The 72,089-nt window shown below is 35.9% G+C and overlaps 1 protein-coding gene across 1 annotated transcript; it reads left to right on the top strand.

Moving 5' to 3' along the window:
• The first annotated feature begins 9,282 nt into the window (after window positions 1-9,282).
• On the top strand, window positions 9,283-30,678 carry LOC145662340 (trypsin-7-like). Its single transcript, XM_081727842.1, has 7 exons — window positions 9,283-9,342; window positions 13,227-13,312; window positions 19,072-19,160; window positions 21,373-21,514; window positions 24,738-24,851; window positions 28,135-28,290; window positions 30,381-30,678. The coding sequence occupies exons 1-7, from the start codon at window positions 9,294-9,296 to the stop codon at window positions 30,525-30,527; spliced, it is 783 nt and encodes a 260-aa protein (XP_081583968.1). The 5' UTR covers window positions 9,283-9,293; the 3' UTR covers window positions 30,528-30,678.
• Window positions 30,679-72,089: the final 41,411 nt, after the last annotated feature.

Genomic DNA, 72,089 nt, shown 5'->3' on the forward strand with positions numbered 1-72,089 from the left:
GCCAAAAATGACCTGGGTCCGAAAAAAATAATTACACAATTTTGCTCGTATAGGTACAAAGTTAAACAAATGATTTGTAAGTTACGAGAGCTTCAACTCAAGTTCTGCTCATTATTTCAATAATTTGCAACATAAATCAATACATAATAGTTGCCAGAAAAAAAAACAGCCATTTGAAAAAAACGTGAAAAAGAACGGTTTTTATTGAAAAAAAAACTTCACAGAAAAAAAAACGTTTTTCTACAACACTAAGTATGTGTATAATCGCAAAGACAAGTATGTGGTAAATTTCATGTCAAAAGAGCAGTAAATAAGAACAATAAAACGAAAATGAAATTTTCTTGTCCATTTAGTTACATTTTATTTTACTCATTATGATTTTCGTATTTATAATTATTTTCCTATGAAATTTATCACAAATATAAATTTCCTGATTATACACATAATATAAGTATTAAAAGTACTCTGCAAAATTATCAAATTATATTCTTACAAGAAGAAAGTTATAGATATGCGACAATAATTTTGGACATGAGTGTACTTTCAGTTTTGTCAGGGAGCGGTGCGTACAAAATTGGTACGATTTATGTATTCTCACTTGAACTCCCTATGTCAGCATGAACTGTGTACAGCTGTGCAAATTGTTTCGAGCAGCTCTTGAAAGTTCCATCAAAAAAGCACTGCTGGCTGTACCTCACAAGGGAAGTTCAGGAGAAAGCACTTGCCTGCACAGAAACTAAGCATGCCATTTGAAGGACGAATTCATGCTGATTATAACAAGCTAATAAAATTCCTGTACGATTGAGAACGGTTCGAGATATTCAACTTGGAAGTTTATATGAGAAAATGAGGATATACGCATTTGTACGCGTTAAGTACAACACAATTAGTAACGAATATTGACACAGAATTGAAAGCTATCGGAAGTAACAGAAAAAAGTGTTTCGCAATAACTAACGGGTTTGTTAGGTACAATTAGTCATTACATTGTTCACAATAATCATAGGTTAGAAATGAAAAATTGATCACTGTTGTTTTTCTGTTTTATGAAGAAATGACGCAGGCAAAATACTCCCTTGCACCATGAACATTTTATATGTGCAATTGTGTTGCATCCGTTAAAAGAACAGTTCGCAGAAGCAAAGCAAAAAGCAAATTCGACAAGTGATTCAAAAGTTATAGGCCTATAATTTGTTCGTAACCTGCCTTGCAGAACGCAAACTGAAACAATCCAATGTATCGCGGTGATCGGAAGTGATTCGTATGGACATGAACTTTATTTGATTGTTTCGTTGGTACATTATAACGTCCAGATGAAGAAGATTCATACTATGTACAAATCTCCTGTCATAATCTTTGATTGATCGGAATCAAAACACATCAAATGGTTGCACAAATCGTGTGCAATTCTTTGGTATCTTCTCAACCATTAGGTCTTTGCCATCCGTCACGCAACTTGTAATAGACAATTTGTCTGTGAATGGATCCCAGTGATCAAGCAATAGCAAGATCAAACCATCAGGCTTCGCCATGGGTGAGAATACTTAACGCATTGAAACGTGCATCCCTCATTTTCTCATATAAATTTCCAAGCTGAATATCTCAAACAGTTCTCAACGTACAGGAGTTTTATTACCGGTTGTAATCAGCATGAATTGGTCCTTCAAATGACATGCTTATTTCTCTGCAGGAGAGTGCTTTCTCCCGAACTTCCCTTGTCAGCTGACTTCAGACCATCATATCCATTAAATAATACAATAAAACAATTAATATAAACAATGAAATGTGCAAATTGCACATATAACAGAAAAGACAATCCCTTTATAAACATCCAAGTAAACAACTTAGTGAGCAACTTTGTAACTTATAGGATGCCACATAGATGTGCTGTAATGATTACTAAATTAATCCCTACTAAATTAATTAATAATCATAAATTTAGTATGAGGGATTAATTCCTCTCTTTCCAAATACAGTTTCTCCCAGGCTCGTGGCAGTCAGCACCTTCATATTTGCAATCAGCGACAGTCGTGGCAATCAGCACCAATAATTGGCTGTGGCAGTCAGCACCCGTGGCAATCAGCATCTATCCCCTTTAGGCTGGTATCTAAAAATAAAACCACACTTAATTTTTAAACAAAGGACACGATAGAAAAAAGATTAGAGATACAATTGTAATGAAAACTACAACTCACGCCAGAAATAACATAATCTTAAGAACAAACAAAACGTAACAACAAAGAATCCAGAATTTATCCTACACCTATCCTGTACTATCCTAGTTTAAACGTGTAATGTAATTAGATGGAATAGTGGAAGTAATCTCCTAATTATACATTTAGAGAAATTTACACACAAAATGTAACAATGAGCTGACACTGAAAAAATTGCAAATAATTTATTCGATGAGATTTCTAAATGATAGTCTTCTAGAATTTTCTTGTTCGATTCTCGCCTGTGGTGTTTTTCCTGTTCAATTTCTCATATGGTTAAGTTTTATTCATGGTTTCTCATCTGTCTGAGCTTACGCCAAAAGGGTTTTATTTAATTAGATTTTTCTCCTACAATTAGCCCCATTCACTTTAACATTCGGTTTCTCTCCAATGATCATACACGATACTTAAACACTTTTCTCCCCGAACTATTAGTAAATAGTGACTAGAATACATTTCTCTCTTGCGTGTCTTTTTCATTTATCTTTTACTAGGTTTCTCTGCAGTGATAATATACGATCTATTTTGTCCCACTGCTTTAGCCGAAATATCAATAAACAGTTAAGCACTAGAATGTTCCTCTCCAGCTTGTCTTTTTGGATCAAAAGATTCGATGTATTTCAATCAAAAATTTTCTTGTAAGGCTTATATCTGGCAAACAACATATAGTGTATCCTTATAACCGCTACCAGGTTATAGAAGGATTTTTTGTGGACACTCTGTATATTTCGTAAAGACAGTAATCATTATTTTCGATTTATACTTTATTCTGCAACGCATATAAGTTCTTTCTTTGGTGGGAATTGCTTCTTTCCCACACAATTGGACAAAGAAGTCTTTCATCGTTTTTTCATATATATATTTAAAACGTTGCTTTTAGTGAAAACATTTCAGCGAATGACTAACCATTTCAGTGTTTCTTCCTGACTTATTATATGCACAGTATATATTCTATAGTTAATTGGAACTGAATTAAGTGCTTTCTTTAATCGCTTATGGAAACATTATAATAGATTAGAGAAATACGGGCTGACCAGATGTTCAGCAACCAAAGTGGCACCAACTGCGTTGTTTTGCAGTCCCTTGTCTGTACTTTCTCACGCCAGAGTTATCGCCGTGTCTAGTGCATTATAGGCAGTTGACTAAAATTAACATAAATTATTTTCCGTATTCTGTTTGTATGTGCATACAGGTGAGTTAACTGAGTGATTTTTGAAATGAACTGCCAACACTTTCAGTTAACCATTGCAACCCGTTCCTTGAGCTTGGGTGCTCAGGGAGTTTGACTCCAGGTCTGGAAGCCGTAACCACGCATATCGCGTCGAGCTTCAAATGTAACTTTTTGTTAAGGGGCACAAGCTATTAGCCGGTGAAGGACGTTTTATTACGGCTATCCCCAACTAGTGAAGTCCCAGGTCCGCAGACCTTGTGCGTACATGTAAGTTATACACGCGCCCTCCTACATGAGCATTCTACTTTGGAGAATTTCTTGTTTAATTGCTGAAGATTCATCTTTACGCCGCGGGATCGTCGGCACAGCAATTGGATTTATCGTGGGACGATCCAGACAACTTTTCCACAGTGCTAATCCCCCAAATGTGTCAATGGTGTGAGAGAAGCATTTGTAGTGATATCTGAATTATGATCATATATATATAAAGGGCTATATTGCCTGAAAAGGGCAAAGTGTGATTTCAGTGACGAAAATTATTATATATATTTAGTGTTCAGTGTTGTGTCCATTCCTCTTCGCTATTTTTTTTATACAATAGTGTTCTAATAAATAAGTATAGTGTTATTTAATCCAGTGTGTTTTCATTGTTTGTATGAGTGATGTTTGTCTGCGTTATGGTCTGGATGACCGTCTGATCGTCGGTGAGGTTTTCGAGACGAGACACCCGAACCTCTCGGCGCCTAATGCTCATCTCATTATTGAGACCGACGAGCGGTTTGGAAACAGTTTGTAACCTTTTCTTGGAGAGGTCCTTCATCGTCCTGTTCAGGTAAGTTAAAGTATCAGGAAGATACTTATTGGTAGGACCAGGAGCCACGAACAGCGACCCCAACTCCAGGTGGTTACAAATAAATGGCCGCCCGAACAGCGACTTGACACCCGATCGGTTACATCCTAAAACAAACTATACTTGAGCTCAGTATGGTGTGCTTGTTCCGAAACAAAAAACTCAATTTAGACACCGTTCAATATTTTGTGACCCCTGATCTAAAAGTAATTATTGGCCAAGATCTTAATCTTTTGATGCATTTTTTTTATCATTCCTAAAATTCTTGTTTACTATTGTTTCCAGATTTCACACTTGATTTATGGTTACATTACTTTGTATTTAAGAATTCAATCATATTTATATTCTGTCACTTATGACTGTTTCCATTACCACTTACTAACACACTTAGGGTCTAGGATTAGAAAATATTATAACAAGAAAACATGAATATATTGAATAATTGTGGATATATCATAGATTACATACAGGTATGTGAGCTCAGAATTTTACTACGGGTAGAATCTACTACGTACTTTTCATTACCACCCATCACCAGTCAATTGAAAAATTTTGACGGCTTTTTATTATTCTTTTGGCACTTTTCTAATTTTATTGTCTTAAGTTGAAACATAAAACTACTTTCGACGATAGTTCCACTACCTTGTTAGCCTATTCCACTAGCATGCAGAATACTACCTTTCATGCTTTGATAGCTATGAAGGTTTGAACTATATTGTAAAAATTCAAAGTAGATGCTCATTCATTTTCAATAGAAAGAATGGCCAGATTCGTGAGTCTTTCTTGATTCATTTTGAAGAGCAAGTATTATTGTATCAGCTTCATTTTGCTGGAAGACCTTTCACATGATGCGACAGATGCGGGCAGTGTGATCAAAATCTGAAGAGCGGTTGCCAAACTTTTGTAAGCTTCAAGCCCCATTGAAGGCATATTTCAGTATGCCTTGTGGGGAAAAGTTAAGTTGTTCTTTAGCTTTCTGAGCACATATTAGTGAACGGATTATATCCTTACAATCCTGAAATAATTCTACGGCATCCAGGTCATTTGGGTAGAACAAAGCCAAATGGAAGCAACATGCTTTTAGCCTTTTCTCGATCTCAACATGTAGCTGCCGCACAAAGTTGGCAAAGTAAAAGAATAGTTCTATTTTATTTTCATCAAAATATAGTAGTATAACATATAATTCACGTAAATTATTTTTTTCTTTTGAATATTTGAACATTTGTTTTGGTATTGAACATTTTTTTCACTAAATTTGTGGGCTGAAGTGTAAATTCATACGCCAAAAAACAAAAGCAAAGAAGGGGAAACCAGCTAAGGAAAAGGATTTCGCTCGCTGAAAATTATACTTGTGAAAGACAAAAGAAACAAGACAGAAGTAAAACAAGTGAATCAGGACTATAGCGTCACCCTAATAAAGCATTATGTACATTGATCACTTCTTTGTGCCCTTCCCTTGAACTGATAAATAAATAAATACTCGCATATAAACAGTGATATTTTAGAAGCAGGCTAGCAAACGGGGCCCATTACTTGCATCATAAGACCTTAGAATGAAAACAGCACAATATACTTCGATTTTTCTTTTATTATATTTTAATCTATGCTCAGCTTTTTCCTTTAAATTTCTCTGAGGTTGTTGAACAGAGTGAAACTTTTATTTTATTCATATTGTAAAATTCATATTCACATACGTATTTTCCTTTAAATTTCTTTGGGGCCCCCAAGATAATAAAATTTTTATTTTATTTATTTTAAATCTACATTCAGTTTTTTTAAAATTTCTTTGCGGGTCCCCAAGAGAGTAAAGCCTTAAGCTATAGCTTGTTTAGTTTATATGGAAATCCGGCACTGATTAGTTTTATTCGGCAGATACTTCTGCTATTTCATCTGTTATTTGGTGTAATATTGACTGACAACTAATTGGGTTTGGTTTTAGGAAAGGTGTGGCCCTTGTAAGGCTCATGCTAACAAGTTTCTTTAGTAATTATTTTTTACCTACCGTCCGGGAGCCCCCACAAAGTGGGGCCCGGGGCGGTGGCACCGCTCGCCCCGCCCTTACGCCGCCACTGGTATATCACTAATCACGCGTCAGAACGACTCTGCATAAGGCTCTGTGTGTTTTTGAGATATTGTGAGTGACATTTTTTCTTACATGTGCAAAAGTGAATGAAAGAAAATATCAGTAAGTGGAAAATATGAACATAATATAATTCCTATTAAAGAATCTTCTATGTCAGTGGTCTTTTGAAAATTAATGTTTTATTAAGGAACTAAGACCAACGCCTGTGTTTAAAATAGAACAAACAGAGGGCAAGAAAGTTCTGCATGCAGGACATATAAAGAGCAGCGTATAAAAAAATATTTAACAATGATTCTGCTTTTAAAGGGGAATTAAGTAAAACACAAAATGACTTGGTAGAATGCTTATCATGTGTTTTTAACAATATAATTAAAGACGAAATGTTACAAGCAGAGTTTCTTTCAATAATAGTTGACTAAACAACATGGGCCTTATGCAGAGTTGTTCTGATACTTGATTAGTGCCATACTAAAGAGTTCGACTAATATATGTTTCCTGCTGTAGTCAGGCTTTTAGTATGACTCTAATCATGCGTCAAAAGACTCTGCATAAGACGGCATATTTTTCTTGTAAAGCGCAGATAAGTGATAATCCATCTTCCCACCCGATCACGCCCAATTAAAACAATTAAATCGCATTACGGCAAATTAAGATCAGGTATGAGTCATATACGTAAATATCGTTATGAAAATTGAGATCCGATCGAATAAAAAGCTGTGGATGGACTATAATTACGTTACGGAATATGTGAATTTCTCCTCTTGTGTTTCTGTAGTAAAATATTTATGTCTAATCTGTTTCATGTATTATTATTATTATTAGTAGTAGTAGTAGTAGTAGTAGTAGTAGAAGAAGAAGAAGAAGAAGTAGAACGTTTGGCCTACCCTCTTGAAAGTATCACCCTTCGCCACTGTTTATATATAAAATAAGAAAGTTTCCTCTTCTGGGGGGGATATTCAACCCGATCGCCCCCCTGGATCCGCCACTGCCCGGGGGACCGCCCCAGTTGCTCCTGCCTAGTTATGGCACTGGATATACGTATGTATATGTAATGCATTACGATCTTATGAACTTGCAGTAAGAAATAGAATATACCTAAAGTGAGACGCAAACTATACGAAACATTGGACTTTCAATCTAACTTGTTTGGTGATCAACCCTAGACCACACATAACACCGTGTGCGTGGGTTTTCTCGGGGTTCTCCCGTTTCCTCCCACTTTCTTCATTCCACCATTTCATTCATTACTCATTATCACCGTCTCCTTTAGCCTAACCGGCATAACCGTTGGACGTAAAACTCAAAATTTCATTTCATTTCATTTCCTAGACCACATATAGCAAAGATGAGCCGTAGCTCCCACCACAAGTTTAAGGAAGTTCGTGTTATAAAGTGTCAATAATACGGGGGTGTGAAACCGTAATAAACCATTTAATCAATTTGAAACAAAATATATTATAGTAATAATTTACTCTGTTTGTTAAGATAATGAACATTATATCATATTTTTAGAAAAAACAGTCAAAGCAGAATGTATTGGATAATAAATGTGAAATTGTAAAATTTCAATTTCGGTAAGAATACATTAGTGCTGCTATGTGTTGGTTATCCGGTAGGAGGTATTGAGCAATTCTGATTCAAGGGAAGGAAATATACTACTGTGTAGTACTGGAGTTATTTTAATAGAGTTTAATTGTATAGGCAGAACTAAGACTATATGAGACAAAGTCTATTGGTGAAAGTGAAATAGAGTTACTATTAGGGTTTTATCCCAGGTATGATATACTCAGACTCACTGATGATTGAACCTGGAACACACATATGGAAAGCATTAGCGCTAGCAAATTAGTTTTGAAGAGGTACACCATACCATAGTTCTAATTCAAGAATGAAGGCAAAAAATAAGAAACGATAATAATACTTTCACAATTTTAATTTCACACTATTTATTTCGGGGCTTTCGAGACGAGACCGAGACCGAGATCGAGACAAGCATCTGTTGGCCGAGACAAGACCGAGACGGCGATTTTTGACTCGAGACGAGAACGAGACTGTACAGTATCGTCTCGTTTCGTCTCGATACCATCTCTATGTCATTTGCTTTTAATGATGAGTTTATTTGCCAAGGTTCATCTCCTTAACTTCAGGAATTCGAGAGATAACGTATGCTTAACAAAGAAAATTGAACTCCCTTTAAACCACCTTAAAATACATCGTTACTGATGCCTTGCTTCAGTGATGAAAGGAGTATCCGTTTAAAATGGAATAAAAATAAATCTTTCAGTGTAATTTCCCACGTTTATGCCATTTAGGCTAAAGGAAACTATTTTGAAGGCAAGAGAATGATGATGAAATAATTGGTGGAATGAGAAAGTGGGAGGCAAGAGAAGTACCCTGACAAAACCCATGGTCCATCACAAACTTACTTGGTCAGGGATCGATGCAGAAACCCCACTCACCAGAGGTTAGCGCTCTACCACTGAGCCACATACCCCCGACTATCCGTTTTTATTTATTTATTGGTATAGTAGTTTGGCTGACCGATGTGACTTACTTGACTCTTTTACATAATATACAATAGTATAGACGAAATAAACTACATCAAGACGATAAGCTATATTTGACGTTAACAACAGAAGGAATAAAAATAGATAAGATTTAACTAAGACTTCCATTTTAAACAGAAACACGCTTAACCAACATTTTTATCTCACTGAAACATATTTCCTGTATTGCGCTCGGTTACGAGAAGAAAATCAAGACAAACAACAGGTTTTCAAATATAATGCTATTCATGATTGTCGCTATTAAGATGCAACCAAACAACGTGGAATAACTCTGCTTGTGTGGAGCCACTGTTTATCTTTAGAAGTAATTATGTTATCCATTACGATGTTACACAATTACTACGATAAGGTAATATTTAAAAGGGTCCATGAGTGCCAAGTCCTCCAGAAGTAAATACACCAGACAACGATGATGTCTATCTGTTTTGTTCTTCTGAGTTTTATAGCTCTTTGTAGAGGTAATATTATTATATTCTTTGTAGTATGCTTTTAGTCAATTTAGAAATTAAGCATGCGTTCAATTTCCTAGATAGTGATCAGTGGTGGCTCTAGAGTTCGACTACACGGAAGTCACATTGGAAATGACGGTTAAACTGGGTTTGCATCCTCCCTTCCCTCTGTCACAAAATCATCTCCAGCCTCTAGTGGTGTTTTACTTTCTAGGTATTCTTTAAATCCTGTTATTAGGTACAAATATTACAGGGAGAAAATGTCACTGTGTAATCATGTATCCAGTATCCATACAGAATTATTTAGCTTAGATACTAAACACAGGACAAAGAATTCAAGAAACGATCTGATTTGATTTTGAATTTAATTTTCCTTTCAGCAGCAAGGCTATATGAGACGTGGACCTACAGCTTAACGTGGAATCCGAACCACATGAGCTGCCTCCGGGAATCCACGCCGTAGGCGCGTACGCTAACAGCTCAGCAACGAGGTAGCTCTTATTCAAGAAATGAAAAACAATCGATGTTGCCAACACTACTCAATATATTTCTTCAATCGAAATTTCTCAGTAGATCCTGTAAATGAAATGAAATTTCTATTTTTACATCTCACAGTACTATCCTTAAGGATAAAGGACACTGATGAATTAATGAAAGTAAATTATTAAATTATTAATTGGTGGGGTGAGAAAGTAGAAGGAAACGGAAGAACCTCGAAAAACCCACTTGATGTTCACCAGAAACTTGCTTGGGCGGGAATTGAAACAGGGACCCCTCACACCAGGGATAAGCACCCTATAAGTGACTATCATGGCCCTCCTTTAACTGATTCTGTAAATATCATTCGGTTACATACTCATTAACATACATAATACTTAAGAGAGTAATTTGAAACGAATGCAAAACAAAGCAACAGTGAAAAATGAACTAGCTTCGTTTATCGTGTATTTATTTTTTACTTCTAAAATAGAGACACGATAATATTTTTATGATGCATTGAAGCAACAAGCAAGAATGCCTTCAATTTCGAACCTTTCCAAAGGAAATCAATATTTCATTCGACCATTCATTTTCAGCACCAAGACGTAGACCGACTGTTTAAAGTAGACTCTAAATCATACGTATTCAGTCAAGAATCGAACTCTGGTATCCCATGCCAAATACACGTTTGTGACTGTATCCACGAGGAAGCTTCAAAATATGCATGAAGATCCACAATCCTAGCGGGGATCAAATTTACTGAACCGCCGTGAGTGTTGTCCGCCTTAAGCCTAACTTAGGTGACTGGACAATTGACTATTCTCCACTTATTACTACGTATTTTGTAATTATTTATTTGAATTGCAAGTGTAACGCTTGTATATTTGTCTTAGGTTTCGCATGTTTCTTTCACAATAATATTTCAGTGGTAAATAAATTTAAAATACAGTTCAAGAGTATTCATTTTTTTTCTAAACACATGCAAATACCAAAGAAAAAATATTAAGTAAACATATATGAGGTATTATTTAATTCCAAAATTGTAAAGTACACTAAATGAGTGTTTTTATTATTTTTCCTTCGTAATGATTTGAATATGTGTATCGGAAACAAACAATGATTCTAAATTACACTGTGGATTCTTCTAGTCCTTGATAAAATATGAATCATTGTTTTATATATAAATGTGTGCGAGATGCGGAAAAAATCCGTTTTACTCCGCTCGGGTTGAGCGCCAGTGCTACCACAGAGCTTACGGTCCGCCCTATTTCCTCTGTTCCCGCGATTAGGGATGGCCACAAAGTTTCGGTTCCGGAGTTCTTGAAGATCCGGTTTTCAGAACCGGATCTTAGGAACCATTTCCAGACCTGCATCCGAAAACCGGTTCCAGAACCGGATCTTAGGAACCGGTTCCAGACCTGGATCCGATTGATTGATGGGTTGATTGATTTTGAGTTTTATGTTCCGTTCAGCAACGACGCTATATGAGACGTGGACCTACTGGTTAACGTGGAATCCAAACCACATGATCTCCCGCCGGGAATCGAACCCGGGAAGACCTGGATCCGAAAACCTCCAAAGACTCGTAAAAGAGACACAAAGTTCACATTCAAAACACTGCGAAGAGGACCACGAGCTTGTGCCCTGCCCGCCCAAACTCGCTTGTGCCCCCACAGAAAAAAATTTTGGTCCACCAGTGGGTGTTTAGCCAAATGAGTTTGCCAGTTCTCCTGTTTAGCCAATGAGGTTGCCAGTTACCCAGTTTATTTAGCCAAATGAGACAAGCGGCCGTCGCCTGGGCGCCTGCCTGTCGCTTCCATCATTTCATCTAGCACTGTTCACAGCCTGCGGCCTGCCAGCAGCTCGGGTGTAGCGTAGGGATGACCACAAAGTTCCGGTTCTTGGAGATCCAGTTTTCAGAACCGGTTCCAAAACTGGATCCAAAAACCCGGTTCCGGAACCGGATCTTCTAGAACCTGATCCGTTGATCCGTTTAGAGCCGAAAACCGGTTCCACCGAGAACCGGTTCTGGCTATCCCTACCCGCTATCCCGCCGCCGACCGAAACGAATTCCTTTCTTCAGTCATTAGAAATGTGTGATTACATTGTACACAAAGGCATGTGTTTAAAGAGTTGTTCTGTGAGGCAGGCGATCGCTAGAAAGAGCCCAACCAGAACACATGGACAGAGAGTAGCATCAAGCATCGTGACTTACAAGTACACTATATGTTCGCAAATCTCTTGGACGTGAATTAAGAATGCAGACTCAATATTAAAACATCAACTTCTTTTGTTTGCTCGTTCCTCATTTATAAGAGGAATAAATGTCCATATTTTTCTTTATTTCTTCTTTGTATTAATTGGGAAGGCACGTGACATTATGGCTACATTATACGGTAGAGCAGCCCTTAGTAGTGACATAATGAGATAATCGCAAGCCCGTATTTCGTGTAAGTTCAATATATTAATTAACATTATTGAAAATGAAAATATGAGTATAGATTAAATTTTGTAAATGTGGTCGAAGTATATCCACAAGTATAATCCCAATTTGCGAAGGGTTACCGAGGAATACATAAGATAAATATTGTCCTTTTGTATTCGACAATTGCTTTTAGCTTCCGACGTAAGCATACGGGAGCTTATAGTTTCACTCCAGGTGTATGTGTGTGTAGGAGGGAGGTACTTTATTTCTCGGTAACTCCTGCCCGGATCTAAACCAAATTTGGTGGGCAGGTAGCCCATTGTCTAAGGAACAAAGATCGCTATATTTGGTAGCCAAGCTCGGTCAGGGACAGGCTTGATTCAGAAACAAATGCTATGTTCCACAATTCTGCACACGGGGACTTCTGAGTTCAGTTCATATTCCGCTGTTAGTATTTAATTTATTAGTTGCTTTGGTTAGAATTTAGCGTCCCTTTCAATACCAAGGCTTAAGAGTTCAAATTTCTAGGCTGTCCTATCAGAAATCGAACTCTGGACTCCATGCACCAAAGCGCTCACGTTAGCTTCTAAACCAGTGAGCAGGACAATATTCAAGTTAGATTTCAAATTATAATAGCAATTGCATTCTGATATTTAGTTTGAATTGCATTCTGTAAAACCTTTTTGAAATGTCTTCCTTAGAAATACCTTGTTAAACACCAAGTAAATATAATCAATTGTTACAGCTTTAATTATATTTTAACTTTAAAAAAAAAAAAAGAGTTGTCCGTTACGTAACTAAGCAATACATTCATTAGCTGCCATTGACTTACACCTTGTAATTGGGAATTATTGTATATTTCCTTTCCTTATTATCACTTTTTGAATCTTGCGTATCAATATATACATTTTATTTTGGATTATATTTGACAATATAACTATCTTTTCAAAACTAAATTTTGCTGTAAGTTTGGTTGCTGCCTTTGTAGGTCTTGATGTTTTGGAAATAATCAAAGCAGAAGAACCTAAAATTGTTGGAGGAACTTTAGCTGAAGACGGAGAATTTCCATACCAGGTACTGTATATTTAATTTCATATGCATAATTTCATTAATTATATATCCTATATGAAGTATTCGAGAAACCCCAGGCGTCAGGTCGCCATGACGACTGCAAATATGAATCTGGCACTTGGCTAATTTAAGTCCAAAACATGTAGGTCTATGTATCAAATTGGATTTTCATTATTATGGCGCATGGTTTTCACAATTGGTGTCTAACTTACAAGATTTTTTTTCGAACACTGCCTATACATACTTAATTCCAATCACAAATATATTTAAATTAATATATTCAAATGATTGTTTTTCTTTCCATATATCGTTCTGTTTGGAAAATGTAAATCTCTCACAATTAAAGGAAGTACAGGGTGACAGCGGTGCAGACGCAATACTAAGTTGAGGAGCTGCTCCTTAACTAGTTTTTTTTTTTTGGGGGGGGGGGTAAAGTACTCTTCCAACAACATTTTGCACTGCCGCAATTATAATTCTATACAAAATCGTGTCAAACAAATTAGTCACTCGTGCTCACTCTACCCAGTTGCCCAACTTTTACGTATACCCCCTCAGAGAGTTTCCAGACTATCGCTGGCGCAGGGAGAGCACAAACTCTACGGAAATGGGGAGTAATTATTTTGGGGGGGGAAGCTCTAAACGGACCAGTAACACCCAGGTAATGATGAAGTTGGATTTTTATTCCTCTCACTCCCTCTTTGACCTACCTCTCTCCGTAAAGACCCCTAGAAAATTTATCCTGCTAGAAACTCTGATAAGGGAGAGGTACCTTCTTCTCCCGATATTTCATATCTTGAATCTTGCTCAGTAGCGGCAATTGGCTGTGAAAACTGCCATTATAAAGAGGCATATTATCACACATCAGAAACTATAATTAATTATAACATGGCAGCAAAAGTGGGGTCAACTGCCCCCCGAATCACCGCCAATGCTCTTGCTTATATAGTATGTAATATGTATCTGACAATGACTTCCTTCCAGGGGGCTAGTGGCACAAACAGAGAATGTGGGTATGGGTTATGAAACCGAGGGCAATTGAGGGGGCACTTTCCTTCCAATGTTGTTGGCATGATGGATCAATCCTCCTCACCATAAAGGATAGCACTTTTGCATGCTGAATGAAAGAATAGAAGAACTAGGAAAAATCAACGTTTTCTTATTTCATTCATCAAGCTTCTGGGTGAAATCTCGGGAAGTTTTGATCAAAGTGTTCTTATATTCTGATACAAAATATTAATATTTTCTTGTAGAAGACTTAAGTTGGGTGTAACTTTAGAACCTCAGTGCTGGAGAAGGGCATTCGCTTTGCAGAGAGAAATTATAACTCAGTAGTCAGGCGACGGTCATTGTTATTGGAGAAAACCTTTTTTTTTTTTTTTTTTTGCAAATGGAGAATGAGGGATTGGAGCACTGATTTTCAGAACTAATTAGTGCAGTAAGTATCTTGCGATTTTCAATGTTGTTGTGGGGAGATTTGACGTGAAGGAGGATGGAAATTAGAAGCCACTGTTGTTAATGTGCGCAACATTTCAAAAAAAAGTTCTGAATCGCCTAGGCCTGTAGAGCGAGTAATTGGTGCTTTTACATCTGGGTTTTCTGCAGGAAAACATATTTTTCCTGTTGTGTGCAAAACATTACATGATGCTGAAGTGCAGGTGAAATCAATTGTTGGTCAAAGCTTTGATGGTGCAGGAAACATGTGAGGGAAGTTCAACGGTATGATAACTCTTGTACAAAATAATTTGTCCAAATGCTTTGTATATATGATGCAGCTCGCATGGGTTTTCCTTGGCGGAGAAAAGAGTGTGGAATGCTGCACTACAGTGAAACAATATTTTGCGTCCAGAGAATTAGTGAAGATAAGTCGATCGACAGAGAGTCTGCTATTGGAGCACATGGATTAATGAACCACCTGAGTTCATTTAAATTTGCTTCAACTCTTGTGATCTGTTTTAAAGTATTCAGAGTTCTTGCTCCTGTGACAGCACTGCTTCAGTCTGTTTCTATGGATCTCTGTGCTGCAGAGGGATTGATTTCCAAAGTTAAAGACAATCTGAACACTTCGCTCTGATAGTGGGTGGGCTGCAATAGCACAAGAAAATTAGAATTTCTGCTACAGCTACAGCATCATGATTGAAGGTAGACGTCCAAAGAAGCAGAAACGGTTTTTTCATACAATGGGAGTGGATGATCAGGGCCCAGTAACGGTCTGCTGACATTTCGTGTGCAGGTGTACAACACTTTGCTGGATTCACTGAGTTACAGTTGACAGATCGTTTCAGCAACTATAACATTGGCATATTAAAGGAAATGAACACTTTTACTCACAGCAACTTTATTGACTTGGCAGCAAGCGAACCTGTAACTGTGAGAGAGGAGAAAATATAGAAATTATGTGAAAACTATGAGCTGAATGCTACTAATGTTGCTAAAGAGCTGGAAACATTTTCTTTAGTGTATAACGCAAGTCATCATAATGCGGGTATTACAGATTTTTGTAGTAAAGAAGACAATAAATCACACAAAAACTTTGACAAAGACTGTGACGACATCAGCAGCACATCATCCATAACAGAAGATGAAGAAACACTTAGAGCAGCTGTCGATCATTGGGTGTTGAAAGGTTTTATCAAACCTTACAGATTTATTTCCCAGCTTTCATCTCTTCCTAACCTCTCTGTGTTGTATCACATTCTGGCAACTCTTCCAGTGGACTAGTTGTTCTGCATAACGTATCCTGAGTAAACTCCATATAATACAGAGATTGTTTCCGATCTATGGTAACGAAATTACACACCTCCATGCGGGAAGAGAAAGAAGCTACCAGTTGTGTGGGCACCTTGGACGATTGACTGCGCGTGACAGGTGTGATAAGTGTATATCGGGACAAATGTCGCCGAAAATAAGGGCTTATTGGGAGGGCTACATACCTGCCCTTTCCAACGAGAACTACAGTTATAGTGCCATTATCATATTGCTCAAAGATCGTGGATTCACTGTGTCCAAGAATGGCATATCACGGGTGTTGAAAGGAGCAGATAAATCGAGGCGTGAAATGATTCCACTGGGACAAAAACAGGCCAACCTCCGACCTGTCACTAACCGCACACGAGCTAGAATTCGGAAAGTCTGGGCTCTGTGAAGAATCCATCTACACAGGGAAGTATCGCGAACCGGATACAGACATCACTGAAGACAGTGCACACCATCGTTCATAACGATTTGAGGTTGGTAAAGCGACGGAAAGGGGTGTTCATAAGCTCTTGCCAAAGCACATCCATGAACGTCGCACCAACTATCGAAAGCTGTATGATCGGTATCTGGCCAGTTAAAAGTAGTTTTTTGTAACACTGGACGAGGCATATGTTTGCATGACTGCCACAAGCAACGTGCAATTTTTTATCGGTCGATAAGTGTGAGGGACTTTCAAAGATGGTTCACTGAATGCAATTAGAGTTTTGGTACAGGTTTCATGATAATTGCTGGATACTTGTACCAGGGCAAGCTGACCTACATTGTGCAGCCAAAAATATCTAGCGCGAATTTGGAATATTATCAGGCTAACGTCCTGACACCCGTTTATCGCCATGACATTCCCCATCTCTACGAAAGGGAGAAGAATTGTGTGTGGTGCATCAAGACAAGATGTCAAGTCACACATTTCGCTCAACCCGTCTCTTCCTCCAACAAATGGCAGCAGAAACTGGAATTCGTGCAATTCCATTCACAGAAATGTCGGTGAAGTCTCCCGGTGCGTCACCGATAGGCTTTTGAGCTTCGGCCTCCTGAAACGAGCCTTGTCTCACAGGAGATCCAACATCGTTGAAGCGCTATGGAAAGCCGGTCAGGAGGGATGCTTGCGGCTTGACATAACTACAGTGCATGCCAGTCTTCTACAGTGGAAATTTCGTTGTCGGACAATTGCCCAGGTGCAGGACCACCAAATAGAGCACTCTCGATGATGGCGACATGGTTTCTGTAAAGGTAAGTACAGTTTGAAATCGTCACTATAGATCGAAAACAACCTCTGGAAAAAAATAGCCTCCGGAGAATAATATTATATGAATGATGTCTATTATGATGGTTCTGACATAGGAATCAGATGTTCTTGAGAAGATTTGAAATGAGGACATCATTAACATGATAGCAATGTCTTCTGATGTTATGCGTTGCAACCTATAGTTACAGACAGTTTCAGAAAATTCGAAATATTATTTAAAGCTGTAATAAGTAACAAGGTGTAAATTTACCTTGATAACAAACTTCGGGAATGATTCTTGACAGCAAAATAAGAACAACGTATTCATCGATTTTTCGCGAAAAGAGGTGGCGAAATCGTGGGGAAACGCAATTGGGAGCCATCATATGGCAAAAATATCAGTCGAAGAAGTGAAGCGTCATGTGATCATAAAAGGAAGTTTGTTAGCGAGGTAAATTTACACCCTATATACATACTATGCACAGTAGATCAAATGCTGTCCTAATTAGTTCTTGTATTAGTGTTATCATAATTTAGTTGGAACTTTCCCGTAGCTATTATTCTGAGCTCAATGTTACAAGCCAAGCACAAATTCGACTTTTTTTAGAACTTTGGCTGTAAAACATATTTGTTCGCTTTATACAGGTATAATAGACCTAACACGGAAAAGCGTAAAACTGTTATAATACACTACAGATTGTGTTTTATATTTTACTTACAATAAATGTTTTTTGATAATAAAATTTCTTTATCAAGATTACGAGTGTTCTTGTATCAAGTGGGCATACATGTATTGCCATTTGGCATACAATGCAGACCATGGAAAGACTGTGTGGGTGAGTTAAATCATCAGGTGGGGGAAGGAGTATTTGGACGCAAATTTATGATTTTTAGTTGGAACTCCTCAAACCACAAGGGGAAGATCTGCACCCCTGCATAGTGAGCACAATGTCCCGTCACTCCCCTCCTTTCTTGAAGTATTAAAGTTCAAACTCTGCAAACTTTAATTATAAGTATAGATGTACACACTATTGATTTAGTTTTATATGTAATGGACACCTGCTTTAATGTATAAATTTTTAATACATCAATATGGGTTGCATCGTACTCCGAACACAAATGCCAATTTTTGTGGTATATTCTTCCGAATTACTGGAGTAACCCGTCTGAAAACAAGTCTCACAGCTTATTTTTCTATTCATCAATCGTTGCATAACGTTGTGCTGCAATAATATTCTTGATGAATCCCCAGAGCGAATTGCCACAGGTTGTTAAGTCCGGGCTTCGATGTGGCCAGTCAAGTGTATCAGGCAATAAGGGCGATCCGAAGCCACGTAATTATCTTTGTGTGTATGTGTAACAAGGTTTATCTCTGGCTTCTAAAAGTGCAGGACTTCTAATATTTTCTTTTATAAAAATCGTTATACAATGTATTATGATAACATTTTACAATCAAACTATATTAACACTTTCAAATTACATGTTCCTGTTATATATAAGAATGAATATTTTGAAATAACGTTATCGTTTGCTTCCTCTTTCGTTTACATTGAATATATTGAAAGCAATGAAAAATATTAATAACATAGAGATAAGTGTTCCCAGAAAATATTATAAATTGCTATTCAGTTCATGCTTTTAACACTAATATCAAAAAATAATCAAATCGTTGTAATTATTCTCAGATTTTAATAATTTAATAACGTAAGACAATGTTTTTGTATTGCAAAATATGAAAAATGTGCATAATGTGGTACTATTTTTCTTTTCTTATTTTTTTAAGATTTCCCTACGATTTTTTGGAGAACATATGTGTGGAGGTTCTATAATTGGAAGCCATTATGTATTAACAGCTGCCCATTGTGTAGACGGGTAAGGACAAAGGAATTAATATTATAAATACATAACTTTTGCATGAATAGAATGTATAATTATTTGTACTGTAACCTATTTTGCTTTATTTTTACGAAAAAAAATTATTTTAAAGTTTCATCAATTACGGGGTATGACCTTTTTCGTATTTTTAGTACATTAAACTTATTTTAAAGTATACTCACAGTTTTTATGTGAGGGACAGTATGAATCTGGTAGGTACAGTATGAATCTGGTAGTTTATTTTCAACTAAATCAGCAAAGAATGGTACAAATATTCAAAGGTTACATCTTTTAAATCTAGTTTATGATCAAAACTTTTTGTTTATCATATAAGGACTATTGGAGTTATACTAGTACTAACTACTACGACCGTCGGAGATAAGGATTTTACAAGAAAACATAGTTCAGATTCTACATTAAGATTTAAGGATATGAACAGATCATAATATTTTTTTTTCACGCGATATACTGATCTGAGACATGAAAATTACAAGAGGAGTACATTGAAGTTCGCACTGTAGTCAGTAGTTGCTCGGTGAGGCAAAGATGGTGCGTGGGTTATAGTCGTCTATTTGTGAAGAGCAGAGAAGTATAAATCTTTTTTTTTTTTTTTTTTTTTTGTCGACAAAAGGACAAAATTCGAGTGAAATTCTTAGGGAAAGGTATAAATATATGTAGACCGTAAAGCAACCTTTGGAGGGTATCGAAATTGTTCAAAATTTCGTACTGTATAGCGCATGACTTGCGCATGGTAAACTGAAATTTCGTAAAGTAATTGCTCAGTGGGTCCCGAAGAATCCCACATACGCCATAAGAGGCAATGAATGAAGACATGCCTAGACCACGCTTAAATATATGCTTTTCTGGAGGGTATCGTTACATGCTTCTCCATAACAGTAATTCTAAATATCTTATTTTTTTATTCTAAGAAAAACATCCTGGTGTGGCAATCTCTCCCTAACGGCAATATTTCTCTCACGGGCAAGTAGCAACCTTGTTTCGGTCTTGTTAACTGTTATTATACCTCTTAAGTAATTCCAAGATTATTATGTATAGAACTAAATCCAAATGAATATTCAAATGTATTCATTAATAATTCTCTTGTAAATCCTTATCCCCACAGACGTAGTAGTTAGTACTAGTATAACTCCAATAGTCCTTATATGATAAACAAAAAGTTTTGATCGTAAAATAGATTTACAAGATGTAACCTTTGAATATGAAGAAGTATTTGTGCAATTCTTTGCTGATTTAGTTGAAAGTAAACTAAGTATAAAGGAAATAATACATTAAGTTATTAAGTTACATATGTGTTTTTGCTTTTTAAATACACTAAAAAGTTTACTTTTGATGTACGGCGCAGTAATTCCCTTAAACTCGACCTAATATGACCTGAAAAGCTGATAAGTTAACGAAAATGTTGGGTTTCATGAGGTTAATCATAACTTATAATATTTTACAGTGCAAATAGGAAGATACTTATCTGTGTGTTTCTTGTATCTTCTGACAAACCTGCTAACAGCTAGCAACAATAAAACAAAATTTAAATAATGTTGAATGGTGATTGACAGTGCCTACCTGACTTCTCAGCAACTTTGTTATTGTGATAGAGAATGGGATAGTTCGGAATGTCCACGAAAAGAACTAAACTTGTCACCAGTTTCGTTAGACAGTTAGAGGAATCTTCACAAAGAGAAAGAGGGTGAAATTTACAGAAATAGAATACCGTAAAAACTCTTTGAACAAAACAGGAAAACATGTAGACGGTCATACGAATTAAATATGTACTGTAGTTACAATAATGCAGTAATTAAAATTTACCATTGCTGTTGGCATTGTATAGGTGATGTTAGAAATTATCTAGCTAATAATAGACCATATATTACCTCTACACTAATGTTCTGCTAGACTAGCAGAAATCATTTTATGATTAAAAAAATGAAACTGATTGTCAATTCACATGGAATGTCGATACGTCAGGAGGCGAGTTAGTGGGATTCTACTGTGCTTCCTTTAATTTTCATATTGGTCATACGTGAATAATGTGTGGGGAACACTTTAATTGATTTAATTGAATTATGCTAACTCAATGAGTATCAATTTCTTATTACGTAACTAAAAAATGTAGTGTGCTTTTATGTTATATTAATTAAGTTCGCTTGATTTGATTCATGTGATTTGATTCTATGAGTGAATTTCTTATTTTTAGTCTTGGTCCACATCTTCTCAGTATCCGTGTAGGTTCAAATAATATTTACAGTGGAGGAAAAATTTATCGAATATCAGAGATACACGAATATCCGAAGAATGGATCTGACGACGACGACGAAAATGATATTGCCATCTTACAGGTTGGTTTTTGTTAGTTATATAGTTCATTCAAATATAATTTAATTAACGTCTTATCATAGGCTTTTCTCACATAGGATTCAATTTGTGCCAACACGGAATAAAAATGTACAAAATATTTTGATATTGTGGCATCTCTTTTCTTTTTTGGCTCATTCGTTGAAGAGACATTAAAGTGTCGATCAAATCATCTTAAATCATCGAGAGCATTTTGTGATGACTGATTGTCTTCCTCCTTAGATTGTATAACACCAGTAGAATCAAATAACCTATACATATTTGGGTTAAAATAAAAATCTTTGATAACTCAAGATGATTCAGATGTGTGTCATTTAGGCTGCTATACACTATGAGTTAAGTCCTAGGAAATATCTTAGGATTTATCTTAGGAAAACTGTTACAACACATTTCGTAGGAAGTCCTACCATTTTGTGCCACACACCTAACTACACTGCATATCCTACGGATACTGATACCCAGCACTAAGGTAAACGCGCCTGAATTCGACAGGTACCCGAATTCGACATACCTGTGCTTAAATGTTCTGAAATAAGCGTAAGATGTTATCCCTGCAATCGTGAATAGAAGTGGCAACATTATGGAGTGTCTTTTCTCGTGTCAAAAGCACGGTTATAGTAGATGAGTCATACGCATGGAGAAAAGAAGTACATTGTTGTGTGTGATACACTCTTCGAGAAAAAACACATAATCTTAAGAAAATCATAAGACGGCAGGTTATTTTCGTAAGACTTTTATTAAAGTTAGGTTTGCTTCAAGCAAATAGTGGTACTTGAATGTTGTAAAGGAGTTTCAATCAGTGCGTTTTGTTTTCTTCTGTGAGACTGAGAACAAAGGTTGTGATGTAACATGAACGGGGGGTTGTCGAAAACACGAGCCTTTTTTTGTAACGTGAACCGGATTTCGACAAGGTTGTCGAATTCATGCTCAATAGTGCAAATATAATTTTAACTGAATATATAAACGTACAAGTATGTTCAAGGTCTTTCATAAAGCTATTTGTTGCATAATTCTCCGATAATTGTAACCCAGTTCGACATGGAATGTCGAAATCAGGTTCCAGCATGTCGAATTGAGGATCATCGAAGTAACTACTCAGTTCTGAAAATTTAAGTTGTGTTCTCTTGCCAGTCTGATAATTTCTGCATAATAATAAAACAATATTTGAAGCTGAGAAGAGATTACTACTAATAATAGTGCCGACTTAATGTTTTACGTGGATATAATTGAAGGTGTCGAATTCAGATACCGCAACTGTCGAAACCAGGTGAAGTGTGTCGAATTCGGGTTCCATTGGCGAGTTCCAGTTTCATAAAAATGTCTAACATTAACATTTGAGCCTTGAAGTGACTTTTAGTATTAGTAGAGACTGTTCATTTCAAGGAAAAAATGGGCCAACACCGACCAATATTATGCCCACAATAGGCGATTGAGTTTGAAAAAGGTCCTTAACCTGTCGAAATCCGGTGCGTTTACCTTATATCGTTGAATTGTACATCTCTAAACAAAACATAAAAATCAGAAGATAAATTAGCAAAACATACCTCATCAGTCCCTGCAGCACTCTTCATTTTGTCAACTATTTTTGCTCTTTCACCCACATACGGCTGGCGGGGAGAAGACAATTTTGAGTTCACTTTCTTTCACCTGATGTCGCTTAAATCAAAATGTTACGAATTTTCTTTCCGAAATAGAGCGTGTTTTAAACAAGAGAAATCTCATAGGCTAGTTCAGAACATAGGAAATGACATGCGCGTTGCTATGATGCCATGCACGTTGAGATTTTGACTCTAGGAAAAATCGTAAGAGATTTCCTAGGATTCATCCTATAATGTATAGTAGGCTTTACTTTCACTTATGGGTAAGAGTACATGGCTTTTTAAAGAGAGACGGGAGGTCAGAATTTTATTAAACAGGACTGTAAATGCAGTCCCAGTGGAAATAATTAATATCTTAAACATCTCTCATTCAGGTATTTTAAACCCTTTATTGCTTTCCTCTGATGATGATAGTAGTAAAGGTAATGAACTAATGTAATATTCGCAGTAAAACAAGTACATACATTTCAAAAACGAAAGAGCTTATCTACATTCTTTTTATTTCTTGTATCTTTTTATTATCATTAAGTGCATTTCACATATATATTTATATTCGAAATAGTAGTGTTTAAGTGTGAGTAATTGAAGTAATTTTTGAAAGGATATATTTTAATAATAATCATCATCATAGGTATTTTACCATTATTGGCACGTCACTCGCCGCAGCTGAGAAGCTTCCATGCTCTAGATCTTCCTCTAACCTCTTCGTCTTCACGTACGAATTTTCTGTTTTGATATCGTCCATTAATTGTAGTCCCTTTCGTCTTTGCTGCCACCATACCCTCTAGCACGTCCCTCATAATACAGTTCCTTCTTAACCAGTGTCCCAAACAGTTTCTCTTCCTCTTCTTAATTATATCTAAAATTGCTTTTTTCTCCCCTGTCTTTTCTAACACCCTCTCATTCCTTTTCCACTAGACCGAGATAATTCTCTCCATTCTTCTCCACACCCACATTTCACAAGCTTCCAGTCGTTTTGCGCCATTTTTTGCGTAATGTCCAAATTTCTGACCCTTACAGTACAATACTCAACACGAAGCACTTCATGAGTGTTTTTCTCAATTCTTTTTTTACGGTCTCACAAAATAGTATTTTTCTTTCTTCTAAAAGCCCTTTCTGCATTCCTATCCTTGCTTTTATTTTACGTTCACATTTCATATCATCACTAATAATATTACCCAAGTATCGAAAACTAGATACTTGTTCTATTTTCTCCCGTCCTACTTCTATATTTGACCAGTCTATACCAGTCGCTTCGTTACAATCACCATGACTTTGCCTTTCTCACATTTATTTTCATCCCATGTTCTTTACAGGCCTTTCTCAAGTTTTCTAACATCTCATTGATTTTCTCTTCAGATTCTGCAACAAGCACCATATCATCTGCAAACCGTATTCATCTAATCATCCTACCTCCTTCTAAAAGGCTGTCTTCATCATGTGGGCTCTTTCTCACTATCTCTTCTAGATAGATATTAAATGTTGTTGGCGGGAGACAGCATCCCTGTTGATTTTAATAATAAGTAGTTTGAATAGCAATCAATTGTTTGTTCAGAAATTTTGTGGCAGCATAAGTTGAAATTATTAGACATATGCATTTTCTTTCTAGGTTAGATGGCCAATTGAATATAACGAGAAAGTACAACCGATTATGCTGCCTAAAGCTGGAAAGGAGGTTAGAAATGGCACCATGGCCATTGTGACGGGTTGGGGTTCGCTCAAGGTAAAATCTATACAAGTTTTGTAATTTATGCGTACAGTGTACCAAGTACACATACAAATTGCATCTTCATGTATAGAGAATACGTCAGAGAACATTTCTCGATAGCACTTTTATAGTTAATGTCTAGTTAATGTCTTCCACTTTAGAGTATATATAGTGCATACCGCAATAACGGTTAAATCGAATAAAATATACACTTACATAGAATCGAATAAAATATATACAATATGAACATACAATATATAATCTATAAATTAAAATGCTACAGTACCAATTAAGAGCGACCGAGCTCTAACCTATAACCTTAGCTTTCAAACCTTTGATTTACGGTTATTTGTGATTTCACGTTTATAACAAAGACAATTATTTTTAAAAGAGTGTATTTTAAATGAATTACGTAAAGAAATATTTTTCAGAAAATTTTTATCCTTTTAAATTAATGTTCGAAGGCCTTTGCCTCTAATAAGTCTTCTCCGAAATAAATGCAAATGAATTGTGCTGCCATCTTTGGAGCTCTTTTAAAGTACGCGTATATGTATGTGGCCAATCCTTTCGACAATGAGATCTCGGAAACTACAGGCTCTAGAAAGATGACGTTTTCACTGATCGATTGCAAATTTCATGTAGATTGTCCAGTTCTAATTGAATATTTAGAAAACATGGACACTATTTCTTTATTACATTTTTACGGGTACATTGGAAGTGTTGAAATTAAAAAAAAAGTAAAACATCACATCCTAAGCATTATACATTCCAGCACCACACTGTTGTATATAGGGGTTGTATATGTCTCAGTCGTTTGTTTCATGGCCAAATAATAATGGAAAAGGAAGGATAAGCACTTCTCCAGTCTAAGATGAACCTTTTTTTTGGGGGGAGGGTGTTTTGCCCAATGAACACAATATATAATTGACATTATAATTAATTGTGTATGTAATGTATTTGCTTATTACATACTGCATGCAAGAAGAAATAAAACACTGGTCATACATGAATTAGAAACTCCAACCGGAAGCTGGCTCAAATCTTGCAAACGATGCGAGATATTGAGAAAAATAATCGAAAAAAGTCTCCCTTTTATGATACCCCTAGGGTTTTTTTTAATCAATACGTCTCTCACTTGTGTCTGTAAGGGGACATTTACAGATGTTGTAAGGAATGATAAGGAGATTTATGCTCATACGCGAATGATGCGCTGTGTAGAGAGCGCAGGTTCAGCTAGTATAAAGATAAAAAGTTTGCAAGCTTTCTGCTTGTAGGTTTGTTAGAGTTAAGATTACTCTATTGTTTTCGATTGTTCTCATCACTAGACATGCATTTTCAACATTAACGTTTATTCTATTAAAATCATATATTTAATGACGAATGCATGGAAGAATAACAAAATATTTGAAGTTTTTACACTTCATTCATTTTGAAAAAAATTTAAAAAATGGAAAAATAAATTTGAAGGTGCTGAATATGTTGTAGTTAGATTCCTTATAAGGTGATGTGTTGTTAGTTACATACATGAATTACTATTATTATTACACAGCATAATTTTTGCACTTAAACTCAGCAAATACAAAAATTATGCTATGTATGGGAGCAAAAATAATTGAATACTTTTTTTTTTTTGGTAAATGTTCCAAAGTCACCCAGATGTCAAAGCCACCCAACTGACTCTATTATTATTATTATTATTATTATTATTATTATTATTATTATTATTATTATTATTTATAGTTTATGTCATAACACTGGATACGATTAATTGCTTTTACGTAATGTAATTGGAAAGTTATAGGACTGGACTACTAAAGTAATAATGTAAGATATCAGTATTATACGTTATTTGAACGGATTCCTTTTGAAGTAGTCCCCTGCTGACTCAACACAGCTACTGTAACTGTTTCAATTTCAGGAGAGATTCCTGGAAATCTCCTCGGAGAGTTTTAAATATTTTATCCGTATTACCCACATCTCTCCAATCGCGTCAAACCTCTCCCCTTCGAGTGACAATTTCAACTTTGGAAATATGCAGAAGGCAGCAGGGATCAAATCTGGATAATAAGGAGGTTGGAATAGCACAAGAATTTGGGAGTTAGTCAAATATTCTGTACAGTAATGGGCAAGGCACGGTGACCAGGGACGTTTTCGTGATGTAAGTTCGAATTCTTAACAAACGAAAATATTGACCTCTTGCGCCTCACCGATTCGCGCAATCAGTCTAGAGTATTTTCATAATGTCTGGTTAATTGTGTCCCCTCTTAGACTGTATTCATGATGCACAATGCAGATAATCGAATAAAACATGCAACATCATCTCCACATTCGAAGACTTTGTCTTGTGGTCTCCGGCCTCGGTGAACCTAGGTCTTTCCACTGTGAATCCTGATTTTTTTTCAGGACCATATTCATGTCTCATCACTTTTTATTACTCTGCTCAACAAATCTGAGTCTTTCAACCCGATTTAAGAGCTCTTCATTCGTAATTTCAAGTTCTTTTCTTCGTCTGTCAGTACTCTCGAAATTAATTTTGAAGACACACGGTATAGTTCTTGTGCTAAAATTTTCAGCACTACTTAAATGACACATTCAATTCCTTTGATCTCTTTAATTAAATCCAACGGTGAGATACCATAGCACTAATTCCTGAACCTTGGAAAAGTTTTCGTCTATCATTGACATGGATGGACAATCGGACCGAGAGTCATCTTGAACTGACTCTCTACCGCACTTAAACCTAACATATCGCACAAACACATTTGGTCTGATTATACACTTATTCCCGCAAGTCGTTTTTAACACTTTATAAATGTTCAAGGCCAATTTCTCGTCATTAAGAAGAATGTAATGAACAAATGTGGCTCGAGTCTTTTCACCATTATCACAGATATGCAAATCCGCAAGCAATCGTTAATACATTCTTAATCAGCGTTGTGTGAAGCTTCACTGACTAAGGTAGAAGGATAATCTTTCAGGATATTTTAAGGACACAACGAGCTTTTTCTTTCGTACAACAGCTAACCTACGCATTACTACAAAGCAGTGGAGTTCTTGTCTTAAAACTTTTCAATTAGATCTCGCACTAATTTGAAATTTTAGATCACAGCCGTTTAAGTAGTACAAAATTTTTTCTGCATTCTCGGTGCATGGTTGTACAAATGTAAGACATTAAAATCGGGTCGTTGTTTTCTAAAACACATTGTACGAGTTGTCCTAAGTACCTTTGTGGGATAACAGCTATTTGAAGGTAAGTAGTAATCAGACTACATTTTTTCTTTCTTTCTTTTCGTAATAGGACGGCGTCAATTCAGCAGTTGAGCTGCTTCATAAAGTTGAAGTTCCTGTGTTAGATGATGACACATGTGATGAAGCATATGCTGACTATGGAGGAATTGATCGCAAACATAATCTATGCGCTGGTTTCCTACAGGGTGGAAAGGATTCATGCCAGGTACACAATTTGTTTTAATGCTCAAAACTGCTTTCAAGCCTCATAAAATATCAAACGAAGCAGAAAATGAAGTCATATAAAATAAATAAAGTTACGCATTATTTTGAAAATGAAATAAAATGAAATTTTTCAGTTTAATGTCCTGCGATTATGTTCCTTTTTAGGTTAAAGGAGATAATGATTAAGACAAGTGAATGATGTTCGAAGAATTGGTGGAATGAGAATATGGGAGGAAACGAGAGTGTAACGGACACGATGCTGTCCACTATAAATTTACTTGACCAAGAATCGAACTAGGGACTCCACGCACCAGAGATAACCACTCTACCACTGAGTCATCCTATCCACTACATACTATTTTGTTCATAGTAATTGAAAATAGAAACATATCTAAGAAGGATATTGAATTATTTTTAACTGTAGTTCTACATTTTAATCGTAGTTTTAGCCTTTTTCACAAAGAAATGATCATGGTCTGAAGCAAAAAGAGTTTTATAAGGACATGAAAAATATGTCAAAAGCGAAAAACAATAGAAAAGCACTGAAAAACTAAAAATATTAATTTAAAAAGTCCTAAAATGTCATAGTAATATTTGGTTAACTTTGTGCAAGTGAAGCAAATTAATGTATAATATAAAACTATGACTCCAGTAGTAATTGGATTAGGTAGGCTATTTATTGGATCGAATCGGTACACACCTCAAAAGGTTTTATTGAGAGTAATAACTCTTTAGTGCTTTTTTTGGGGGGGGGAGGGATTTTGTATTTTCTAGAGCTTTTTAAAAGTGAATTAATATGTATTTCTTTTCAAAAATAAGGCCGTGTTCCACGTTTACGTTACCCCAGTAATTTAGCAAGGTATCAAACTAAAGGTAAGAGACTAACTTCCTACAAAAAATAATAGGCCAATCTAGGAAATTTTCGTGATTTTTTTAAAAATCAGTCTACACGTTATGCAATTATACGTGAACACATACAGACAGTATTAATAATGTCAGCTGTTTAGAATTTTCATGATCTAGCTCCGAAGATTATAACTAAATCATGACTAAGTTTATTTATTATCATCATGACAGCATATTCTTTCAAATATAAAACATTTATCTCGAAAGTTATGTATGAACATACAATGAAGTCTGTTAATTACTGTATTAAAACTGACACTCGAAAAACTTAATGATCTACCTTAAAGTATACCATGATCATTTTCTGGTGAAGTTTACACGAGATCACCGAGAATATATACCGGTATATATATATATATATATATATATATATATATATATATATATATATATATATATATATATATATATATATATATATATATATGTATATATTCAAAGAACAAGAGAATCATGAAACTTGTTGGATTCAGTTCGAAGTTATGTGTGAACATACAATGAAGTCAGTTAATTACTGTATTAAAGCTGACACTCGTTGAGGAACTTTATGGTTTAGCTTAAATTATACTATAATCAATTCCAGGTGAAGTTTACACAAAGTTTCCGAGAAAACATGTTTTTTTAAAGAACTAGAGAATCATGAAAATCAATGGATTCATATCGAACTTATACGGGAACATATCCACAAAATATCTACGTATGAGACAAGTTCCAAACATCACTTTCTTTTAAAATCACTTAAAACACAAGAAAATACTATGTTAGAAATGAGTGGAAGCTGCTATGACACATTTTCAACGTAATCATGAAGTTTCTATTCTGTTTGTTATAAATCATTGACTTAACAATTTCATATTCCGTCCAAATTCTCTTTACGAGATTTTAATTTTTGATCTAATGAAATATTTCCCTTTCTGTGGATTATTTTTATTTTTTTAATTTTATTTTATTTTATTTATTTATTTATTTATTTATTTATTTTTGTTTAATTTTGTCATATTTAATGTCTACTTTCTGTTCTAAAGTTTCTTGGACGCATACCTTTTCAGTATTTTCGTATTATATGTCTGCATCATACTTCAATAACTAGTGCTTCTTGTTTTTAATCTCTTACTTTCTTTTCGGTCAAAAATACTGACGACTACATGTCATTATAATGAAAAATATAATTTCATTTCATTTCAGGGTGATTCAGGAGGACCTCTAGTGGTTAACGGTGAACAAATTGGAGTTGTTTCCTGGGGTGTAGGTTGTGCACGGGAAGGCTTTCCTGGCATCTATACAAAAGTATCTGCGTACAGAGATTGGATCAGAAATGTTACAAATATTTAATTGTAATAAAAACTCTCATCTAACACTTTCATATTGTTAATTGTTGTAATGTACAGGAAATTGGAATAAAATAATTATATTGTATTTTAATTCACTCTTTTGTTTCAACACTTGAAAATAGTCATAATTACGACAAAAGAGTAAAATTTAATGTATATATATATGAATAGAAAAAAAGTAGGTGCAGATTTTTTTATTCATAATATGATTTCTTTGATCCAGGAGAAATAAAAGTCAATAAAAGAAGGAAGGTAAAATAAAATATAAAAGTAAAAAAAATGGATCTTTCGTAATAAAACGTTCATCTTTCTTCTGTTTACCTTATAATTATTCCCAATCAGCCACACATGTAGATGCTACAACCATTCTTGGGTGCTCTCGAATAGAATATTGCAAATCAGCTCGTAATATATTTTTCATCTCATAAAGTTATTTCCAAGGTAACTTTTTTCTGCTGTGGAGGAGTCAAGTTTGAGTTTCCCAGAATCAGTTTCGAACCAGAGAAATATAATATATTCATTTTTACCAATCCAGGTGATCAACTGACTGCACGCCGCCGTTCTGTTTTCATTTTTCTTTGTCGCAAACCAGCCTTTTCTGACTGTCTTTTGCTACCCAGACAGTAGTTGCGGTTTTTTTTTCTTTTTTTTCTTTTTTTTTTTTTTTTTTTTTTTTTTTTTTTTTGCTGGGACTCTATAGTTCTTATCAGTCAAACTTGTGGATGGCGTTAACCAATGAGTCCGTTGCCAAACCTTCGGTGAGAAAGCCAGTTTCCAGCGTGTGCATGTTGCATGTATCAAAGGTAAACGTTTCATTAACAATATCCAGTGTGTTATAACAATACAAGACTTTGACACTAATAGGATCATTAATGTATATATCTTATTTATCTATCTATCCATATATATATATATATATATACACCAAACGAGTGTACAAATACTTGATATTATTTGGTTATGTATGTCCTTCATAACCCCATTTATATCCATCTGAGGATCAAATTTATGATCCAGCAAACCGGAGGCCAATGCCCTATTATTTTGATTTTTTTTTTAATTTCGAGCCAAAGGAAATATCGCAACAAGAAAACTGTTACGTGTTATGCGCCAATTCATGAAATTGTACAATGGAAATCCACGATGGTCCCATGATAAAGCACTCATCTCTGGTGATAAGTGTATCCTATTCGATTAAAATCCTTACAAGTTTGTGGTGGAAACGAGTTCACATGTTTCGTAAGATTTTCCCATTTATTTCCATTATCTTAATGGCATTAATTCTTTCATCACCATTAAATTTTATTTATCATCTCTCACTAACGAATAAGTTTTCCCCTCACAGATATTCAAGCTCAGGCCGTGTTGTTCGTGCTCTTGGTAGATACACGCCCTACCAATTGCGTCACCGAGGCTCTGCAACACGGGATATACGTTTCATATTAAAATCATAATGATTGGTATTAAATAACGACGAAAATAATAATAATAACATTAATAATAATTTAGGATCAATAACAGAACATGTTAGTAATTGGAAGCGATTTTACTAGGAAACCTCACAGTGTAAAACAGTGTTTGAGAATCAATGGATAAATGGATTTTATCAGACTGCTCATGAGGAAAGTCACGTTGGTAACAATTAGCTACAATTTTGCCACTACGAGCTAATGGAAGATAACTTGCTCAATATTCTGATTCTTCTATACAACAATTATTACTTTGGGTAAGTCTCCTTTCTTAGCTTATGGTGATTGTAAATATTTTTATCAATATGACCTCCCTCAGAAGATGCCACTGAAGTTGATAATACCAATGTCAAGTCGAAGAGGTTAACAGAAGACAGTATAGCATAGAAGCTCTCTAGCTCAGAGCAAATGATCTATCAATGATGCCAGAATTCTTTATTATTATTATTATTATTATTATTATTATTATTATTATTATTATTATTATTATTATTATTATTATTATTATTATTATTATTATTATTATTATTATTATTATTATTATTATTATTATTATTATTATTATAAGAGTGGTTTCTTTTTACAACCTCCGTTAAGCAACCAAAAAACCACGTTAAGTTGCCGAAACCCAAATCATCAAATATGTTCACTGGAAAATGAAATGAAATAAAATCTTTTACTTTTACGTCCCACAGTTATGCCGGCTAAACCAAAGGAGACGGCGATGATAAGAAATGAATTTAAGAGTGAAATGGATAAAAATGGGAGGAAACGGGAGAACACTCGAGAAAATCCACGCACATGATGCTTGTCCACCACAAAGTTGACTTATCGCGAGTTGGTATCGAACCAGGATCCCCACGCACTGGAAGTGAACGCTCTACCACTGAGCCACCACGGCCCCTCTGTTCGCTGGAGTTCACCTTTGGAGGGAGGGATGATTTGATTGCATTTGATACGGTTTCACGCTCACTACTGTTTCAAAAATGAACACCAGTCTGTGTTTTGGTATAGAGGATGTGCAATCTTCAATGATTGGATTTGACTAATTTACATTTCATCACTATGAGAGAACCAGAAGAACGTCTACCAGAGTGATGTACAATTTGCACCACCAAGCTTTTTTTTATATATTTCTTTTCTTTTTTTAATCTTCTTAATGCAACACTGTTGATCTAGAAGAAGGCGTAACTATTGCACTTCCTTTGCTGCAGTGAGCATGCGTAAACATCACATTCTCGAAGCGTATGAAGCAGTCCTACCAACTTGAGGGAAATTTCCCATATAGAGGGAAAATAAGATTACAATTTTGCTTGAGTGGGGAAAAGGGAATAATCCTTTTAAAAAGTTTAAAAATGTGGAGATTTTCAATGTTCTGGTAGAAAAAATAAAGTTCAATTGCAGGACAATACTAATTTTCATTGGCGTAATTACACAATAATTAGTCTACTGTTACAACGCATTCTGTCAGGAGTGGGCAACACCATTCAGCAGTGTTGGGCAAAATCAATTGAAATCAATTGCAATTGATCAATCAATTGAAAGTAATTGCTCTGAAAATCAATTGCAATTGATTTCAATTTGTAATTGACAATTAATTTCAATTGCAATTGAATTCAATCATAAAATTTGCAATTAAATTTTCGTCAATTGTTAATTGTTAATTGGTCACCAGGCAATTGAAACTTTTAATTGTTAATTGTCAATTGCAAAGGGTGCAATTGAAACATTCAATTGTTAATTGCAATTGACAATTAAAACTTATTGTTAATTGTAATTGTTAATTGCAATTGAAATCAGCAATTAAAACTGAAGATAAGAAGATGTGTGTATATTGTATTGTCCACTTGTTACTGTTTTACATATTTCAAATAAGGTACTTATAAGAAATGCTGGATACCTACCATCCCTTTCCCCCCCTGGGAAGAAAGCCGTGAAACTAAGTATTTTTTAAATATATTATGTTTATGGTTCTATCCCCCTCGAAAGAACTCTATATGCCCGTCATGCATACAATAGGAATGAGCACGAGCGAGTTCGAGCGAGTTTTCTTTAAAACTCGACTCAACTCGAAGCAGACATCTTTGAGTTCGACTCGAGACCTCGGCTCGAAAAATTTCCCCCAACTCGACTCGAATTCGGATCGAGTTTCCAGTCGAGTCGAGCCAATTCGAGCTAAATCCTTTGTGTAGTTCCAAGTACTACTATCTTCAAGTATCCTACATAGACAATATAATTATCAATGATACTACTACTACTAGTATAACTAATTATTATTATAACACCGTGTACCTGTATAAACATAGAATATAGGCCGTTTGTATCGGAATACTAAAAATTAGTTGACTGTCGATCTCGGTAGTCAAGAAATCTTCAGGAGGCAAGGACATCGGTCACGGTTTGGGTTGAGTTCAGGAGGAGCAAGTATTTGGGCTCGAGCCAAAAATTGTTAGAAGTTATGGGACTCCAGCCAAACATGTTTAAAACTGCTCGACCCGGGTTTAGGGTTGTCAACGACTCAAACGGCTCGCTCACAGCTCATTCACTTATCAAGCCGAACCGAGAAGTGAGCCGAGCCAACAGCTCATCCAACCGAGCCAGCTCGAGTTGATGGCTCAGACGAGCCGAACCGAACCGAGCTGATTGCTTACCCCAACCGAGCGGTTCGAGCCATTGGCTCAGTTAAGCTGACTCGAACCCAGCCTATGGACTCGTTTCAACGGAGCTGGTTCGAGCCATTGGCTCCAATCGAGCCGAGTCGATAACTCGTCTTTACCAAGCCGGTTCAAGCAATTGGCTCAATTGAGCCCAGTCGATGGGTAATCCCAACCAAGCCTGCTCAAGCTGTACGCTCAGTTGAACCGAGCCGGGCCGGTTGACATCACTATTCCGGTTGGGCTTCTACTTATCTAAAAAAAATGGACCATGCAGTTCTCAGCCTTGATGGTAAGAACTACAAAAAATGATATGAAATCTTTAGTTTTACGTCCCACGATTATGCCGGTTAGGCTAAAGGAGACGGTGATGATGGGAAATGAATGAAATGAAGAAAGTGGGAGGAAACGGGAGAACCCCGAGAAAATCCACGAGCACGGTGTTTGTCCACCACAAAGTCCAAACTGCGGGAGCTGGGATCAAACCAGGGACCTCAATCACCGGAGGTGAACGCTCTACCACTGACCCACCGCGCCCCCTGGTAAAAACTACAGTATATACTTATATTGGTGCTCCCGGCGTCATTAACTTGTTCCACCACCAACGAATTTCGAGATACTTTGTTTTGCATCTTTTGTGCGTGTTTTGTGTCACTTTGTGCGCCTATTCCCACATTTTGTGCATCACCGGAAGTGGGTCAAAATGGGCCTACAAATATGGCGGAACAAATTATTGCTCTTCCGCCACCAATGAATTTCGAGGTCGTTTCCTTCACATCGTTTTGTGCTGTTTTGTGCGTCTACTTCCGTTTTCTGCGTCATGGGAAGTGGGTTAAAATGAATCCCCAAGGTGGGACGAAAATGACCAAGAGTTCCGCCACTATTGTATCTCGAGGTCGTTAATTTCACATCGCGTACCCTTTTGTGTGCCTATTTCGACGTTTTGTGCGTCACTGGAAGACGGTCAAAATGGGCCTCAAAGGTGGGACTAAATTGACCCACTGCTCCGCCACTACCGAATTTTGAGGTTCTTCCTTTCGCATCGACTAGTGAATGTTTCGTACAGTTTCGTGTCCTTATTTCAACGTTTTGTGCGTCACCGGAAGTGGGTCAAAATGGGCTTTCAAGATGGGACGAAACTGACCAAGAGTTCCGCTACTATCGAATTTCGAGGTCGTTAATTTCACATCGCGTACCCTTATGTGCGCTTATTTCGACGTTTTGTGCGTCACTGGAAGACGGTCAAAATGGGCCTCGAATGTGGGACGAAAATGACCCACTGCTCTGCCACTACCGAATTTCGTGGTGCTTCCTTTCGCATCGACTAGTGACTGTTTCGTGCCGTTTCGTGCCCTTATACGCGTTTTGCGCGTCACCAGAAGTGTGTCAAAATGGGCCTCCAAAGTGTGACCAAAATGACCCATTGTTCCGACATATCGAATTTCTAGGTCGTTTCTTTCGCATCGTTTAGTGACTATTTTTTAAAAAAGTTTTCTGTACCTACTTCCTCGTCTTGTGCGTCACCGGAAGTGAGTTAAACAGGCCTTTAAAGTGGGAGTTAAATGGCTCACTGTTCCGCCACTATCGAATTTCGGGGTCGGTTCTTTCGCATCGTTTAGTGCCTGTTTTTTACGTTTTGTGCGTCACCAGAAGTGTGTCAAAAATGGGCTTCCAAAGTGTGACGAAAATGACCCACTTCTCCGTCACTACCGAATTTCGTGGTCCTTCCTTTCGCATCGACTAGTGAATGTTTCGTGCCGTTTCGTGCCCTTATTTCCACGTTTTGCGCGTCACCAGAAGTATGTCAAAATGGGCCTACAAAGTGTGACGAAAATGACTCACTCCTCCGCCACTACCGAATTTTGAGGTCCTTCCTTTCGCATTGACTAGTGCCTGTTTTGTTACGTTTTGTGCCCCTATTTCCACGTTTTGTTCGTCGCCAGAAGTGTGTCAAGATGAGCCTCCAAGGTGTGACGAAAATGACCCACTGTTCCGACACTATCGAATTTCTAGATCGTTACTTTCGCATCGTTTAGTGCCTTTTTTTAAAAGTTTTCTGCACCTATTTCTCGTCTTGTGTATCACGCGAGGTGAATTAAACGGGGCTTTAAAGTGGGAGTTAAACGGCTCACTGTTTCGCCACTATCGAATTTCGGGGTTGGTTCTTTCGCATCGTTTAGTGTGTATTTTGTACCGTTCTGTTCGCCTACTTCCACGTTTTGAGCATCACCAGAAATGCGTCAAAATGGTCCATCAATGTGTGAGGAAATAGAGCCGCTGTTCCGCCACTATCGAATTTGGAGGTCGTTTCTTTCGCATCGTATTGTGCCTGCTTTGTACTGTTTTGTGCTCCTATTTCCACTTTAGTGCGACAACGAAAATGGGTCAAAATGGCCTACAAGTATAGCGGAATAACTTAATGCTGTTCCGTCACCATCGAATGTCGAGGTCGTTTCCTTCACATTTTTTATGCATGATTTGTGTCGCTTTGTGCATCAGTGGGAGAGGGTCAAAATGGACCTTGAAAGTGGAATGAATATGTCTTTTTCTGCCATATTTGTAGGTCGTCTTTGACTCACTTTCGTTGGCCTACAAAACGTGAAAATATGCGCAGAAACAGTAAAAACATGCACTAAACAATGCGAAAAAGCGACCTTGAAATTCGATACTGGTGGGAGAGTGGATCATTTTTCTTTCCACATTGAATGCCCATTTTGACCCACTACCATTGATTCACAAAACGTGGAAATAGGCTTACAAAACGGTGGAAAACACGCACAAGACGATGTGAAGGAAACGACCTTGAAATCGTTCCTGACGGAACAGCATTAACTTGTTCCGCCATATTTGTAGGATAACATTAACCCATTTCCGGTGACGCAGAAAACGAGGAAATAGGCGCACAAAACGACACAAAAAATTTCCATGTAATTAAGCTAAATTTCCATTTAAGTTTGTAAGCTTAATTATATGGAAAATTTGATACATTTTTCCTTAACGTTGGTCTACTTTACGTTGATTTGGGACCTCTAAATTTTATTCAGTTTTCCACTGAAAAGTATCTATAATTCAACAAGGAAATAATTATTAATTATAATTATAATTATTATCTATATAATTGAATTCATTGTAATTTGTTCCATAACAAACACTTTACTATTTCATACTAGCTGTTATGCCCGTTCTTCGCACGGATCAGATAAAATATGAATGTAAACAAACTGAACAACGGGAGAACAATTAAGAAACATTTCTAAAATTGGATATATTTTGTGTGAATATATATCCAACAACGTACATGTGTTTTCATTGGGAAGGCTGATGGGGGCTGAATTTCAATGTAAACACTATCGGGGGTGTCACTATACGTCTGAACAACCCCAATAATTATGGATCCGACACAAATTCTACTTCTTTTACATGTCCCGGTGAACTCCCCCTCAGACCCCCTTGGTTCGTATTGTGAAAAAATCTCCTTTGGTCCCCACCATTCCCCAACTAATACCGCGAAAACTATGAATGTGACACTAAAATTTGCTATTGTCTACTACTTTTTACATATGCCGGTAAAAGTCCCTATAATCCTCTGTTCCAATTTTGAAAAAACAATGCCTCTGACCCACAGCCGATGGGGGCTGTATTTGGAAGTCTATGCCTGTGGAAGTATCACCATTCATCTCAGCGACAGCGAAAACTAAGGATTTGACACTAATATCGGTCACTTTCCATTATTTTTACATGTCTCGCAATTCCCCACCCCCGGTGACTTCCGGCCCGCATACAATGGTGGCTAAATTTGAAAATCATCGCTAATGAAAGTATCACCATTGATCTCAGCCACCGCGAAAACTACGGATTTGACATCGGTCATTGTGGATTATTTTTACATGTCTCGTGATCCCCTTTATAATGCCCCCCTTTCTTAGCTGATGGGGGCTAAATATGAAAGTAAACGCGGTCTTGAGTTTCACCATTGAGCTCAGCTATCCCGAAAACTGTGGATTTGACATTAATATCGGTCAATTTCGATTATTTTTACATGTCTCGGAATTCACCCCTCTGGTGACCCAAGGCCCGCATACAACGGTGGATGAATTTGAAAGTCATCGCTAATGGTAGTGTCGCCATTGATATTAGCAACCGCGAAAACTATGGATTTGACACTAATATCGGTCATTTTGGATTACTTTTACGTTTCGGTATCCCCTTCCCCCTTGTTGACCCACGGCCCGGAGTTAATGCGATGAAGTTTCACCATTGATCTCAGCGACCGCGAAAACTATGAAATCGACACTGATATCGTTCATTTTCTACTACTATTACATGTCCCGGTAAACGCCCCCCTGAGACCCCCTGGTTCGAATTTTGTCGAAAACGCTGTGCCTTGCTGTGGGACCTGGACCAAGGTATCTTTGACCAAAATTTGGTAACTCTCGGTCGACTTTTCTGGTCCCCAGGCCGGTCCCGGTAAACGTCCCCTGGAGACCCCCTAGTAAGAAATTAAAAAAAGCTCTTCGTCTTGGTCTGGGGCCTAGACCAAGCTACCCGTGACCAAATTTTGAAAAGCTTCGGTCCACTCGTCTCGTCCACAGGCCGCACAAAGGTAGACAGACAGACACACGAACAAACTCTATTTTATTTATATTAGAAAGGTCAGATCCGCCGTTATTGTATTAGTGCGGTGCTTGAGCGATTGATCGTAGAAATTCAAACTCCGATGCGTGATAATTTCATAGGCTTGTTTTATTACAAGTTTAAACTCTTTAGTCAGTAGAGAAGAGGGCGTGAATCATGGGTCAGAGTTGATGACAATGGGTTTTGGTGGGTCTGTGGGTCACAGTGGGTAAGAGTGGTTTATGGTGGGTGGTGGGTCACAGTGGGTCACGGTGGGTCGTGGGTCACGACGGGTGGTGAGTCAATTGGTCGTGGCTAAAGTTTTCATTGCCCCACGCCCTCTCTGAACTACAGTGTTGAAAATTAATCAGTGAAAATCAATTGCAATTGATCAATCAATTGAAAGTAATTGCTGTGGAAATCAATTGCAATTGAATCAATTGTCAATTAATTTCAATTGCAATTGAATTACAGAATTCAATTGCAATTACTTTCTACTGCAATTACTTTCAATCGATTGATCAATTGCAATTGATTCTCCTTTATTAATGGCCAACTGCAATTAACAATTAACCATTACTTATTTCAATTGTTAATTGCAATTAACAATTAAACTTACAGATTAATTATTAATTGTTAATTCAATTGAAATTTGCCCAACACTGCCATTCAGAGGCTTGCTACCAAGAACCGTTGACGCGCTTTCACATTTCCCTTCATAATTCGCTGTTTCTGCATAGCCATTTTCTCCAGCAGTAGTGTGACGTCACCGCAGTGAATTAGGAACAAATACGTGCTTTGCGAAGAAAAAAAACTCCTCTTCCGAACTTTTCGTGTATTTCTATTCAAAAAATGAATTCTGAAGAGTGTCCTAGCTTTGGCCAATAGTTTCAATCAGGGACGTAGGGTCCTTTGAAGCTATAATGCTAAGCCTATCCAGTTATTTATACATCAGTCTAAAATGATGTTTTCGGACATTGATACAATGAATTTTATTAAAATTGATTTATTTTCTAATGCGCTGTTTAAACATCAAGCGAGTAATAATAGATTTTGAAGTAAAGCTTCTTTAACTAGTCTATGCTGAAGATACTGACAAAGGCTAGCCTTTCGGATGTTTAGGGAAACAAACGCGACAGGCAGTGGCGGCCGGTGTATTGTGGTTTCGGGTGTTGCAGTACGTGCGATAAGAGACAGAATATATAAAGTTGACTCATTGACTAATCAACACAACTTTAGATGCAAATGCTATGTGACATGTTAAATTAAATAAAATTCTGTTTTTAAAAAATAAATGCAGAACATTTTATCCGATTAATCACCTTAATTAATTAGTAAGTTCATTCTCCTCTCTTTGATTGGAGCAAATCTGTCTAATACATGCTGGTTGAATTCTGGTATTCTTATTGTCAGGTCTTTTTCGATGGAAAGCATAAACAATGGTGATAACCTTTCTTGGGAGATTCAATTCCTTGAAAGTGTCAATTCTTTCTCATGTGGAAAAAAAACTTTTCGTCTTTTGCTGATGCCAGAGGTACTGTTAATATTAATTTCAAAGCTTTGTAGACTTACTAAATATTTTTTCTAGATTATTGCGAACGATTCATTCTAGCAAACTCAGTCCTTGACAGCGATCCGAATTCCTCTTCAGCGTTGACTGAAGAGAGTTCGTAGCAGAGATTAGTATTATAAAAAATGTACATTGAACACACTTTATTCATAGTTTATCCAGGAAAATTTAAAATAAATTGAGGAAATGTATCTGGTGCAAACAACACTACTGCATAAGATATCCTGTAAATTTAAACTGGATTTTTTTTTTTCGAACACTCTCCTGAATTGCCCTTTGCTTGTTTTGTCTAAGCCTTAATTGCAAATTTTTCCTCAGTTGAAAGCTGGTCAATGTTTTTTGTAAGTTATTTACAGAAGTCATGGTATACAATTCATTCAGAATTTGTAGGTTATTTACAGAATTAAAGCAAACACAATAAAATTAAACCTAATAATTAAAAACCAAAACAGCTGATACAAAATAGGTACTGGTATATGAATTCCGAATGTCACATATTCATACATCAACACACACACATGTGCGTAAAAGAAAACACTACATTCCAAATCATCCGCCTTGCTTGTTACGCAATGCACGATGAACACAATATACTTCCACATGAGGCGAATCAATGCCTACCAATGTGATATGTTCTGGAAAGGAAACCTCGAAACCCGCCAGATGAAGGATCAGCATGTAACAGAAGCCAAAAAATCAAAGAACATCAAAACAAACAGCATTGCCAGTTCTACACCCAGAAATGTTAACTGGGAGGGGTCCAAAGTATTTGAGGGAGGTGCAATACGTCTACATAATATGGAACCTGTCTTATATTGCACCCGAAAAGACGATAAATAATTCTTACTTACTGTCACCTATATTTTTAGAAAAAATGATAGAACGATTATCCTTATAAGAAAAGAAGAGTACATGATGAGGCGTGGACATCAATCGTTTCTGTGTTAGAAAAGTATAGTTTATTAAGAAACTCTACAAATGTTAGTCAAGTTTCGAAATTTTTGGGAGGTCCGGACCCGATGGACCCCCTCGTGGCTACGCCCCTGTACATTGCTAATTAGTTCCAAATTCAATGTGGCGTTCCCCATCAAACAGTTTTATGTGGAAATTACCAAGGGTATAAAATATACTTATTTTATAAAAGAAATATGTTTATACTAAAATACTATCCACAGAGAGAGGGGGCGATTCTACATACTGACTTATTAATATTTGATTCACAAATTACTGTAGAAGAAGCCTTCATTATCAATATAAGCTAAGAATTAACTTGTAAATGTGGGTCTACTTTAATTTGTTTTCTCCTCTACTACATATTTTCTTTCTTATTTTGGAATTTTGCTATTCGTAATTTAAAAATATGAATGCGTAAAAACAAATTCCATTTGTTAATTGCTAGTGAAAGAAAATTCAGAAATCTTATTTAGCGTGAAAAACCTTCTCGTTCACTGGAAATCGTGCTGTGTTGCAGAAGCACTGCAACGACCAGCCCCTTTAACTTCTGAGATAGGGGAAAGGAAACTTAACATTTGCTCCAATTCCCGCGCTGAAGGAATCTGGTCGTTGCATGCTCGCTGCAACACAATGTAAATTAGAGACTCTGTGACCGATTATTTTTCGCTTTTTAAAATGGATTAACGGAACGGACAGTTACAGAAGTAAAAAGTATGTTATTTAAAGTATATATGCAAGTATTAAAAATTATTTTTTCTGTTCTTTACTACTATTGATAATACTATTTTTTCTTGAAATACTTTGGTCGTTGCGCAACGCTGCAACACTAACATTAGCCGCCATTGGCGACAGGTACAATCTTGTATGAAAAATTTAGGAGCTCACATTCATTAACAAGCTCTGACAAAAATAAATAAATAAATAAATGTAAATAAAAAAGGAGAGAGAGAATAAAAATGCTATTATGAGTAGCATTAATACATCAAGAACCTTATTCCCTACTTGTTTGCATTACCGCTACGCAAAATTTGCATGTTAGTTTGCGGTAATGGGCATAGCAGTTATAATTGGTTGTACATTTTGCGTTTCGTTGCAATCCGCAAATTGTGCGAAAAAAAACAGAATGAGGCTCCGGATGAGATATAGTTTCTATTTTTCATACTTTCAATCTAAAAATAACTTTTACCGTGAAAACATATAGTAGTACTGTTGACTATGCGCCACTGCATTACTGTTTTTCATCAATATCCTGGTATGTGTTGTTTTGAGTGAAGTGCTTAAGTTTATATGATTTGGGGAATTTATACTCAACATATTCCTATAATAGTTTTTACTTGTTTCTTTGAAACAATAATACAGTGTATTTTGTCAGTTTTGTATGATATGCGTGTGTACATGAATGTGTGTTAGTGAAGTAATAAATGTAGATCTCTACGCAATTATTACAAAACTTAGTGGACGATCTCATTGAGAGTGAGACACATTTCACTCGTCTCACATTAGAAGGATAAGTTGAAACAAAGAATAAGCGATCTACTCAATCTGTCTTGCTTGTAAAAAAAGGTGAAAAACAACTAACGCGGAGTGTACTTGAACCTGAACCCACAAAGTGGGAGTGATGTATATATTTCCTGAACGCTTGGGTAAAGATAAGATCAAAACCGGTTACCAAAATTGGAGAGGTCTCAAGCATTCCGCTTGAGGGCAGCACGTTACTCATTTTTATTAACACCTTTAACCTTTACAGGACGGGCAGGGATTTCAAGAAAATCGTAGACCTTTACTTTGGCGGCCCTAGCACCCCTCCTAATTCTTCCATGGGTATGAATTATACCTTGTTGGAAAGCTTATGAAACAAAGATTCTAGTAAGATAACCTTTGAGGCTACCGTACCCAACCCGCACAAGAAGTAGAAAAAGAAAGAAAGAAAGAAAAAAAGTGAAAAAAATATTTTTTTCGAAATTTGTGAGAGTCTGGCAACACTGTTTCTAGTCGTACGCTAGAAAAAATATTCTGACCTGTAGGCCAGACATTGATAATAATTGTACCAAAAATGAAGGGCAAAGGTACAATAGGTAGGTAAAAAGAAAAATCAGAAGATAGAATCTAGGTGAATAATCCTGTTCCCATTTTCCCGAGAAATTTTCGTCTACCCTTACGTTGGCAGGCTTGGCGACGCCCCTAAATGTCACACATAGACAAACCATACCTCGTTGGAAACCTTATAGAACAGACATTTCAGCAAAGTAACTTTCGTGTCTCTCGGACCAAATTCGTAAAAGAAGAAGAAGACGAAAATCATTTTTTTTTAAATACAATTCTTGAGATTTTGTCAGACTGTGGCAACGCTGATATATACCGTACGCAAGCAAAAAAAAATCTCAGATTTACGCCAGACACTGGAAACAATGATATCAAAAAATGAAGGGTTTAGATTCAATAGGAATGGAGGGAAAAATTCTGAACACCGAGCCTACGTGAATCATCCTGTATTTTTTCGATAGATTGTGATATACGCTAACATTGGCAAGTCTGGTGATGCCCCTAATTGTCACAAGCATATCATCTATACCTCGTTGGAAACCTTATGAGACACCCATTTCAACAGGGTAACTTTCGTGTCTCTCGGACCAAACTAGTAAAAGAAGAAGAAAACGAAAGTCAAAATTTTGGCGAAAAAATCTATTTTTTCCAAATTTGTCCGACTATGGCAACACTGGCATCTGTCGTACGCAAGGAAAAAAATTCTTACATTTACGCCAGACATTGGAAACAATGATATTAAAAAATGAAGGGTTTAGATACAATAGGAATGGAGGAAAAAATTCGGAACCCCGAACCTACGTGAATCATCCTGTATTTTGTTCGAGAGATTGTGGTATACGCTAACATTGGCAGGCTTGGCCACGCTCCTAATTGTCACAAACATATCAGCTATACCTCGTTGGAATCCGTATAACACACACATTCCAACAAGGCAAGTTTCGTGTCTCTTGGGCTAAATTAGTAAAAGAATAAGAAGACGAAAATCAAAATTTTGGTTGGAAAATCCATTTTTTAAAAATTTGTCGTACTATGGCAACGCTGTTATTTCTCTTAGCAAGAGAAAAAATCTCACATTTGCATCTCATATCGGCAGGCTTGGCCACGCTCCTAATTGTCACAAACATATCAGCTGTACCTCGTTGGAAAGCTTATGGAACAAACATTCCAACAAGATAACTTTCGTGTCTGTCGGGCCAAAGTAGTAAAGGAAAAAGAAGACAAAAATGAAAATTTTGGGTGGAAAATCAAGTTTTTCGAAATTTGTCGGACTATGGCAACACTGTTGTTTGTCGTATGCAAGAAAAATAATTCTCACATTTACTCCCGTTATTGTGAACAATTGTGCAAAAAATAAACCGTGTAAGTGCAGTAGGAATGCACTCTTACTAACGGCAGAGAATAAACTCGCATTGGTTCACCTAATATTGTTCGTCGCAAGATCATTGCTTTTCTTTCCTTTTGCTTCGTCAGGAAGATTTTTTCTAAAACTAAATAACTTGTCAAAGGAGGGAGTTGAAAGAGATGCATATTTACGACCCTTAGATTCAACTGATAGCTACAGCTGACTCTGACCAGGCTAAAAATAGAACGGTGCGTTCTGAGGTGATAACTGTTTTCCTTTCGCTCTCTCCCTCTCTCTCTCTCTCTCCCTGTGTGTGTATGTATGTCTGTTCAACAAGTTATCTTGTTGGAATGTCTGTTCTATAAGCTTTCCAAAGAGGTATAGCTGATATGTTTCTGACAATTAGGAGCGTGGCCAAGTCTGCCAATGTTAGCTTATACTACAATCTCTCGAAAACATACAGGATGATTCACGTAGTGTCGGCGTTCCGAATTTTTTTCTTCACTCCTATTCCACCTAAACCCTTCATTTTTCTACATCGTTGTTTCCAATGTCTGGCGCAAATGTGAGAATTATTTTCCTTGCGTACGACAAATAACAGTGTTGCCATAGTCCGACAAATTTCGAAAAATTTTAATTTCCCCCCAAAATTTTGACTTTCGTCTTCTTCTTCTTTTACTGGTTTGGCCCGAGACACACAAAAGTTACCTTGTTGGAATGTTTGTTCCATAAGCTTTCCAACGAGGTATAGCTGATATGCTTGTGACAGTTAGGAGCGTGGCCAAGCCTGCCGATATTAGCGTATACCACAATCTATCGAAAAAAATAGAGGATGATTCACGTAGGTTCGAGGTTCCGAATTTTTTTCTTCACTCCTATTGCACTTACACCATTCATTTTTTTATATCGTTGTTCCCAATGTCTGGCCTAAATGTGAGATTTTTTTTCCTTGCGTACGAAAAATAACAGAGTTGCCATAGTCCGACAAATTTCGAAAAATTTGATTTTCCACCCAAAATTTTGACTTTCGTCTTCTTCTTCTTTTACTCATTTGGCCCGAGACACACAAAAGTTACATTGTTGGAATGGCTAATCTATAAGGTTTTCAACGAGGTGTGGTTTGTATGTCTCTGATAATTACGAATGTCGCTAGGGCTGTCAACGTTAGAGTACATTACAGTGGATATTGAATAATATACAGGATGTGTCACGTAGGTGTTGGGTTCTGAATTTCTTTTTCCATTTGTATTGAACCGATGGGTTTGACTTTTGTGTATCATTGTCCCAAATATCTGTCGTAAATGTGAGATTTTTTTTCTTGCGTACGTTGAATAACAATGTTGCCAGAGTTCCTCAAATTTGAAATATATTTTTTTGTCTTTATAAAAAAATATACAATAAGAAAAAGGGTAAATTCAATACCCCTCCTATTCACCCCTCTCAAGCCCAAAAGTCATGGACTGGGTATGGCTAGTTAGTATGTTCATTTGTCTCTATGGATGCCATTTTTTATCCTTGTAGCTTCATCAGGGGGGTACCTCCCCCCAAATTCTGAAGGGAGAGAGGGAACACTACAAACACCCAACTTTGCCCCCCTCCCCCTTCACGGAGGGACCCATTACATGAATGATATACACAGGATTAGAAAGTTCCATCCCTTCTGAAGAGATACATACCAAAATCATATCTCTAGGTTAATTAGGTGCTGAGCTAGAGAGGTTTGAATTGCTAGCTCAAGGGTTGAGCCGTTCGTCCTGGAAAGTCCGTTGCAACCCCGAAAAATCTGAAACGGTTAGACAGATATGAAAACAGAAAAGCATGTCTTTCATCATTTCAAAAGTATAACGTATCAAAGTAAAATTGTCCCAGGGTCCCAGACGGGGTCCAACTCAAAATTTGGTGATAATCGGACGGTGAAGTGTCCGGGAAGTTTGGCGGATGCAATAGTGTTTACCATCCAAGGCGTAGAATGGTGTTCTGGGTCATCCTAGCCACGTGGGCTTTGTGTCGTCCTTTAACAGGAGTGCGATTCAAAAGTACTGGCTCCAGAGTTTTGAGTTTTTCTTGAACACGGGTCAACTGCTAACAGTACACAGTTGCATTGATACTCTGACCATCTGGTAGCAGTTCCCGATGCACGATGCTGTGAACAGTTCACCAAATACACAGAAGGACCTTCTACTGGTGAAGTGCTGGTTTAAGCTGTTTTGCAACCTGATTTCAGCTGCTTCTCTGCTAATCAATGATGAGCTTCTTATAGGACCCACTTCTCATCAAATGTTAACACCCTGTCCAGAAATGGTTCCTTCCTGAGATGAGACATCAAAGAAACAGAGGTGCCCACTCGCATTATCTTCTGGCCCGGAGTCAAATCACGTGGGACCCATCGACCTTACTTGTAGTGATTCCCAAGTTGATGGAAGTGCTGCCAAATGGTTTCTCCACTCATACTGAATTGTAGTCTCAGTTCCTCACATGTCTGGCCACTGTTCGCCTCAATTACTGCCTCCAGATCTTCATTTTGTACATTTGTTGATCTTTGGGTACATGGTGCGTCTTCGAGTGTTTCGTCACCGTCCTTCAACTTGTTAAACCACCGTTGCACTGTCCGCATAGTCACGACTAGGGATGTAAAATTCTCCTTTAGTAGGGGGGGGGGGGGCACTTTCTATATATGTGAAATTGGTAGTGAGTTGGTTTGTAAAAATTATCGAAAACGATCGATGTTATTTAAGAAAAAAAAATAGAAACAAAAAATACAGTGCTTGGCTTCATATATCCACTGCTTTCTGCTATAATAATTGCTGAAGCTTATGTTCATTATATGGAGCGCTTACAGCACAGGACTATCAACCCATAAAGTTGTGAGAAAAATAGGCATAAAATATGTACTGTAAGCTTAATTACACGGAAATTTGAAGTTTGAATTGTACGCATAATTGTATGGAAAATTTTACACTTTTTCTCCCTTTACGTTGGTCTACTTACTTTGATTTGGAACTTTGAAATTTCATCCTTTTTTCCACTGAAAAGTATCGATAATTCAACAAGGAAATAATTATACTATGATAATTTAATTGAAATTCATCGTAATTTGGCACATGGCAAACAGCAGTGTGGTAATTGAAGTTGAAGAAGGAGGGAAATTCCCATTCAACTCTGAACACTTTCCAGGAACCTCGTTCCCTTTCGCTTTCTAGACGGGGCAGTGAACTTGGTATCAAACCTTCATGTGTAATTACAAAAATTAAATTTATAAACAAATAAGAAATCATCAGTTTATCAGGCTTTAATTGATAATTTATTCACAAGATTCCTTATCAAAGGCGTGGTAGATGAAGTTTCTGTTCTACATGGGTCGACATTGCCAATTGACATGGTCGATATGGAAAAGATGTTGTATGGTGATAGAGAGATGATACTTCTTGCTGGGTATTTCAAACCTGACCAAGAAAAATCGTTATCAGACTTAAGTCTAACAAGTAGATTGTCGATGAGAAGTTACAGAAATCGGGTAGAAATATTATCAATTTCCACGGCAGAGTGCGAACGGGGATTTCCCCTTATGAATTTATAGATGACTGATATTAGAAATACACTAAGTGCTCAAACATTGTCTAACTTGTTGCTCATCAATGTCAATGGCCCACCGCTAGACAAGCTCAGAGTAGACGAGCTAGTTATTTCTTGGCTGAAGGATGGACATCATTCCACTGCGGATGATTTACCGCCAAAAAGTTACCAACAGGAAATAAATCCGATTTGTTTTAAGGCAGAAAATTACGAGTTACAGAAAATGTATACTTGTATTACTAATGGCTTATTTGTGTTATTCAACTTTTTACCTAATTTTTAGTAAGCCTCTTCTTTGCTTTAGGTAAACTACTTTGAATAAATATTCATAATAATTGCAATTATGCATATTTGTAACTTAAATTTAACGTGGTGTTTTAGTGATTACACAAATTACAATTATGAGCATACTTTATGGAGATGCTCTGACAGAGGGTACCCGAGTACCCTTATACCCTATGAACAACTGATTTTTCAAGTCTTTTGTGAAAAAAATACTGTGAACTGAGAAACCATAACCTTTTCCATATTGTACAGGGGTATTTTCAAGCGAATAGAAGTTTCTTGTGGAATGCGTTCAGAAATTAACACTTGAAAGAATACTCTCTTAGTACAAGTATATTTTAGGCACACACTAATTTCCCCTACCTCGAACTGTTTCAATTTCCTCACTGACAAACAGTTTACCATTTTATATCGTAAAGGTCAGATCCACTGTTATTGCAACCGAGTGGTGCTTGAGCGATTGACTAGAAATTCAAACTCCGATTAGTGACAATTTCACAGTCTTGTTTTGAGAGTGGTTCATGGTGGGTGGTGGGTCAGAGTGGGTCACCGCGGGTGGTGGGTCAGAGTGGGTCACGGTGGGTGGTGGGTCAGAGTGGGTCACCGTGGGTGGTGGGTCGTGGTGGGTCAGAGTGGGTCACGGTGAGTGGTGGGTCAGTGGGTCGTGGGTCAAGTTTTTATTGACCCACGCCAACTCTGGACCGTACCATCCCAGTTTATATTAAGAATTGTACTAGAGATAAAGTGCTAATGTCAATTAATGTATCAAAATTAAAGTATTAATGTGGCTGTATGTGTATACAAAATACGATAAGTTATGCAGCTTCGAGCAGTAACACGTATCTTTATAGTTAGTAATCCATCACTATTAAGTCTAAATAGGTTGCATAAAGAGCTTTATCACTTACGCAAACACACAGGCAGATCTAGGGGGATGGCGAAGGGTCGTTCGCCCTACAGTGTACTTTACAGTGTACTTTAGTAGTATTTTGTGGCAATTTCAGATCATCTAAGTAATTTTTCACTGCTAGCGTCCCCAACCGCACCCCCTAAGAGTCCATCCGGCCCCTTCAGGAGCAGTAGTGGCGTTAGGCTCGTAATAGTAGGGGGCAAGAGGGGTGGCAAGAAAAAAATTGGGATGACGAGACAGCCACACTTGTTTTGCTTTGAATATTATTATTATCGTTTGTACTTATTATTATTATTATTATTATTATTATTATTATTAATAATAATAATAATAATAATAATAATAATAATAATAATAATAATAATAATAATAATAATAATAATAATAATATTCAGTTGTACATAGAAAAATGGGAGTGAAGAAGGGACGAGAAAAAAATATTGGGGTAACGGTCGCCCATCCTTGCCCCCTGTATCGCCGCCACTGTCAAGGAGTCCGTCCTGGATCCGCTCCTGCGCAAACGTAGGCCTAATATACAACTCATTCAAGAGTACATTTTGTTGGCTTTTTTAATTTTTTTATTTTAAGGGGTTGTGATTTCTCGTGGCTACTTATGCAATTTTGTCCACAGGTATACATGCAATTTCCAGTCATTACGCAAATACATTTATATACTTACTAGTCTGCGGCTAGTTTGGGGTTTCGCCAAAAGACTCCCGTTACTGCTCGGCCTACGGCGTCGCACCACAAAAGCCTCTAATCATACTGAATTTAAAAAGAAATGTTTGGGGGAATCGCCCTCAGACCCTCTGATATCCCATTTGATCGGCCTACGACCTCGCACCTCGTAAACCTGCAACCATAACGAATCTCAGTTCAAATATCAAATTGTATGTAGTAACATTCCGGTATCCCGAGATATACCGAATTTCAGTGCGAGTATGTGGGGGTTTCTTCCCCAGCCCACACATTTGCTCGGTTTACGGCCTCACACACCATATGCTTGCAAACATAACGATTTTTTGTTCAAATAACAAGTTTCTTCCCGAGATTCCGAGATATGAAAATCTTTTCTTCCCGCCTATTTTATTTCCCTCTAGGACATACATAAAAAAAACGCTTAAATACACATCTAATTATTTTAAGTGTGGAGTCCAAATGAAAATTCCATGTTTCTAACCCTTTAAGTTTCCGAGATATGGATATATTATTATACTAATTGCAATGTTATACTAATTGCTATTACCACCCCTTTTTTTACTTTCTACTTCTTTCCTGCCCCTTCTAATTTAAATATCAAAAAACACTTAAACAAGTATCAAATTATTTTCAATAATAAACCCACATACCAAATTTGAAGTATCTAACGTCAAGTATTTCGGAGATACGGCCATTTTATTGAAATATTTCCCACCCTATATCCCCCTACCTCGTCGAATTTCCCAAAATCCTTCCTTAGTGGTAACCTACGTCACAAATCCTATATACAGTCCAAATTTTAAGTTTCTAGCTTAAGCGATTTGACCCGTACGGTGGTCACTCACTCACTCAGTCAGTCACTCAGGACTTTGTCTTTTTTATATAGAGAGATTTAAGATTTTATGGGAAAGCCATGGATTTTGCTCTAAGATCGTCAGTGTCTTAGGGATGTAATCTTTGCCGTAAATTTTAAGCAATCAACTGACTGATCTGCGTCTATGATGTATTATGTAAAATACCGCTTATAAATTTGAATCTCTTTCTGTTAAAAGGGCGTATGTAATATTTTTCACATTTTTTTTTTAATGAAATGAATACTTTAGAGATAGATGTAACTAGCGGCGTATTTGCGATTTTGTTTCGGAGGGGGCTTTGCTAACTTTCGGGGGGGGGAGCTTTGCCTGAAAATGTGAAAATTCTGCAAGATATTTCATATATTTTACTATAGTAAGATTTCAAGGGGGGGTTAAGCCCGGAAGACCCCCTAAATACACCACTGGATGTAACAATTTCTGTTAAAAGAACGTGTGTTTCTTGAAACGCGTTATAAATATAAGGCATTTTTATTTTTTTCATAACCCAAATTGTCTCGTAAGAAAACAGTTTTTGTCATTTTTCGACTTTTTGTATTGCACACTAGCAGCGTTCACCCCGCTTCGCTGGGGTCACCCCGGAACGCAATAAACTTTGTTACTTAGATAATTTTTACTTTTTCGCTTTCAAGTGATATGATAAAAACCATAGAAGATTGCAGTAAATGTTAACATTATATCGCCTGTCATTTATGTTAACCCGCCGAGTGACACGGTCATGTGGGTTGCATATAAATACGGTTAGATTTAGCTATGATGAGCTAACAAAGGATTTCTACGTTATGAACACTTGAATGGTCAATTATCTCAAGACACTGGTAATTGAAAATTAAAGTGATATGATAAAAACCATCTAGGGTCCAAATCTTAATAACCCCCCAAAAATGAAAGAAATTGGTTCAGCCGTATTAGCGTGATGAGCTAACAAAGGATTTGTACGTTCTCTTTTATATATATAGATAGATATGGCCCTTATAACAAAGAAAAAAAACTATTCATTTATTTTGCTAGTAATAAAAAAAATAGAAATAATGACGAAAATTTAAATTATTTATTCACGGTTCCTGAAAACTTTTATGTAATGATTACTCAAGGTTCCCGAAAACTCTTATGTAATTTAATACAAGTAAAAAAAAAAAGTGTGAAAATTGTCAACGAATAGTGTTGCAGCTGAAACGAGACGACACGAGACATCCACAAAGTGATGGAATTTAATACAACTTTCAAATTTTAATTTAAACGGCGTGACCAACATCTTGGCATTTGAAGGCGGCGCTCAAAGTTCCCTTTAAATGCTGCTAGCAAATGAGAGGCTAGCGGTATTGCCATGTTTATTTTGTACAGAGCCACGTCTATCCTCTGCCACTTGATCGCGCTGTAGTTTGTCTGCTTAGCCATAGACACACCCCTTAGCATTCGGCAACGTCACGTCAGAGCTTGCGTTTTATTCGTTTAGCTGAAATGCCAATATGTCAAGGGCTTTAAAACCTACTCAATATTAAAAATAAATAAATAAATAAATAAATAAATAAATGTGATATTATTTTCTCACCGACTCACGTTCAAGAATACTTTCTTCTTTAATGATTTTAATTACATTTTCTTGAATGGATTGTAAGATGTTCGCTTAAACATTGTCATTCATGTTAGTTCGTTACTTATATAGGCTTAAATGTTTTTAAAAAGGGATGTACTATTGTTCGAAGATTTTAAGGCACTTCTCTCCAGGGGTGTACATTTCATTAAATTTATTGTCAATTAAGAACAGACATACAACAGAAGCAACGGATAATTACCATTAATAACGAACACAGGATAAAGCGATCTAATAAACATTGTTTTTAAGGAAATGGACAGATCTGCAACGGTTTATTTTATACATATCGCCTCCAGAAAGCAGAAAGGTGCTAAACGCCAAAATACAAATTTCTCAGGAGGGAATAAAAACGAAAGTAGTAGAAAATGGATCGATCTGGGCCATACTAGAACAACCTAGAACAACTCAGGAGCCCCTGGGAAATCGAGCACGTTGAACCGTCGACCCACGGTCTTTTACGACCTCCATTTTAAGGGTGTATTTGTTCCCTTTTATGAGCACTTTTTAGGTGGTGTACTCGTTCTCTTTTATGAGCACTTTTTAAGGGTGAACTCGTTCCCTTTTATGAGCATATTTTCCAACCCCTATTTTAACATAGCAGAAATTACGAACACATAGCAGAACAGATAATACACAAGACTCGTTACACACAGCAGAGCGGATAATACATAAGATTCGTCCCACCCCTATTTGAACATAACACAGCTAATAAAAGAGTATGGCTCATTTTTCAACCCTTATTTTACCATAATATTTTAGAAATCACACAGAGACTACGAAACATAGCGAAGAATACATAAGATTCTTTCCACCCCTATTTCAACATAGCAGACAATGAACATGGCAAAGGGGTGTGAACACACAACTATTTAACATAGCAGGGGTGTATTCGTTCCACCTCTATTTAAACATAGCAGTGACTTATTTTCCAACCCCTATTTTAACATAGCATAAGACTACGTAGCATAGCAGTTGGCCTATTTTTCCACCCTATTTGAACATAGTCCATTTCAAGGGTGGACTCGTTCTCTTTTATGAGCATATTTTAACATAACGAACATAGCACATAACACATAGCAGACATAAGACTACGAGGGTGTATTCGTTCCACCCCTATTTAAACATAGCAGAACTAATAAAAGAGTATGACTTATTTTCCAACCCCTATTTTAACATAGCAGAGATTATTTTCTTTTACAGGGGTAGCAACCCCCAACCCTCCTCCTTTCTCATCCAGGACTTGGGACCGGCAATGGCGGAGTTTAAAAAAATAACATCATCATACTCTCATAAATGAATAAAGCATAATAGCATTAGCATCAATAGTGGTAAGTGAAAATTTGTTTAAGAAATCGTGCAGTGAATAACCAGATGCACGACATGCTAGATATAAAAAACAGTAATGTCCACAAAATTGAGATAAATCACCTTGAATACGTCTATTATTCCATGTATAATACAGACAGTTTCGTTTTAAAAACCTTATATGATGTTGTATATAGGGAGGTATACCATAGCTATCGAAATATTCTCACACACACATATTAGATATATAAACAGCAACCCAATGTTCACCAGGCAACCCAATGTTCACTATTTATATCAGTATTTATAATTATGGCGGCTGGAAATGTATGAATAAACAAAGGTAACTCATCTGCAGCATATACACCAATAAAATTATCTTTAGGTAAATTTTGTTGTAATGCTTCATAAAGTTCAATTCTATTTAACATTTTTTTAAAATTAATATATATTTTTCTCTGGAAATCAATTTCTAATTCTGAAGAGAATTCACCATAAATAATTGGTGTTACAGGAGATGGCAGTGCTTCTTTAAAATGAACCTCTAAACGTACACTTCCTTGCCACTGTGGACTAGTATGAAATGCAGCACTTGCGATAGAATCGGGAGTTAAATCAAACACCAGTATAGTATAACCATTAGGATATTCGGCAAGTGAAATATCATTACCTTGATTAGAATAATAAATACCTGAACCTGTAAATAACGTAGAATATGCTTGTATATATAGCTTATTATCAAAATCAGGTTGTATTGATTTTGATGGAACAGGCGTTCCATCAACATAGTGTATAAAACGACATACTAAAATGTTGAAAATTGAACGGATTTGTTTGACAAGTACCATTGAAAGCACCATTAGTAACAAAACCAATAATAATACGTTTAGGCACTATGCCTGAAAACAGATCTGAAAGTGTACTATCCATAATTCCTTGTGGCATAGTTTCTGTCTTCACCTGCACTTTTGTTAGAGGATATTTTATTCTAAATTTAGGATTTTGTAATACTTTATTTTGTGCTATTTTAACTGCTGGTGCTACATCAACCTTTTTCACAAGCAATGTTGCATCTGTATTTACAACTTTTCCATCAGCATCTTCGTCACCCATTAGACAAAATGTAGGTTTAGCTGGAATTAGTTTAATACGCAGTTGTACACCATTCAGTAAAAATTTCTCCTGATTGAAAATATCAGCATGAATATAACCCAATAATTCAAATGACTGACTTAAAGTAGTGAGAAGAAAACGTTGTTTAAAGCCTAAATTACCACCGGACACACTGTCCATATGACCTGCAGTATCTTTAAACCACATTGATGTTTGAAGATGCGTTGATTTAGCATTAGCATTATAATTTAGTAGTTTTTCAATTTTACGATCGATATGGATATGTATGTGAAGAGTAGGAAATAAGTTGATTATTCAAATATAATTGCACTTCACTGAACATTGCATTGAGAAAATCATTTACAGGACCAATTTTCTTATCGGCAGAAGTTAAATTAGAACCATCTGATTTAGTAATTTTACCTTTAATATATAATTGTGTGCGGTAAGTCCATATAGTCATCCCCATGACCGGGGACAACAAATTCTATCGGTGCATTATCAGATATTGAAGCCACAGGCTTATATGGAACTATTTTATTACCTATAATACTGGTTTGAGTGGGTAAACCAGCAAATAAATCTAATTCTGATTTCATACACTCACACTGCATTTTTCTTACTATTAATATTCACACATGGTAAAATTTAAAATACCGTATTACGTCTACGAAAATGTAATTTTACACATACACTGCAATATTGGAAAGGAAGTGGATTACCTGTACTATCTTTTAAATCAATAATAATTTGATCAAATTGTTTACGTTGCACGGTGACATAATGAGGATTGTCAAAAATATGTACATTATTAATACCATGCTCTGTAATATTTTTATTTATAATATATAACAATGGAGCTATGGTGTCACTTACCATTTGTGGTTCTACAATATCACTGTAAATATACATAAGTGTAGGTAGCGCTTTTTGTAAATCACGTGGATAACGAGCATGATGCACAACTGCAATATCTCCTGTTGTATATGATCAAACCCTAGTATTCTGGCTAGTTCAGAAGATAGGCGTACTTCTATATGCTTCTCTTGATCTTTTATTACTCTATTAACCTCAATTCGTTTTACTGATGCTTTAACTTTTAATTGTAAATTTAATATATCACTTTTATGATTAATTTGAGATAGAATATCATCAACATGATAATAGTGGCCTGGTAAGATTTGAGTTATGTTCCAGCTTTTTGTATTCATGATACGGTAATAAATATTATTTGTATATTTGGAAACATTCTGAAATGAACTTGTATAATGTACTTCAACAACAGCTGTTTCCCACACTCCCTTCTCCAGTACAATAGGATGATATAATTTAGTAGTATAACAAGCAAGAGTATTTTGAGGAAAATATTCCATAGAACTATTGCTAGGAAGTGTGAGATAAAAACTATCACTTTGCTTCATAATCAATCAATCAATCAAAAATATATTTGGATCTTTTTATCCGCTTCACACCACAACCAGTTGATGTAAAATGAACTTTCTTTCTTTTTCTTCCAGATCCTACCAACACCTGATTTAATTTATTTTGAGCTTTGTTTTTTTAAATTTGTTTTAGCTTCTTGCCACCGATCTTGTAAAGACTCTTCAGAAGGTCTATTATTATCTAGTACATCTCCTGCTACATTAATTCCTATACGTATCAAATCTTTACCAACAGTTTTTGCACCTTCTTTTAAAAGGAAATACAGTGCGGAATAAATCTCCTAGAAAACTACCAATGCCATAACCTTATTGATATGCTGTACCTTTATACACATTGTAACCACCTCCTGCTTGATTAGTGTAATAATTAAAGTACGGATTATTCATCTTTCTTTCTATATACTCAAAAATATCAATAGATTACAATATTATATTAGTATTATTGCTTATAGGTACGCCATTTGCGTTTACGGGGTGGAGGACCATGCTCTTCATTCTCATCATCTTCTTCGTCCTCTGTGAGTTTTCTAATACATTCTATTCGTTGAGGATTACCAATGTAATCTAAGGGTATATTGGCTTTTGCTAATAATGTAGCAATAGGTTTCCAACCGGCAACTGAAATATTATTCTTACGACATCTAACCAAATCGGATAACAAATCCACTATATTTGCACCTGGAATTAATTTATTATTAATATTCACATTTCCATTATCCCATTGAATATTAGGATTTTGTTTCAATTTACGTAATAAAGGTCTTGCTTTGTTTACAAATTTCAGGGAGAGTAGATATTATTTCATCCTTCTCCTCCTCCTCTTCTTCTTCTTCCTCCTCCTCTTCTTCTTCTTCCTCCTCCTCTTTATCAATAGTAGTAGTAGTAGTTGCTGTTGTAACTGCTGCCGGTTTTTGAATTATATTTAAATATTTTTGTAAGACCTCTCTATATCGTACCCATTTTTCTTCTGCATTTAAACTTTTATTATTAAAAATTTCTTTCATTTCATCAAGATTAGATATCGTTTGATAATGATGTATTTTTTCTGGTGAGATTAAAATAAGTTTTTGTGCGTTTTGCATAACTACTTAATTAAACTTGATAATATACCTCCTAAAATAGGTGCAAGCAATGCAGTAAGAAAACCACCTTTTTGTATAATTATTCGTTTTTTCTTTTGTTTTAATGACGGCCCTTTTTTCACCAAATATCTCAGTTCCTTTTTATATTTTTTAATTTATTTATCTCTGTTTTATTTAATGGGACATTTCCCTGTAATACGTTATAGGAACATTCGCAAATAGAGCGAATTAAATCAGGATCTGCATTTTGTAAAATTGCCTTACCTGTTTTCGGTTTTGACTTTGCTAAAAGTTTTAACAAATGTGCATTTTCCGTACTAATCATTTTTATGGCTATTAAAGCACAAATAGTTGTTAGAATATAAACCATATTGCAATTATTTTTTACAGGCACATAAACATAATTAAAAGAATCTTAAAAGAATTTGTTCGAACTCGCTGCTCATCAGGAGTATTTTGTTTTAAATCAAAAAGTAAATAACCATGTGCAATTCGAGTTGCATCTTGATATGCTTCTTGAATAAATTTTGTATTACCTGGATACAATTGTCGTGCCAGATAATTAATTTGAGCTTGGTCTCTAGGATTTTTAAAACAAACAATATAATGACAATTTAACGAAATATCCCGCATTCCTTTTTGTTGATGAAAAATATTCTATGATGGCCACCCTTAGTAAAAATATCTACAATCCGATGGTCACACTCACGCATTAAATCATCAATAATGACAAGATGTGGACCTTCATGTGCTTGAAATTCATTATTTTGAGGTAAACCTTCTTTAAACGTGCAGCCTGAAAGAGTATCATACAACGGCTGCCATTCACCATAACACCATACAATATTTTTAAATAACTTACTATAATGGTCAAGAAATGTTTTAACAAAATATGATTTTCCATAAGCCTGTAGGACCTGCTACCATACATGTAAAAGGAATTTTCCATTCCATATTTTTTTCTCTCTATTACAGATATATCACATTTATTTTAAATAACGTTTTTAAATATTTTGCTTTATTTTCTCCTTTACATAAAAACACAGCGTTTGCTGAAGAACAAATTTGATTTAATATACTTTTTACTTGTGATACTGATAGACCTCGTGATGATGATGATGATAATGACAATTTAACTAAGCAACGAAAATTTACAGTGTTGCTAGAATTTAAAATAGAAAATTCACCTTTTGAAATTATAAAATCTACAAGAAATACTTGTGACGACATGCTTCACCTATAAATTCTTGACTTTTCTTTTTTTTTTACAATAGAGTATGCTTTAAATCAATCCAAGAATTTTCACTTTTTCGCAGACCTAACGATTTCACATAGGCCTTATTATTTTTCTTTCGCAAAACTTTTTCAATTAAATATGTTTTTTGGAAATTTCGTTAATTGTAATTCGTGTCCGTAAAATCTTCCTTCAATAGGTTTATTATTTGAGTCTACTAAGTGATATGTTGGAGGATTAGTGAACAAAACTTTAGCAATTCGAAAAATTTCTGTACTCCAATTGCGTGTAAAACCTCTATCAAAACCAGGACGCTTAAGTTTACTAATTCTTACATATTCACCTACCTTAAATTTACTTTTTCTTTTAATCACAGAAAACTTTTTACAATAGGTGTTTGTCAATAGATGTTTTTCATTTTCTTTTTTAATAGCGTCGATAGGTTTCATTTTAATAGTGGAATGAATAGTATTATTATATTTATTTAGTAATTCCGGCAGAATGCCAATGCATTTATAATTTCCCTGCAGTGTAAATTGTTTCCACATTAAATTACGTAATGTTCTATTAAATCTTTCAATAATACTTGCTTTCACATCAGTGTACGTGGAATAATGTTTAATGTTATTTTGGTTCATCGCCTTCTGAAACTGAATTATAAAATTCTCGACCCCTGTCAATTTGTAAAAATTTTGGCCTTTTGTTTGCTTTTCTCAGTACTGTTATAAATGCTTGTGTAATTTCTTTCCCAGTTTTAATTTTCACAGGAATAGTCCAAGCATATTTAGAGAATGTATCTATCACAGTTAATAAATATTTGAAATTTCGATTAATGTTTGCTAGACCTTTCAATTTTCCACTATTCATTTCAACTAAATCAGCTTGCCATAAATCATGAATTCCTTTCGTTATAACGGGTATTCGAGGATAGTTTCGTCTTGCACCTTTATGTAATTCTGCAACTATTTGTTCTCGAACGGATTGTGACATATTTTTGTTTATCAATACTATTAAACTAATATATATACAAAAACTAAAATATCATATTTACAATATACAAATCTCACATGTTAAATCTTTATTATGATACCCCCAAGGAACAGTATGTATATTACAATTTAAAATTTATCTTTTGTCATCATACGGATCTAACGCTAATTTTGTTACCTGATTTGTTGTTAAATTGTGATATTTACTTTTAAATTCAAATTGTGTTTTATGAATCGTTTCGTTTTGAAATAGACATGATTTATAATCGTCAAACGTAGTTTGTTCTTTAACTACATTTTTCTTGATCCCTTTACATTTTTCAATTCTTTATTTTCATCAGTTTTTATTGCATAATTTTTTGCTCGTAAACCAACATATTCAATGATGGGAACTCCACTTAATTCATCTTTCATTTTACCCAAAACGTGTTTATTTTTTGTATTATATAAATCATGATTTTCAGGATAATTTGAGGTATCAAAATACTCATTCATGTCTTTTATATCTTTATAAGTATCGTCGGTTTTAATGTAGTAAATGAAAGAGTCAGTATCCATGTAAGTAATACTAATCTTATCTCCATATCGAGGTTTCATTACATTATAATGGAATTCATACATTGCTAATTTTGATAATTCTAAAACTGTAGCTCCTACATAGATCGGTTTATTTAGAATTACAGATTTTTTAGCATATGGAATAATGCAAGATTGTCTCCTAATTTTACCCAATTTTGAAACTGATCTTGCGCTGCTAATTTTTTACACTTTTTTCATTATTAATTAATTTTATATCAATGCGTTTTTGTACATTCTCCATTGTCTTTCCGTATACAGAATTATTTAATAACTTATAGAGATCTTTTTCAAATTCAATTGTAGCATTTGTACGACGCTGAGTATTTTCTTCTATGTAAGATGCAAGCCATTTAGATTGACGAAACCATAATATTTTATGTACTTTTCCCAATATTAAATCTTGTTTTACATATAATTGTAATACTCTATAATGCAAGATATAATTCGATTTCGATTTAAGTGTTAATAGTAATTTTGAGTATTTACCATTCGGTGCAATTTCATTAGTGGGAACACACGGAAAATCAGAATGGTATTCGTGTAAATAATTTGGATACTCTAAGTCCACTTCTACAAAAAAAAGCCATTCACTATCAGTGCGCCAATTGATAATTTTATTCTTGTCTTGCCAATCGTCAATTTTGTCCACCCACCGAAAACCACCATATGGTAAATAATCAATCATTGATAGTCTGTACAAATTGTTCATGTCAATATACAGTAAATAAGATTTTTCTTTTTTCGCATCAAAATCATGTACGTATGGATTATTAGCTTTGTCATACCTTAATACAGCTTGTGTGATGCCTCCACGAATCGATTTTTCTACAAACATATACATATTGATATCTGATAAAAGTTCAATTTCAACTTTTGTTTTATATAACATGGCTTGACATGCTAAACCAGGTGCAGTAAAACAATTAATTGGGTCAATACTAAAAGCATTTAAACACGTCTTTCGAAAATTTTCCAATACATCTGCTGTGAGAAGTACATCACATTTAAAATATAGATCATGGTAGTACCCTAAATTTTGACAATTAAACACATACCAAATCAGTTTTACATATTGATAGTTAGTCTCGGAAATTTGTGTTCCGTTCAATTTGCTATTAAACGCCTTTCTTCCAGGCAATTCAGTTTCTTTAAATGTATCTAAATTTGTTATGTATTCATAAAATAAATTCCCTTATGGAGAATTAAAGGAAACTTATCATCGGAAAAATATTGCTTTGTATATACGAATTGCTCAGGTTTTAATTTTGACACCAAATTTTCTAGACTGTACGGAAGAAATTTATATAAGTCTACAAAACGTAACTCAATAGGTCTACCATTAAAATTAAAATGTTTGGAGAATGTGATGTATTTCTCAGTACTTTCAGCAATTACAGATATATTGCCAGGTGTGCAACCTAGTTCTTTCACGAATAAATGTGCATCACAGGCAGATAAGTTATGGAAGAATACAGGGATAAAATTACTCTGACGTTTAATTTGCAAATTACAATTATTGCACACCGTGGCAATATATTTCCCAGTTAAATGGTTATGATGTTTAACTTTAATATTGTTACTCATATATTTACTATCGCAAACAGAGCATTCAGTGGATAGATTATACTCCTGTAACTGAGAACTATTTAATGGTATTATTGGTTTTTGTTGATCTAATATATTTATTATTTTTTTAATTCCTTCTCCATAGCAGACATAAAATTAATCGATACATTTTCTCCACGATAAATAACTAGATATGATTTTTTATATTTGTTACTCCAACACAATATAACTAAACCTGCATGGTATATGTTCCTGAATTTTTGTATTGGATCCAATTTGTTTATTTATAGGTTTTAATAAACTTTCGAAATCTGCAACTATTATGACATCATTCTGCAATAACAATTTTAGTTTACGAAATTTTAAAACATCTCCTTGTTTCGGCATGTTAATTTTGGTTGGAGTGTGCTCTTTACATAATTTCTCATGTTCATCTAATTTTGATTTGTTATAAAAAGATACTAAACATCGTCTACAAATAAATGCTTGATGAGTACCTAATTGATGTCTAACTAAACCATTTAAATTTGTAATTAAACAATAATGAGAGTTTAAATATAATAAATCAATATGTTTACCCACAGCTGTGTTTTCGCTTATACGTAACGGAAAAATTGTTTCATTATCATAATTAATGTCATATATATTAATAGAAATTTGTTCCTTAGTAAATACGGAATTATACATATGTTCAAATTTTCTTATGTGTGTTACTTCAACGGGGAATTTTATATTCGTTTTTTCAAATAACGGTAATAAAGTATTAATATATTGTATGTAATTATTTACACGATGTGGATTATCTTTTATAGGATGCAGTGCAGCTAGAATGCAGTACATAAAACATCTATTATCGTTATTTTGAATATTTATAACACATTTTTAGATAAAATCCATTGAGGCAATTTTATATACGATGATGCGGTCAGTGGATCATATTTACTAATTTTAATTTCTAAGAGATGGTTTGGTTGAGAACATAAAGGCCACCCTTATTTCCTAATTGCTCTGTTTTCTTGTTCAACTAAAATTTTATTAAATAGTTTTTCAATTATAGCATTCACATCTGTACTCGGTAAAATAATTTCGTTACCACTATTTACAAAGAATCTACGTTTCTAAATCTACTGGTTTTACAAAAGTTGTAGCCAAAGAAAAATTTACTTTAAAAGATGTATTATCTTGTTCCTGTTTTAATATATCTAAATAGTCTTTTCTTTTATTATTTAAAAAGCATCCACTACCCTCATTTAAAACATTATCACATTTTAAAATGATTTTTTTAAAATTATTATTAAATAGAGTATCATTTGTTAAATTTATAGTATTCGGTTTAACCTTTTTCATTGCCATGACTATAATACGTTCAGAAGTGTTTTTTAATAACACAAAATTACTACAATAGTTCAGAAGTGAGTTTTTATAATATGATATTATCGTTATAAGATGTCTTACCTATAGACAACTAAAAAAAGCACACTGATATACACACAAAAAAATCAGAGCTTCACCGTTAAGAAGTTTACACTTTAAACACCAACAAGGAACTGATTAAAAAAGAACTTCTCGGTCAGTCTTTTATACCTTTGTAATTGCATTGCGCAATATTGTGCAATAGGGATGATGTCACCGAGTCACGGTCAGGGTTTAAATGACAATACAGATCGCGAGCGATCAACATAAACCTTTGTGATTGCATTGCGTAATATTGCGCAATAGAGATGATGTCATTGAGTCACGATTGGGGTTTCCCCGTTTTTCTTTCTTTTTTTAATCCTATCGTTGAATGACAAGTCATACTGCGAGCGATCAACACATAATATTAAATCAGTATTGTCTGCTAAGGAAAAAACTAGCACAATGTTTTTAAAATCCGGATGAATGACGTAATGAGAATTATCCACATATGGCGAAAGTTATTATGTAACTGATAATAAAACACGGAAGTTTGCATTCCTTTGCAATCTTTAAATATTGTCTCCCCGTAAAAGAAAATAATCTCTGCTATGTTCAAATAGATGTTAGAACAAGTTCACTCCTTAAAAGAATCTTTGCTATAGGGGTCGGAACGAGTACACCCCTGTTATGTTGGTAGTCTTTGCTATTTCTGTTATGTTAAAATAGAGAACGAAATGTTATTCTACTATGTTAAATAGTTGTGTGTTCTTAGTCTGTGTAATTTCTGCTATGTTTAAATAGAGGTTGAACGAATAAATCCCTGTTATGTTTCGTAGTCTTATGTAATATGTGCTATGTTAAAAAAGGGGTTGGAAAAGTGCTCATAAAAGAGAACGAATACACCCCTAAAATGGGCTATGTTTAATCTTCTCTATGTTTCGTAGTCTCTGTGTGATTAAAGATCCATACTCTTTTATTAGCTGTGCTATGTTCAAATAGGGGTGGAACGAATCTTATGTATTATCCGCTCTGCTGTGTGTTCGTAATATGCTCATAAAAGAGAACGAGTCTTATGTATTATCTGTTCTGCTATGTGTTCGTAATTTCTGCTATGTTAAAATAGGGGTTGGAAAATATGCTCATAAAAGGGAACGAGTACACCCCCTAAAAAGTGCTCATAAAAGGGAACAAATACACCCCTAAAATGGAGGTCGTAAAAAACTGTAGGTTCTCGGTTCAAGGTGCTCGATTTCCCAGGGGCTCCTGAGTTGTTCTAGGTTGTTCTAGTATGTTCCAGATCGATCCATTTTCTACTACTAACGAATGAAACACTAATTAATTCCCATTCTTTCTTTCATTTAGAATTCAGTTTTCACTGCAGACCTTTCATATTGTCTTCTTTCTGCACAACATTAAACATGAATTGGCTAGTCAGGATATGCACGTAGTTGAAAATCAAGGAAAATGACGCTTAGCACCTTTCTGCTTTCTGGGGGCGATATGGATATTTTAGTTTTGGGTCTGAATCTAAGCCTAAAATATTCAAAACGGAAGTTCGAATCCGAACTTCGAAATTTCCGATCTGGATCCAGGAACCGGGTATCCGAATCCAGGAACCAGATATCCGGATCCGTCTGGCCATCCCTATTATTTAGATAGACAGCGTACTAGTTCCTCTACTATTTCTTTAACTGCTGTTGATCTCTCAAAGTTTTCGAGCTAGGCAGCCTCAATGTTACAATTTTCTCGATTTCGGCATCTCGTAACTTTGAAACAACACGTTTTTAGCTTATATTCATATGGACTTTTCTTTGATTGTTTAGGTGTGAGGATTTCACCAGTGATTTTGGCTACATAATAAATGAACACCCTGTATAATTGTATAAGCAATCGAAGAGTGTATGTATAATATTTAAAAAAAAAAGTTTGGTGACTGTAATTTGTTACGGGAAAGAAGAAAAGAAAGAAACAATATAAAACTTTTAATATTATTGTAAATTTTAAGGAAAAATAAACAACGCACAATATTTGATGGTTCACGTGATCTTGTGAATTGCATAAGGCGAGGCCATTTATAACATGATAATGAAACAATATGTAGCAAAATGATATTGTGCAGTTAGTGGTGTGCATATCACACTTTCAGAAACCTTCTCAAAAGTAGTGCAATATAGATATACTTAGTTCATTGTATTTACTTTCGTTACTAACATCAAATTATAATTTTTACTAGCTGAAATAACCATTCTTCGCATGGGTCAGATAAAACATTTATGTAAACAAATTGAACAATGAAAGAAAAAAATATCGGTAATTTTCTACTACTTTTACATGTCCCGGTAAATGCCCCCTGAGAGTCATTGCTTTGAAATTCGAAAAAAAAACGTCTCTGGCACCCATCCGATGGGGGCTGTATATGAAAGTCAACGCCTGTGGTAGTATCACCATTCATCTCAGCAACCGCGAAAACTATGGAGTTGACACTAATATCAGTTATTTTGGATTATTTTTACGTCTCGATATCCCCCCGGTGACCCCCGACCGGTGAATTTGGATGTTAATGCAATCAGAGTTCCATCATTGATTCCAGCGATCGCGAAAACTATGAATTCGGCACTAATATCGGTCATTTTCTACTACTTTTACATGTCCTGGTAAACGCCCCCCATGAGACCCCCCCTGGTTCGATTTTTTTAAAAGCTTCGTCTTGGTCTGGAACCTGGGCCAAGGTATCCCTGACCAAAATTTGGTAACTTTTGGTCCAATCGTCTGGTCCCCAGGCTGCACACAGACATACAGACAAGCAGACAGACACACACATTTTTTTTTATTTACATTAGATTACTTTTAATAGCAAAAACGAAGCAAGTTTAAATACTTTTTAATTTATTAATATGTATTAGGATCAAAATTACAAACTGAAATATAATTAGTGTATACAACAATTAACAAGTAACACTGTTAATTTTTAAGTGAATTTATATTTGTTCATCTATTGTGTATATTGTTTTTTTTTGTCTGTCTACTATTACTACTACTACAACTACGAACATTAATACTACTTTTCTTCTACTTGTTGGCACTCAAACATCGTAAAAATTTAACGTTGAGAAATGATCAGAAAGTTGTCCTTTCGTCCATTGTTCAATTGGCGAAATTAAGTTTCACAATGCAAAGCCATAATTATTCAAAGAATAGCCCAAAATTTAAGCCAATTTTCCAAATTATGATAATAAGAAAAATAAAGGAAAAAATGTATCCCTTAATGTTAGAAGATGGAAACTAATGGTGCTGCTAATAAATCGGGATGTGGAGTGGCACTGGAAAACTCATGTATAATACTCCCACCACAGCTTCAGCGCCTAAGATGTTTGTTTGCAGCAAAGTCTTGCGGTGAGGCTAACAACATCAGCCTTTAGTAATCCCTTGTCTTATTTGTTTGCTCCTCAGTTTGTAAGGGTGTTCTTTTGGATGTAGACCACTGTTATATTAACTTTGTTTTATTCTCGTCCGTATGTTTGCTGACATAATTTTCATTAACTTTCCATTACTCCATGACATTTAGATGTGTATTAGAAGTAATCGCACCTCTCTGTTTTGACATAGTTCAAGATTGTTCCAGATACACAAAGACGATCTTCTTTCGTTCCTGAGTCTGGTGGTTCAGCAACATTTGATAAATCGGCGAAAGAATCTCCGACACCTATTTCTAAATCTTCTTCTGGGACGTGGAACATTTTCTGTTGTAGAAACTTGACATGGTTGCTCCCTTGCTGATAAATCAGAGTAGTTAGTCGAACAGTCAACTCTGCCTTCTTGTTCTCCAGCTGGAATCGTCTTCTCTTCAGATGTTTCGAACGATTCGTTCTTAAACAACATATTTGTCCAATTTCTAAAATAACTTCGGCTTTTTTGCTAAGCCACACTTTAACAATCTGCTGGTTTTCAGGTCGAACAAAACAAGCACAGCCGTCCAGTGACAAATGTCGTCTGATTCTCTGGTTATTGGATGAATTTTAATTCCCAGTAGGTGATCTCGTACAATCCATTGGACAAAGGAGAACAATGCAACAGGGCCGTAATCAATAATGGAACAACCAACAATAACTTTGTAATCAACAACTGTGGGAAGACACATTGTTCCCCGCCAATCACTTCCAACAACAATGACGAAATTGTTGGATAGGTCTAACAAAATGCTAATCCGGTCAAAGAAGACATAAGGCAGTTCCTGGTCTCTGAATTGCTCTTCTGAAAAAGGAGGCAAGATGGAGAGCTGGCCCATACCTTTCAACAACGTTTCTCCTTTTATGGTGAAAAGTGTGCTGATCGAGGAAATAGATCTATATGTGAAAGTCCATTGCATCCGATTGATGATCTTTCGGAATAGTATTCTTCTTCGCTTTATAAGCTGACATTTCGATATATCGGATGCCTCATATTCTTGAATGTTATCCATAATATGAGACTTAAATCCTTTTCTCCATCTGCCTATCCATTTTCTGAATTGAGGAAACAATGCTCTCATAAACAATCGACTTCGATGCCTGTTCACAGATTTAGTCATGGAATCCATAGAGTGGTCTTTTTGAGTTTCCGACGTAATTTCTTCAGATGCTTCGAATGACAATAAGCTCACCCAATTCCTAAATAACTTAGGTTTCTTTATAATACCACATTTCACCAGCCTTCTGGATCTCAGATCGAAAATAATAACAGCAGCAGCCCAGTGACAGATATCTTCAGATTCTCTAGTAATTGGGTGGATCTTAACTCCTAATAGATGGTTTCTTATAGGCCACTCTGTGAAAGAAAACAGCGTAAGAGGTCCATAGTCGATTATGGAGCATCCAATAGTGACTTTGAAGTTTTCGACAGAAAAAAGGGACACTGTCCCACGCCAGTCACTGCCAAGAATTGTAACAAAATGCCTGCTCAAGTCGTAGAAAACGTGCAGCTGGTCACAGAAGGTATATGGAAGACCTTGGTCATCAAATTGATAAGGTGAGAATGTGGGCAAAACTGAAAGTTTTCCCATTCCAAGCATTAATGTTGTTCCCCGAATAGTCATCACATGTTGGGTTGAAGATAGACATTTATGAACAAATGAATATTTCAAATGATGGATAATCTTCTTAAGGGCTCGTCTTGTACTTTTCGTACAATTGTTGATTGAAAGATGGCGCTGTGATGTACTAGCTACTTCATGGCAATTTCTTACAGTCACAGTAGTAATAGGTTCGGTTGTGTTTCTCATTCGCAGACGAGAAATCACTCTTCGCATCCAAGCTGTGCACCTTGGTAACCAGCGGCGACAAGATAAGACCCGTCTTTGTGTTGTACAATCAGTTGTACTAGTATTCAGCAGACGAGTAGAGGAGATAGTTTCTTCATGTTTTACCAGCGTTGGAGGTTGATTTAGTAGCAAACACATATCGGCTGTTGTAGAAGAGACCAAGATGGTCTTCGCTGGTCTCAAATTCACCGAAGTGAAAGAAGGAGATGTGCAGGAAATCATTATATTTCGCGCTCAAAAAATTTCACGTGTACTCTATAATATTCCTATCGCTCATCTGTTGCTTAGAGATTTTAATTCACAAATCTTATTTCTGGATTATTGTTGCAATAATTTAGTAATATGAATCTTTTATTCTGTATTGTTGTACAAATGTTTTGATTTAAAAATACTGCTTAACATTTTTTAACATCTTCTTTTAGCTGCTGCAAAGCTGTATAATTGTGGACCTAGAGCTGTGGGGTACAAACCACATGAGCTTCCACCGGGAATCGAACCCATACTATCCCGCTTCAATAGTACTTGTACTAATCATATCCTAACATGATTAAAATCGCTTAAGGACAATACTTATTCTTTTGGTATATTTAAGATGATTTGTAAAATATTCTCATTTTGATCTTCATAATAAATCGTGGTCATCCACTGGTGCTGCAGGTCAACTCTTGCCAACAAGGAAACACTAATACACACACACATAAATTTTTCATACATATCTAACAAGAAAACAACAGTGGCGGATATAGCCTGGGGGCCTAGACCCCCAGTTTTTTGAGTAACAAAAATAATTTTACGTTATTATTTACATATTTTTGAAAATTTATAGTAAACTCGTGATATACCTACCACATAAGCATTCCGCCAGAGGGCCGCCGTACGCCCATCGACGTGCGAATGGCGGGCCGGTGGCGGACGCCACCGCCGGGCCACCTGCACGATTACACTAATTACGCCTTTGTCCCGCCGGCGGGGTATCCGCCATAATCCCGCCGTTCCCCCGCCTTTAGCCGATACCTAGCCGCTGAAATCCCCCCACGTATTTCCCCATTTGCAAGACGTAATCAGATCTACCGTAAACCACGGCGGATTGCCCCCCAAAATTTCTCTTCATTCCGCCTTTAATCATCTACTCTAATTTTTGACAACAACGTATTGGCAGTTAAGCGCTGAAACCTTCATACGAATACATGGTTAAAATACAAAGATTTAACAACCTTTTTTTAAAGAATTCCATTCCCATCCGGGGATGGGTGGGCTGTAGAAGTTTTTTTTAAGGCTAGCCATTGGCTAGCAACCTTACAGAGGGATATACCCTCTATTAGGGAAGGGAAGTTAAAGGTATAGGAGGAGTGATTATGGATGGGCTGTTTTATTGATATCTTTATTTAATCATATTTTATTTTGAGGTCTTTATGATCTTTGCAATCATAAACATACAACAAGGTAGAAGGAACTACACATTTTACCTAAATATCAACATAACGAAAACTAATATAGTAAATGAAAGAATACAAAACAAAAGAAAAAGAAATAACAAACTTCGAATTTAAGAGTATATAACAACGGATATAATATAGTGAATAAATGAGCTCATAACAAGAAACAGTAAAGGAAAAACTAACGCAATTGGAATATAAACTAGCGTACACTCATGTCCAAAATGATTGTCCCATATCTATACCTGTCTTCTTGTAAGAATATAATTTGAGAATAATTTTGCAGGGTGTTTTTAATACTGATAATATGTGTATAATTGGAAAATGTATAGGAAAAGAATTGTAAATATGTAAATTAGAATGAATAGAACAAAATGTTGCTAAATGGACAACAAAGTTTTATTTTCGTTTTATTGTTCTTATTTGCTGCTCTTTTGACATGAAATTTGCCACATACATGTCTTTGCCGATTATACACATACTAATATTATAAAAAATACCGTGCTAATCGTTATCAAATTATATTCCTACAACAACACACATATAGACATGGGACAATAATTTTGGACATGAGTGTACAATTTGAAATCATAAGCACTGATGGAGATGAGAAATGAAGTGAGGTGCACTTGACGCCACAATACATCATGAAGACTGTTAGAAGGACAAATGCGGTTATCTTTTGCCTAGGGGCTGGTCTAGGCTAATGAGGACGTAGTGAGCCCTGTTAGTAAAGTATATATAATTACTGTGCAGAAAATGATGGAAAAATATGAGGAAGATAAACATGCAGGCGACACTCTTCGAGGAGTTGACGATCGATGTGGTCTGGCTGTACAGTATAGCGGTATAACGTAAACAGAAGATGAGGTAGAGTATAATGATATCGTGCGGGAGAGGAGTGAAGTTCAAGATGATGCATTGTTTCAAAGAGGAGAGGTTGATGGTGTGTGTAACGCTGAGTGATAAACTTTAAACGGAGTGTTTCAAGGTGATCGCGGAGGTTAGGAAATGAGATCAAGGGATAGAGATAACGTATCGGACTTGGCAGAGAGATTCGGAAGGCAATGCGAAAAGCATGTCTTTCAAAAATGACTAGTTTGTCATAATAGGAGGATGAACCGGAAATCCAAGCCGGAAAGCCATATGTAAGAACTGGCCTGAGGAAGACTTTGTAGGTGTTCAGTATAACGTTGGCTGTAAGACCCCAGGTAATGCCGGTTAGTCGTTTGAGGAAGTTCAGACGGCTGTAGGCTTTAGTTTTGATACTTTGGAAGTGTGGTTTCCAGGTGAGATGGTTATCGAAGATAATGCCTAAGTATGTGACAGTGCGTGTTGGAGTGATGAGCGTATCATGGACAGTGAGCGACAGAAGGGATGGATTGCGATGAACTTTAAAACGTTTACGAGGTGGAACAAAAACGATGGCTTGAGTTTTGGAGGCATTAATTTTGAGTCTCTATTTAGAACACCAGTGGGTGAAACTATTTATAGCTGCTTGTAATGAAATATTTATGGCTTGGATGGTTTTGCCAAGA

The sequence above is a fragment of the Thermobia domestica genome, chromosome 1, assembly GCF_964235325.1.
Source record: "Thermobia domestica chromosome 1, izTheDome1.hap1.1, whole genome shotgun sequence".
NCBI classification, from domain to species: Eukaryota; Metazoa; Arthropoda; class Insecta; order Zygentoma; family Lepismatidae; genus Thermobia; species Thermobia domestica.

Bases quoted from the DNA above. Each gene is read 5' to 3' on its own strand.
- LOC145662340 (XM_081727842.1), top strand. From the start codon at position 9,294: ATGATGTCTATCTGTTTTGTTCTTCTGAGTTTTATAGCTCTTTGTAGA. The intron at 13,313-19,071 runs GTACTGTATATT...TATTTTTTTAAG, and splicing joins ACGGAGAATTTCCATACCAG to ATTTCCCTACGATTTTTTGG. The intron at 28,291-30,380 runs GTACACAATTTG...ATTTCATTTCAG, and splicing joins GTGGAAAGGATTCATGCCAG to GGTGATTCAGGAGGACCTCT.